Below are 70,785 nucleotides of genomic sequence, written 5' to 3'. Positions count from 1 at the left end.
GAGGGGGGGACCCAAGGCCCAGGACACAGCACATCAACAGGGGGACACCACCACCTGAATCACCGCACCACCACCGGCTTCAGCAACTGCAAAGAAAGAAAAACGGATCAATCCAAACACAAAATTAAATATTCCACAAACAGGTAAACTGGGATTGATCTAAACTAATAAACAACTGATCAGAAACAAAAATAACCAAATGAAAACAGAACACCACGCTCAAACTCAGCCACAATTAAGACAGCTACTCTGGGCAATTAAGTTGCCCCAGATGTGTCGATCAATAAATACAAGGTCTGACGCCAGGGAAACGGCGAATGCTGTCAAGCAGAGCAGTCAACCAGTTCATGTATGCCGATCCGGACAGCCAGGCTGGACAGGCTGTAGAGTCCAGCGGATCCGGGCGGGAGGTTGAACCCGGTGAGAGCACAGCCGGCCCAAGCCGTAAACGTCCAGTGGAAACGAAGCAGCAGCCGTCCGACGTCTGGCCACGATGTCAGCAGCGCGTGGATTTAAATCACCTGCACCTGAGAAAATGTCCCCAGCGTTAGCCTGCTAGCTACTAGACCTGAACATACATAGGAGCATGCATACCTGTACCAGGCTGCAGACACACACACACACACACAGGCATGAAGAGAGAGGCTGAGGGCACAACGGCGGAGCTGCACGCTACCTGCGACCACAAGCGGATTAGCCAGGAGAAAGCATGTGAAAGCATGCGCTATAAGGCTACGAGCAGGAGAGAGAGACCTTACCACAGTCAGTGTGGAGAACAGACTCGCACCACACAGACACGCCAATCAGCAAACCCAGGTAAGGCTGATCGCTTCTGCCGATCACCTCTGCCATGCCAAGAGACACTTAAAAATGCATGGATGTGACACAGAGAGTGAGACAGGGGAGAGACTGCAGCTTAAGTAGCCCTCCCAGCTGATTAGTCAACCAGCTACACCTGCATGCACCAAAGGCAGGTGAGGAGAGAGAGAGAGAGAGAGAGAGAGAGAGAGAGAGAGAGAGAGAGAGAGAGAGAGAGAGAGAGAGAGAGAAAGAGAGGAGAGAGAGAATCCCCACACTGCCACATTACGTTTAAGGCACAGCGCCCCCACGCTTCAATGGTGAGGACAAGTACTGCATGCAGGCCGGCAGCTTTATTAAAGTGAAATAGTGATGCTCAAATTATCCACTAAAAATGGCCTCATTCTGTATATGATCCATGATTATGATCATACAAAAATAAGCCTTGTGGACTGTTGTGGATGGCCTATGCCCCTCTAGGGGTTTAAAGGCCAAGTAAGTAAGTAAGTAAAAATAATAATAAAATACGGCGGAAACAGCATTTTGCCCATATTTAGGGCCCACCCCCCAAAAATTCACAAATCATGTTTTCAGGGGGGCTTATGTCTCAAACGGGGGCTGAGACCCCCCTGGCCCCCCGTAGTTCGCACCCTGATGAGCAGTCAAGGCTTCTTCAACTATATGAAGAAGTAAAACATATAATCCACAAGAAAGGAACACGAGTGCTGTAAAAAAGGAGAGGGGAAAAGCCTGGCAGTTATTAATGACCGGCTTAATGCGTTATTAGCGCCAACATGTGTAATGAATAACCTGTCCTCCACAGACACTGTCCTCATTACAGTTCAAGGATGTGGAGCTGATGACTTTTCAAGTCCACTAATAAATACTGGCTTTAATGTGGCCCATAGAAGTGCATGTTACTCGGGTTAAGTGAAGTAGAATTAAGTTTAAAGAAAATTTGAACTCTGTGTCCGTGTTCTCTATTGAATCAGTTGTCCTCATGCTGTGTTCTGCTTCATCGCTCATCTGTCATGAAGAACAAACCTGTCCGGCCAGAACAGAACCGGCAGAAGGTGAAAACCAAACGTAAAAATATTCTGCAGTCTGGTCAGTTACTTAAGTGTAGCCCAAAGAGCAATTATCAAATGAAGTGATGAATTTGTTTCTTCTGAGAATTAATTTCTGTATGATTTTAGCCGTTAAAAAGTGGAGTCAGAATGATGTAGGACCCTTTCACTCCTAAAGGTGGAGTCCTGAAATTTGAAGATTTTCCTATTTTCAGGAGACAGTTAAAGGAATACTCCAAAGATTTTGGACCCACGCCCTATCCCTATCATTGACAAAGTGAGAAAAGCTCATAAATACCTTATTTGTGTCTGTGCGTCCAGTGGCTGGATCCCAGCTGTTAGCATCGTAGTTAGCTTAGCTCAGCTGCTGGAGGTGAAGAAGAGACAGAGTTAGACTGACGAAAGTGGACAAAATCCTCCTTCCAGTGGTCCAGGGGACGGCGTATTAGCACGTGAAGTGAATCCGGATAGTTATAAAACAATTTTAAAGACGTGTTTTCTTTTCAATCCGTTAAAATAACGTTTTGGCAGCGGTAGCAGCCATAGACTAAGCCACTGTGTGCTGGTATATCCTTCCGCGGAGCACTATGCTTGTGCAGATCTGTGTATCAAAATGTTATTTTAATGGATTGAAAAGAAAACACGTCTTTTAAAATGTTTCATAACCATTGCGATTTACTTCACGTGCTAATACGCCGTCCCCTGGACCACTGGAAGGAGTATTTTGTCCACTTTCGTCAGTCTGACTCTGTTTCCTCTTCACCTCCAGCAGCTGAGCTAAGCTAACTACGATGCTAACAGCTGGGATCCAGCCACTGGACGCACAGACACAAATAAGGTATTTATGAGCTTTTCTCACTTTGTCAATGATAGGGATAGGGCGTGGGTCCAAAATCTTTGGAGTATTCCTTTAAGACAAAATGATATGCCGTCTGTTATATTATAGTCCATTTCAGTGTTGTGATACATTTATTTTTCCTTTGTTTGTCCTCTTTCTCATTGTGTAGCTTCAGGGCTGTTGCTTTTTATTTTTTATTTTTTTACATCAGTTTGGGTTAGTGCCAATGTCAGTAAGGTCTGTTTTTTTTTCCATTTTCTTAATCAGAATTTTCAGCCTTTTATTATAGGACTTGTATTAATAAAGAAAGGATTCTTAAATGTCTGTCTTAAAAGTTATTTTTGTCTTCATACAATCTGTGCAAATAAACAATACTACAGTCAACCAGCAAATGCAGGATAAGGGATTAAGCCAGCAAACTGTGGTTATCCCGTGGTTATCCTGGATCCCTTATCCTGGTTTTGTGCAATACCCCTCTGTCCTGCTGTCAACAATGTGAGAAATGGGCGTGGTTGACAGCATTGCCTTGCTTTTTCTACACATTACATCATTTAATCATCCTACAGCCAAATCGTACAACTGTAGTCATTGCACTTGCTGGTTAACTGTAGTCTGGATTGGCAGACCGGGGTGGTGGTTCCCCTTTTTAAAAAGGGGGACCAGTGGATGTGCTCCAACTATAGGGAGATCACACTCCTCAGCCTCCCCGGGAAAGTCTATTCCAGGGTCCCGGAGAGGAGGATTCGACTGATAGTAGAACCTCGGATCCAGTAGGAACAATGCAGTTTTCATCCTGGTCGTGGAACACTGGAACAGCTCTATACCCTCCATAGGGTGCTAGAGGGTTTGTGACAGTTCGTGGACTTGGAGAAGGCGTTCGACCGCGTCCCTCATGGTTCCTTGTGGGGGGGTGCTCCGAGAATACAGAGTCTGGGGACCCTTGTTAAGGGCCGTCCGGTCTCTGTATGACCAGAGTAGCAGTCTAGTCCCCATTGCTGGCAGTAAGTCACACCTGTTCCCGGTGCATGTTGGACTCCGGCAGGGCTGCCCTTTGTCACTGGTTCTGTTCACAATCTTTATGGACAGAATTTCTAGGTGCTCATCATTGCTTTTTGCAGATGATGTTGTCCTGTTGGCTTCATCGAACCCGGACCTACAGCATGCACTGGGGCGGTTCGCAGCCGAGTGTGAAGTGACAGGGATGAGGATCAGCACCTCCAAATCCGAGGCCATGGTCCTCGATTGGAAGAGGCCCAGATAGCATACGGATGTGGGCCACTTCAGGCAACAGTCTGGCACTGTAGGCATTCTTCTGGGCCACAAAAAACAGATGTAAGCCTAAACTGGCCCATGTGGTAAATACTACATTTGGCCCATACCTTATAAAACAAATATGGCCCATGTTTGGCAAATACGTGGCAGAGTAGGGAATAGTTATTCTGCAGGTGAACCAAGGCTGGGCCACATATGGTTCGGCACACGTGGCCCACCTTTGCTGAAACTCATTTGGGCCACTTTTGGCCGAAAGATGGCAAATCAGCATCGACTAATCTGGATGTGAGCCTAAAGTGGCCCACATACGAGAAAACGCACATGGCCCACCTTTGCTGAAACACATTTGGGAAAGTTTTGGCCGAAATACGGCAGTTAGCATCGACTAATCTGGATGTGAGCCTAAGTGGCCCGCATGTAACATGGTGGGGTCCATACTTTGTGAAGTACAAATGTTGCAGGGCAAGAAAAGACAAGAAAAGCTATGTTAGTTTGCTTCTCTCATTGAACAGCTGTCCACTATCACTTGCTCCTAGTTGTATCTACAATTTCAATTAGCAGACACTTTAGTCCAAAGCAACGTACAACAGATATAACATACAACCATTACACTCACATTTAAAACTAGGGACAATTTAGGGTGACCAATTAATCTGACATGCATGTTTTTGGACTGTGGGAGGAAGCCAGAATAGGGAACCCATGCAAACTCCACACAGAAAAGCCCCAAGCCCTGGCCAGGACTTGAACCCAGAACCCTCTTACTGTGAGACAAGAGCATTAACTACTACGCCACCATGAATAGCTATGCAAACTGCTACTGCTTTTCTTTTGTCCAGATCATCCGTTATTAACTAAACCATAAACATAAGATAAGATAAGATAAGATAAGATAAGATAAGATAAGATAAGATAAGATAAGATAAGATAAGATGAATGAATGAATGAATGAATGAATGAATTTATTTCGAACATGCAAAAGAAAATGGAAAATAGGTTATCACCAAAAACAAAAACAAACACATGCATAATAAAATTAAAAGAAAATTAAGACTGCATCAACGCCCTACATGTGTTACAGATCTGCATGTTTGAAAAGGAGTAGGAAGAAGTTAAACTTATTTAATCCTACCCCTTATATCCACACCCCCTACAGTGATATTTTAACTTAACACACATACACACTCCCCCATACACATCCATATATATATATATATATATATATATATATATATATATATATATATACACATACATACATATGCTTACATACATACATACATGGACACACACACATATGTATATACACAGTCATACACATTTGTTTGCTTGTTTGTTTATTCTTAATTGGCTTTCATTACCGCCCTGGGTCAAACTGCTGTTCTTCATCCCTATATTTATTTAAAAGTTGTGTTTTTAATATTCTTTTAAATATGCCTATGGTTTTACTTTTCTTTAATTAATCTGCTAAACTGTTCCATATTTTAACTCCTGATATTGACAAACACATACTTTTTAGTGTTGTTCTGGCATGATGTATTTTAAAGTTCAGCTCCCCTCTTAAACTATAACCTCCTTCTCTTTCCGTAAACAGATTTCTTATGTTGTCTGGGAGTAAATTATTTCTCGCTTTGAATATTATTTGTGCTGTTTTAAACTGGATCATATCTTGAAGTTTCAGAGTTTGTAATTCAAGAAAAAATCTGTTTGTGTGGTCTCTGAATCCTGCTTTATGGATGAATCTGATGGCCCTTTTCTGCATTTTAATCAGTGTTTGGAGATGACTTTTATATGTGTTTCCCCATACCTCTAGGCAGTATGACAAGTATGGCAAAGTTAATGCACAATATAAGATATAAAGTGCTCTCTGGCTGAAAATTTGCCTTGTTTTTCCCAGGACGGCAATGCTCCGTGCCAACTTCCTCTGAACGTATTTGATATGTGGCTTCCAGCAGATTTTGTGGTCTGGAATTACACCAAGGAATTTGATTTCATTAACTCTTTCTATGTTAACATTGTCAACATTTAATTTTACATTTACATTTATACTTCTATGTCCAAATAACATAAAATTTGTTTTGTTCAGATTTAAAGACAGCTTATTTGCTTTAAACCATCTATTAACATTATTCATTTCCGTTGTAATTACCTCCAAAAGCTGCTGTAATTCCACACCACAGTAAAAAATATTTGTGTCATCTGCAAATAACACAAATTTTAATACCTTGGACACACGGCAAATGTCATTTATGTACATTATAAATAGTTTTGGTCCCAAGACTGATCCTTGAGGGACCCCACAAGTAATGTCCATAAGATTCGATGTAGTCTGATTAATATGTACAAATTGTTGACGGTTTTGTAGATAGCTCTTCAACCAAAGCAAAACATGACCTCGGACACCATATTTCTCTAATTTTCTTATTAGTATATCGTGATTAACTGTATCAAATGCTTTCTTGAGATCTAAGAACACTCCCAGTGCGTACTTCTTTGTGTCAATAGAATCTGTTATTTCTTCTACCAGTTCTATAAGGGCCATTGTTGTTGATCTATGGTTTCTGAAACCATACTGACTATCAGTTAGCAACTTGTATTTCTCAACAAACCCATCAAATCGTTTTATGAATAATTTCTCTAGTATTTTGGAAAACTGGGAGAGTATTGAAATTGGTCTGTAATTACTGAAGTTATGTTTGTCGCCTTCTTTGAATATCGGAATAACTTTTGCAATTTTCATCTTATGTGGGAATATTCCTTTTTGGAAAGACAGGTTGAAAACATACGTTAGTGGTTTTGCAATACCATCAATGACTTTCTTCACAGTTACCATGTCAATATCATCCCCGTCTGTACTGGTTTTGTTCTTAAATCCTTTGACTATTTCATACATTTCTCTTTCTTCCACAGCCTTTAAGAACATTGAGCTTCTATTCCCTTCTACATAATTAGTTGGATCTATTTCTGTCCCATCCACTTTTATTTCCTCGGCCAGTTTTGGTCCTATATTTACAAAAAATGAATTGAATCTATTGGCTACCTCCTTCATTTCTTTAACACTGCTACCTTTGTCTATGAAATACTGAGGATATTGATTATTTGTTGTTCCATTTTTAATTACACTGTTTAGTGTACTCCATAAACCTTTTGTGTTGTTTTTATTATTTTGTAGCTTTTTACAAAAGTATTCTTTTTTACAAGTTCTCATGATATTAGTTAGTTTATTTTTATATGTTTTATACTTCTTTTCAGCTTCAATAGTTCTATGTTTTATAAATTCTCGATAAAGGGTATTCTTTTTTTTGCAGGCATTTTGTAGGCCTTTTGTCATCCATGGTCGTCCTACATAATTTTTATTTATTTTACAAAGTGTTACTGGACAGTGTTTATCATATAATATTTTAAATATTTGTAAGTATGTTTCATATGATTTGTGAACATCATTCTCATCATATACAGCTTTCCAGTCTTGCTTTACTAACTCATTTCTGAAAATATTTAATGTCTTCTCTGTTCTAATTCTAAGATAAGATAAGATAAGATAAGATAAGATAAGATAAGATAAGATAAGATAAGATAAGATAAGATGACTTCATATTCCTTTTTCAGTGGAATGTTCCATGATGTGCCTGAACATATCACCCACAGTGACAGGTTTTTTTTGTTTTGTTTTGTTTGTTTGTTTGTTTGTGTTTTGTTAATGAAGTCTGTATGCCGTGAAGGATCATATCTTTATTCAAACTCTACTTTCCGTTATGGTTTTTCCTGCTTCAAGTCGGAGTTTTCCAAATTACCGAGTCCTTTAAATGCATCATATTTGAATTGACAATGGGCACAAGGAAGCAATTGCTGCAAACCTGCAGCTGTGACTTCTATCCAGAACAGAAGAGAAGTCATGGTGAGGTAAGTCCCTGAACAAAAAATAAAAGAATGAATTAATCTGTCTGTTGGAAACATTTAGCTCTTATTGTTGAAACGTTACATTGTTTTGTCAGGTTGCCAGTGCTGCAAAAATGTTAGGTAGTTAACATTCACTTTTATGTAAGGATAAAGTGACCAGTGCTGAAAAGGCGTGCCACACAGCTCACATGTAAGTCAGCTACAATACCTATTTTGCAGTATCCGTGTGATGCTGTTCTACAGCAGAAATCAAGATGAAGCTGTCACCATATGTACAAAAAAGAAAAAGAGGGTGAAGTACAGAACAAATCTCCCCAATTCTAAATGAATTGAACTCTATGTTTTATTACTGTAACTTCAGGTTAAATGTGAAGTTTGTCAGAGTGTTTGATCAAACTGCTTTACTCAAGTTCACTTGGCATGTATCAGTGCTATCTTTCATTGTTGTCTGAGCGAGCAGATATTGGGTCAGTGATCAGGTGCCTTCAGATTCATTTTATTTAAAAAACCTTTTTTTTTTGTTTGGTTTCATGATAAGGTTTTTGTAGTTAGCACTTCACTGCAACCATGTCCAGTAACCACAGAGCTGCTTTACTGAGTCAACAAAATGTTCTTTTGTGCATTTCTTAAAGAGCCAGATGAAGATGAGACGATGCTGGGGCCGTGATTGTTTTGCAGTGAGCGTTGGAGGTCAACAAGTGTTCCACTGAGTCAGAATTTTGTTATTTTTTTATTTTGTTTTGCCTATTTTGGGGCACAGGTTAAAAAAATAAAGGATCATTAGTTCTCTACTTTTCACAAGTTGTTTCTCGTGTCTGGTTATTTCTTCATTTCTTCAGAAGGTATCTTCATCTTTGACCCTGATGAGTCCCAAGACTGGACCACTGCATGCCACCATTTAACACAATATCTGGAGGTACCGAAATAATATGTAGCCACAAATTCACACGACACCAGTTCTGCTTCATTTATATGATGTGTTCATGTTTGACCTAGAACTTTGTCATGGTGTAGGCTCGACAAGATCTGCCCAGATAGCAAAACTTTTTCGGCCCATATCTGGCCCATACCTGACATGTTCACACGGCCCACGTACCCCATGGAATGATGGCACTTGGGAGGTCCGCTCCTGTTTGCCAAAAGTGGGCCACAATCAAGCCTTCACACTGCCAGATGTCAACCATAAACCGGCCAAATGAACCAGCACTCAACCAAATGTGGGCCACTAGCAAAATTCTTGTGGCCCATATCTGGCCCATACCTGACATGTTCATACGGCCCACGTACCACATGGAATGATGGCACTTGGGAGGTCCGCTCCCGTGTGCCAAAAGTGGGCCACAACCAAGCCTTCACAATGCCAGATGTCAACCAAAAACAGGCCAAATAAACTTGCACTCAACTGAATGTGGGCCACTGTATGCTTTTATTCTGGCCCATATACGATATGGAATGATGGCACAAAGGTGGTCCACAGTTATTTGCCAAAAGTGGGCCACAACCAAACCAGCACAGTGCCAAATGTCAGCCAAGAGGAGACCAAATAAATCAGCACTCACCCAAATTTGGGCCACTGTGCACAAAATTGTTTTGCTAGTGGCCCATATTCGGTTGAGTTCTGGTAGATTTGGCCTGTTTATGGTTGACATCTGGCATTGTGAAGGCTTGGTTGTGGCCCACTTTCGACAAACAGGAGCGGACCTCCCAAGTGCCATCATTCCACACGGTATGTGGGCAATATGAACATGTCGGGTATGGGCCAGATATGGGCCATAAGAATTTTGCTATCTGGGGGGTGGCTTGCCCTCTCCAGGTCGGTGGAGAGACTCTGGTCCAAGTGGAGGAGTTTAAGTATCTTGGGGTCTTGTTCACGAGCGAGGGAAGAATGGAGCATGAGATTGACAGGCGGATCGGTGCAGCGGCTGCAGTGATGCGGTCGTTGTATCGGTCTGTTGTGGTGAAGAAGGAGCTGAGCCGAAAGGCGAAGCTCACGATTTACCGGTCAATCTACGTTCCCACCCTCACCTATGGTCATGAGCTTTGGGTCATGACTGAAAGGACAAGATCCCCGATACAAGCGGCCAAAATGAGCTTCCTCCGTAGGGTGGCTGGGCACTCCCTTAGAGATAGGGTGAGGAGCTCAGTCACCAGGGAGGAGCTCGGAGTAGAGCCGCTACTCCTCCACATCGAGAGGAGCCAGCTGATGTGACTCAGGCACCTCTTTAGGACACCTCCTGGACGCCTTTTTGGTGAGGTGTTGTGGGCATGTCCCACCAGGGGAAGACCTAGGACATGCTGGAGAGATTATGCCTCTCGGCTGGCCTGGGAACGCCTTGGGATCCTCCCGGAAGAGCTGGAGGAAGAGTATGGGGACAGAGAAGTCTGGGCATCTCTGCTTAGATTGCTGCTCCCGCGACCCGGTCCCGGATAAGCGGTGGAAGAAGGATGGATGGATGGATGGATTGAAATGTCAAAAGACATTGACTTGTATTTGTTGAGAAACATATCTTTTTTCCCTGCATCCTCCCAATATGTATGGACATGGTGGACATGTGGCATGGATGGTGGCCAACATGGTGGCCTCAGCAGTGTATGACCCTGAGTTTATATTGTAGCTTTATTATCAACAGCAGACATAAACATCTGGTAACCTGAAAAACAACACTCAGGCTTTTGTTTTGCTGATTTCTCCTCTGCCTTTAACACCCTGAAGCTACAAATTTCAGCTGAATGACTCGTCACCTGTCAAAACCTGCTGCTCTCAAGCTATTGGGTTCCGGGACAGGGAGGAGGGTAACTTTTGTCCCCACAGCTGCCCTTCTTTTCAATGTTCAGCCATCAGTTGTCTCCCTGCCAACGTCCACCCAAACTCCTGGACTTTCAAATGAAATTCACTCATCCCTTGTTTTGTTTTTAATTCGGGATTTCCATGCTGATGATTAAGAGAATATCCAACTGTCATCCCATGGTAACAAAGGTTGAAGACTGCTGCTCTCAAATCTCCCTGTTGTCACAATTTTGCTGCTGATAACATTTTCCAGCCAGGTATTCAGCATGTGATCAGCCCAAGGCTAAAAAGGAAACATGACAGAGCGTGAGCACTTTTCATCAGGAGGAGGAAAACCAACATGTTACTCACATCACGCCTGAACATGATGAGTGCTGCTAAATGAGTTGATTATCCAATTCACACAGTATCTTGCCGCTAAAGTCAAATTAGCATGGAGAAGGTTTAACCAACCTCAGAGAAACTCGCCCTGCTTCAACAACACAAAGAGACAATATGCCAAATAACAATAAAAGTGTACTGGAATAAAAGACCCACTATCATGCAAACAGGATGAAAGGATACAGAACAGAAAACTGCTGTTCTGGCTTCAGCTTCCATTGTGTCGGCCTGACTACTGATTTCTTGACAGCCAAATGACGTGACTGACAGCCTTGATAAGACATTTAAATATAGTTATGTTCTTCATTACACAGCAGTGTTTTTTCACTGTGAGTACAGACCACAGGAAAGAGAACAGACTACAGGAGAGAGTATTCTTTTTACTATTTTTTAATTAAACAGCATCGTCAAAGTGCAGCAAAGTCATTGGAGCTCAGCAGAGGGACTTGGCCACAGTCCGGGAGGAACAAGTAACTGAAAAAGCAAAAAGAGCCATCGGCCCACCAGACCACGTTCCGTCAAAAGAGTTGTCTCTTCTGCCTTCAGCAGACGTTATAATGTCCCTCCAAAGAGAAACAAGCAGCCACTCAAAGTCCTTCATTGGCTCTACGGTCAGGCTTCTGAACACAGATCACACCCATTTTAAATGACCTTTTAATTTATTTTTAATTTGAAATTATTTTATTTCAAGGACACATTTTATTTCTTGTATTAATCACTCCTTATTTCTGTTCGTACTGTTTTTCTAATTGTTTTATATGCCCTTGGTTTTATCTTATGTGCTTACCTTTTATTGTTTCTCATTTTGCCAGCTGTTCGGGCCCTTGTGTAAAATCTGAATCGTTTCATTGGCAGATGGATTGATTGATTTGATTGATTGTTTATTTGAGTTGTGTGATGGGCTGAGAGCGTGCGTGCATGTGAGGGCACACTGGGAGGATGTGAATGAATGTGGAGTATCCTCTACAAGTCAGCACAGTTTTACTGGAATAACTTCTCAAAATCTCTCTGAAAGCCGTCCAGCAGTCGGTGCTGGAAGGCAACCAAACCCCGTTCAGATGATGTGTTTTTAAGAATGAGTCGCAGGAAGATAACATTTTCTCTTCATTCCATAAAAAAACAGGTTGTGCCTCTCCAGGTGTCTCTGGCCTGTCCGTCCAATGACTGTTTCACACAGAAACTAACATGAACTTTATGTTTAGAGTAGCTCCTGATGATTTCTGCATAGTTTGTTATTTGCAGCACAACAAGCTCTTCACAGCTTTACTTCCTTCACTTAATCTCTGTTGTGCATGCTTGATATGGTTGTCATGACTTCCTTTTGCCCAGTGTGTGAGGCCTGGCACAAGAAAAAGTGTGTATCCCGTCTCCAGTCAGCCCCCACTCAGGACCAGCATTCACTATTCACCAGATGCTCCTTTTTACACACTGAAACCTCACATTTTTACCACAGAACCCACATTTTTCTCTTCTTCTTGAAACCAGTGTTTTTCATACAGGATGTGAGACTAGACAGAAGTTTATGAGTCAGTAAATTTTTAATCATCATCAAAAGAAAGGGAAAGATTCCAAATGAAGCAGAAGGTGGAATGGACTGTTTCTGGGATTCCATGTAATTGTGGAGCAATGCGTCAGTCGGTGGGTGGAGCTATATAAAGGATTTCTCGTCATGAGCGCTTGTACACTCCTCTGCTGCAGCACAGTGGGAATCACCCCGCGCCTCCTCTCTCCTCCAGGCTCCATCCACCCCCAGCTTTACCAGACCGTCACTGAAGGTAAGGCACTGCTGCACACATTCAGCTGACAGCTGTCACCGAAACGCGCTGGGAGCAGGTTTTACCACGATCCATCACACTGTGCTGGACTTTCAGTGGCCTGTAGAAAGGTCAGAGGTGAAGAAATGAACCTGAAGCTCTTCTTAACGGTGGTTCCAACCACGTGCTCGTTTTCAGAAAGAACTGATCCGAAAAATGTGACCTGATCTGCGTCAGACTACCACAGTTTGTATTTTATGCTGTCAAGCCTGAATCAGCTGCAGCAACCTGAAGAGAATGTTCCTGCTGGCGCTGATCAGACTTGCACAATTTCCCGGAGGAACTTTGTTCTCTGTCTTAAACACAGACTCAGCCCGATCACATGCAGCCACACATTTCTGGTATTTTTTGTGCATTCAAAGGTATTCAGTGTGTGTGTGTGTGTGTGTGTGTGTGTGTGTGTGTGTGTGTGTGTGTGTGTGTGTTTTGGGGCCCTCATTTTATCCTAATTTTAATTCTTCAGACTTTCCTCTGATAACCTCATATATTAAAATCAAATATCTCACGTTGAGCCATGCAAGTTAAACTGATAAAAAAAAAACAAAAAAAACAATAACAATACAAGAAACACATCGTCCATATCTCAATAAATGAAAGTGTTTTTAAAAGATGTTTCGTTTAAATGGAAAAATAAAACAGCCAACATCACGGCACGGCTCCTCAGGCGTTTCCACTGACTGCAGTTGTGGACAGTACTAACAGAACCAGACCTGACGGTTACTGTTTATCAGAACTTCTCCACTGCGGTACCTGGCACATCGGTACTGCTCCTACAAAGGCTCGTTCATGCGTTCTGTGCCCGTGTGTTTCTGCTCGGTCCACAGCTTGTCACGTAAAACTCATCGTCCACCCCCTTCCCTCTGTGGTCGACTGAACATGCCGCATGCACCAGAGCACTGGCTCGCCATTATGGCGACACATGGCAGCACGGTGGCTGAGTGGTTAGCGCTCTTGCCTCACAGCAAGAAGGTCCCAGGTTCAATCCCGTGCGGGCCTTTCTGTGTGGAGTTTGCATGTTCCTCCCCGTGTCTGGATGGGTTTCCTCCGGGATCTCCGGTTTCCCCCGTCAACCGATAACATGCACCATAGGTCAATCCTCCAGTCAGGTGATTCTGACCATTAACCTGACTCCACATCTGGAGATGGGTCCCCGGGCGCTCCCCGCAGCTGCCCACTGCTCCATACGGAATGCTTCAGTGGCATCGATGGATGGGTTAAATGCAGAGAACAAAATTTCGTTGTACATTCACTGTATAATGACCAATAAAGTACCTTACCAAACTGAGCTCCCAGCGATGGAAACATGATTTGGGTCTGGTGACGCTTGGCCGTACCGCAGTGGAAATGAGGCGTGGCTGAGCTGATTGCTTATTCGATGAGAAGTAATTGATGAATAAACTTGGTTTTCCAATAGAACGTTGAGTCTTTTTTCTAATTGTCGGCTGTTTGGTTCCTGTTCGGTGCCGGTCTGGTCAGAAGTGTTTGCTCTATATGCAACCTGTGCCCGACTACCGCCACCAAGTTTCCAAATAAAGTTTAAAAAAGAAATTAAGATGAATGATCAATTGGCCAAATTATTTAAAAGTTGCTTAAAAATAAACCTTTAGCAGACGTTTCAGTTTCATAGCAGTTTCACACTTCTGGTTTGAAACTTCTGGCCTGTGTGGAAGACACTGAAATAGTGAAAGGATTTTATTGTTGCTAAAAAAATGCTGAAGTAATGCTAAGCATCAATTCCTCTGAATGATGACAGAACCCCCCCCACCCCGGCATTCTGAATAAAAGGGTGTGAGCTGTGAGCTCAGTGTGACATTCAGTCACATGTCAAATATTCATTCTATCTTAGTCAACTTCCATGAAGCACACACTAAAACTGGAGTTATGGTGAACTCGCAAATATTATCTGACTATCCAGCAGATTTGCTAAAAACTGGTTGTGTAGCCTCCTGTCCAGCTAACTCAACCAACAAATCCTTTGACTGTTTTTCCTGTTCAGCATGGTTTTCAACTCCCACCTCCGGGAGAGCTTCTCTCATGTCCCGAGGGAGGTTGGAGACATTGAGTCCAGTGGACCATGTTCTCCACCTCCACTGTCGAAGCAGCTGCCCGGAGCTGTGGTCGTAAGGTCTCCGGTGCCTGTCGTGGCGGCAACCCCTGAACCCGGTGGTGGACACCGGAAGTAAGGGCTGCCGTCAAGCTGAAGAAGGAGTCCTATCAAGGCTTGCTGGCTCATGAGACTCCCGAAGCACCGAAGTACCGGCAGGCCAAGCGAACTGCAGCCCGAGTGGTTGTGGAGGCAAAAACTCGGGTCTGGGAGGAGTTCAGGAGGTCATGGAGGAGGACTACCGGTCGGCCTCGAAGAAATTCTGGCAAACCGTCCGGTGCCTCAGGAGGGGAAAGCAGGTATCCGCCAAAACTGTTTACAGTGGAGGTGGGGAGCTGCTGACCTCAACTGGGGATACTGTTGGACGGTGGAAGGAATACTTCGAGAACCTCCTCAATCCTGTCACCACGTCTTCCGTAGAGGAAGCAGAGGCTGAGGTCTCAGAGGTGGACTGAGGTCTCAGAGGTGGACTCGTCCATCACCCAAGCCACAGTCACCGAGGTGGTCGGTAAGCTCCTCGGTGGCAAGGCACTGGGGGTGGACGAGATCCGCCCTGAGTACCTTAAGTCTCTGGATGTGCAGGGACTGTCTTGGTTGACATGTCTCTGCAACATCGCGTGGCGGTCAGGGACAGTGCCTCTGGATTGGCAGACCGGGGTGGTTCCCCTGTTTAAAAAGGGGGACCGGAGGGTGTGCTCTAACTATAGGGGGATCACACTCCTCAGCCTCTCCGGGAAAGTCTATGCCAGGGTACTGGAGAGGAGGATCCGACCGATAGTCGAACCTCGGATTCAGGAGGAACAATGCGGTTTTCATCCTAATCGTGGAACAGTGAACCAGCTCTACACCGTCCATAGGGTGCTCGAGGGCTCGTGGGAGTTTGCCCAACCAGTCCACATGTGTTTTGTGGATTTGGAGAAGGCATTCGACCGCGTCCCTCGTGGTGTCTTGTAGGGGGTGCTCCGGGAATACGGAGTCCGGGGCCCCTTGTTAAGGGCCGTCTGGTCTCTGTATGACCGGAGTAGGAGTCTGGTCCACATTGCCGGCAGTAAGTTGGACCTGTTCCCGGTGCATGTTGGACTCTGGCAGGGCTGAACTTTGTCACCGGATCTGTTCATAATCTTTATGGACAGAATTTCTAGGTGCAGCCAGGGGCCGGAGGGGGTCCGGTTCGGGAACCACAGGATTTCACCTCTGCTTTTTGCAGATGGTGTTGTTCTGTTGGCTTCATCGAACCCAGACCTGCAGCATGCACTGGGGCGGTTCACAGCCGAGTGTGAAACGACAGGGATGAGGATCAGCACCTCCAAATCTGAGGCCATGGTCCTCGACCGGAGGAAGGTGGCTTGCCCCCTCCAGGTCGGTGGAGAGACTCTGGCCCAGGTGGAGGAGTTTAAGTATCTTGGGGTCTTGTTCACAGTGAGGGACGGATGGAGCATGAGACTGACAGGTGGATCGGTGCAGTGGCTGCAGTGATGCGGTCGTTGTATCGGTCCGTCGTGGTGAAGAAGGAGCTGAGCCGAAAGGCGAAGCTCTCGATTTACCGGTCAGTCTACATTCCCACCCTCACCTAGGGTCATGAACTTTGGGTCATGAGCGAAAGGACAAGATCCCAGATACAAGCGGCTGAAATGAGCTTCCTCCGTAGGGTGGCTGGACTCCCTTAGAGACAGGGGGAGGAGCTACGTCACTACGGAGGAGCTCGGAGTAGAGCCGCTACTCCTCCACATCGAGAGGAGCAGCTGAGGAGGCTCGGGCATCTGGTTAGGATGCCTCCTGGACGCCTCCCTAGGGAGGTGTTCCAGGTATGTCCCACTGGGAGGAGACCCCGGAAAAGACCCAGGACATGCTGGAGAGACTATGTCTCGCGGCTGGACTGGGAACGCCTTGGGATCCTCCCAGAGGAGCTGGAGGAAGTGTCTGGAGACAGGAAGTCTTGGCATCCCTGCTGAGACTGCTGCCCCCGCGACCCTGCCCCGGATAAGCAGTGGAAGATGGATGGATGGATGATTTTCCTGTTGAGTTTTTTTATCTTAGTTTCTTTCCTTCGCCTCATTGAGATAAATTCTTGTGCTCACTTGGGGAACAGCTGTTTGTTTTTGCTGGACTTCTGCTAAGATGACTCCACCAGATTCTGGCCCTGACGCACCCACTGAGCGAAAAGACAAAAAACAAAAGTCCTGACGAAACCAGCTGTGGTCCGTGATCAAACCTGCAACGACAGACAGGAAGAAGGTCCATTTTTCAGGTAGCTGCGTCCGTCTTGATGGAGAGCAGGTCCATCAGAGAGCATCGTGACCTAATTTTCACTTCAAGATGTTGTGATATAGTCTGTGGCTTATTGCTGTTTTATCTGGGACTCAGAAAGAAAGTAGAAATGAAAAAGTATACTGACTTTTATTATTTATTTATTTATTTATTTATTCAGAGCACAGGAATCTGTATGAACAAATCAGTCTGAGACAGACAGAGGAAAAAATTTTTACACTTCCAAAATCCTAGGAGCCCAAAGCAGGTGCTGAGCAGTTTGGAGGAAAGAGGAAACAGCCTTGAAAGACAGTGCAGTCTTGATTGAGTTGCAAACTTTGCACTAACTGGAGTTCTTTCCAGAAAATTCCCAGAAAATTGCCAGGCAAGCTTAGTCCATTAAAAGATATCTCCACAGTGGGAGATGTCCCTCCCCCCCTCACCCAGCCATGTCACAGGCTGTGTTTATTGTGGATCTTGCTTTTTTTTTTGGTTCATACTTAGAATTATGATTCCATCTTGAATTATGATTGGAAATGATGTTCCTTTTTTTGGATTTACCCCACTGCATACCCGGGGCGGGGATCTTTTACGAATATGAGAACTCCGTGCAGTGTCAGACCCGGCGCCGGTATCGTTGCATCCCTGCTGAGTTTGTTGTTTCCTAACTTTAAAAAGACAAAATTATCCCGCAAATGACAGTGAAATGCAGCTGATAACCGATGCTTTTCTTTTCTGTCATTTCAGGACGCTGCTGAGAGCACAACATGACTCGTCTTCAGCTGATGGTCGAAACAGGTGAGGCAGGACAGCGGGGGTCAAATTAATGCCACCTGGGGGAATTTCACCCCCTTGAAATCAAACATAAAGGTTCACACAAGTTCAGAACCACTGGGCAAAGACATGCATTTTCCACAGTTCAACAATCAAACAATCAAAAATGAAGAAACAGTAAAAACATTCAAATCTAAAATAACAGTGTCAGTATGCATTTTAAAAAAAAAAGAAGGGAAGCAGTGCACTGTCTGTCGGCGCTCCGGGAGGAGAATGTGAAGCGCCACACACTGCGGCCACGGGCAGGACGGTGGGCCGTGCTGCACGACAAAACTAAACACGTGTAATGCACGTCTCTGTCTTCACAGGCACGAAGGCAGTGAAGCTTGTGACCGTTCGCTGGTTTGGAGAAAAGCTGCAGCTGTGTTGTGTTGATCGTCAGAAGCAAGGTGAGCTTCGTCCGGCTGTTTCCCGTCACCAGTGATTTCAGATGGTCTTGTTTTTCTCTTTTCTTTTTATTGCTTTGCTCTTTTTGTATGGGACCACACACAATCAGAGTAGACTGTATGTGACTGACATCCCATATGCACAATGTTTCAAGTGAAAATGCATCGTTTTTGAAAAAAGAATGTGGACCAGGACCAGGACCAGGAGAATGTGGACTGGGAGTCATGACACGCTGAAGACAAACACTGATCTGTGATCTGTGAACACTGATCATGAGCAGACGCAGAGACATTTAAATGTTTTTAGTATCTCCAAGCACAGTTGTCATGTAAACGGACACTCAAAATGCGACTACAGTTTCTGTTCTTACCTGAAAACCCTGCATGACCAGGATGTGACGCCGCTGGTTTACAGCTGATAAATCAAGTTGCCGATATTTAAGTTGATTAAGTTTTATTTCCTCAACAAAACCAGCAGTGTCCTATCGGTTCGCTACTTGGAAGCCCAGCAGCAGAACGTATCTCCAATACAACAGTGAATTGTGTTTTCAGGAGTGGCTGATTCTCACAGAAGAGTTAACGATTGATTTCCCCTAGGGACGTTGGTGGAGATCTCCGAGAAGCCTGAAAACAGCAACATCCTGGCTTTCTGCTTCTCTTATGAAGAAAGCTCTTATTCCCTGATGGCGGATGGAAACAACCTGAAGGTAAAGAAAATCGACACGAGGACACGTTATGAGTGAGTTTTTCAGCAGAATGAAAAGACATGAGTGCACAAGGCTGTGCACGAGTGTTGAAGTTGAGGATTTACCCCCGACTTTTCTAGCATGAGTTCTTCATTTGAACAGAAAAACAAATCATGTTAAAAATGTAATAAGTAGGTCTAAAAACTTGATTCATCTAATCAGAGCACATATTTTAGAATTCAATGTAAGTCTAATATAGATTTAAATTAGTACTCACCACAGAAACCCAATATTTTACTAAGTTTGTTAAAGTTGTTTTTAGTGGAAATGTCTCCACTTGACTTCAGATTACGCAACTTAAAAAGTATATTAAAATAATAGTAAAGGGAATTGTTTTAAGACAATGTAGCTTTAATCAAGATGGGCGTCACGTAGTCTACTGGCAGAATTTTTCACTCATTTCAAGATAAAAGTACCTTAAATTAACAATCTGCCAATCGGACTGGTGAAAATGCTCTTGATTTAGGTTTAGCTGAGCGAAGTCAGGTTCCACTGGGAGACACCACGGACTCACAGTGTGTGTGTGTGTGTGTGTGTGTGTGTGTGTGTGTGTGTGTGTGTGTGTGTGTGTGTGTGTGTGTGTGCGTGTGTGTGTGTGTGTGTGCTTCCACAGCTGGAGCAGGGCACCCACACTGACAGGGACAGTGTCTGGTTCGAGAGGGTGAGCGAGGGCAGCGGGGAACCGTACCGCCTGCGGTCCGTCGCGGAGCCCCACCTGTACGTGTGTGCGTCGAGAAACCCCGAAGGGTCGCGGCGCATCGTTTTGGGGCTCAGCGACGACGAAGCAGAATCTGTTCTCGTCACCGAGGAGTCGGTTTAGGTGAGTTTTCAGCTCAAACGTTCACACGGACTCCGTCGGCTCGAGCAATTCGGTGTTCGAAACGCATTCCAGAAAATAACAGATGGGCTTTAACAACATGGACCCAGAAAATGACGATCGGAGTCACATCCAGAGGAACTTCCCTTTCACTGACAGGTTTAAACTCGCACAGGTTAATACCACACCGCAGGATCCAGGAAGTCTTTAAAGACGCTTCACTGGGGTGCTGGTTGTCTAACCTTCATATCCTGACAGCTGCTCTGAACTGAAATATGACCTGTCTGTCTCTGTTCGACCGATGGGTCATTATTCAATCTGTAAGCTGATAAGAAGACACGTCGCACAGCGTCGCGGTGTTCTGTGGAAGCATGTCGAGGCGTGTCTGAAGACCTGCTTACCTGAAAAGATAAAGGCGAAATGAAAATCCAGAAATGAACAGCCGACAACTCAGAACCACAACCCAAAAACCAACAACCGTAAACGAACAAGCAACAGCCGAAAACCAAAACCCAGAGCCCCTAAAGCCACCGGCCAACAATTACCAACCAATACCTGGCAACAAACAAAAATCAGCAATGAAATTAAAAAAGAAACCCAAACCTCACACTGTCTGACCCGCCAGAATCTGAGGCGGACCGTTTTGGCCGACTCAGTCCTAAGATGGACGATCTGATTGGAGTTGTGGTCGATTTGAGGAAAATCAAGGAAAGGGTGACTGCAGCTGCTGAGGGTTGAGAGAAAAGCGGAGGGAAGGTGAAAACGGCTGCTTCTCATGTCAGAACAAAGGTACTGATACTGACTGGATTCAACATCAACTCCCCCAGAAGACTCAGAGCTATCCGGTCCGTTCTTCTGGTTCAGCAATTCTAATTATGATTCCCTTCAGAGGCGGAGTCTGAAATAATGGACCTTTTTTTTTTAAAAGTTCCCTTTAGCATTTTTCCTAATTATTGATGTTTATTCCAGTTTTGGGTGATTTAAAGTCATGATTTTCTTTCTCTTTCATTGTTTTTTTACAGGAATGTGTCAGCATGTGAGCTCCATCTTCCGGCGTCTCCTCGTCTGAGGGCAGAGGAGTCTGACTTCTGATGGCCAGTGGATCTGGAGATGTCCTCTCTTCATACTTTTCTTCTTTTGATTCCAGTTTTCAGATTGAGTCAAAGTCAGAATCACTCTGTCTAAAGTCAGACAGTTCCCAGATTGGGTTGATTTCCATGAGCTTTAGCGTGAAAATGCTGCTTTAAAGGGGCTGTATCCTGCTTTTTTAGCAAGTCCAAACCCTAGAAATGGCATTAACATGGTAATAGTTTATTTTTGGTGCTAAGGAAAACTCATTTTGTGTGAAATAAAAGATTTTCTGGGCTAATTCTGAAACCCGGAAGAGAAAACGCTCTGTTTCACTGAAAATCCCGCCTCTCCCCCTGTGGACTTTGACTGACAGCGAACTTCAACCAATCAGAGCTTCAAAACAAATATGTCATGCGTTAGCGTCTCTAAGGTTTAGCTTTAGCTCTTTAGCTCTAGCTTCTCTACACACAAAGACACGCGAAAACGTCTTTTCGACGTCACTATGGGTTAACAGAGCGTTTTCACGGTGGGAGGGGCTGCCTCTCTGAGCAGCAGAAACACCAGGAAAGCTCAAACACACAGGCACGAAGGAAACAAACGCTTTCGGGGGTGTTTTTGATGAGTACATGACTATATAACAAGGTTAAAACATACAAAAAGTGAATTTTACATGATACAGCCCCTTTAAAGCTTTTGATGTGTTTGATATCAAAGATGTGTCTTTTTGTACACCAGCATGTATCATTTGAATGTATGTGAAGCCTCCCCAGGTGTAGATGTTGTGGCAGCTATTAGAAATAAAGTGATTCTTTTGAAAGCTTGACAATAGTTTGTTGAGCACCACTGCTGTATCATTTCATCTACGGATGCACTGACACCACTTTCTTTTAAAGGATGAGCACGAGTCTGAGTATATATGGATGGTCCTTCCCACCAACTAAGCTGTTAAAACTAAAAATATGAACTCAATGCACCAAAAACAGGCTTTATTTATTAAATGATAAAGCACTATAGCTGATAACTAAATGCACCGAAATGTAGAGATGCGGGATATAGATGGGAAATCTGCACTGCTATGCTCTGATTCCAGCAGCGGGCCTGGACAGGTACAGGAACAGCAGACAGCCACTCTGCAGAGAGTGAGGACAGAAGAATTAATCCCAAGGCCCTCCAGCAGCATCTTGGCTCGGGAAGCGAGGAACGGCCCGGCTCATACCAGGAAAGTGAGGGAACGCATGCTTCTCTCGGCGCTCTGCATGAGCACACTGTAGCCGGGAGGGAAGGACGAGACACTCGAGGACGGATGGAGTAACGGGGGACGTCCCACCGATGTCTCATCCAGAAGTGCTCAGGCTCTCAGAGCTGGAGCTCAACCAGTGCCTTCAGGGTAAATTACAAAGCTGATCATAATCTTTCAAGTTCCCAAATCAACAACATATTATTATAAAAATATTTTTATAAAGCTGTATCATATTGTACTACATATATATATATATATATATATATACACACACACACACACACACACATATAACACACACACACACACACACACACACACACACACACACACACATATACATATATATATATATATATATATATATATATATATATATATATATATATATATATATATATATATATATATACATACATACGCATATGTATCAAATGCATGTTACACATGAAATGATCTAATAAGATAATAAGATAAAATACAGTATTAAATGACCTGGAAGAGGTTTTATTCATATATTCAAAAATTATTTATAGGCCAATTTTCTTCAGACGTCAAATTCTGAATCATGTCCAAAATAAACAAAACTGGTATTTTCAGGAAAACTGTTCCTGCAGGAAAATAACTGGAATTCTCACAGATTGTCAGTGTTGTACAAACGCTTTATGATAAAATCCTTAAATCATGTCCTACATACAATTAAAGGTCGATCATAAAATGATCTTATTTTGAAAATCATTAGAGCGTAAATAGAGATTCATAAATAATTTGACAATTTCCATATTTTTTTCCCCAAAATTATTTAGAACTTTTTAATACTTACAAAATACATGCATAATAACAGCAACAAGTCCTGATCCTGAACTGTTCAGTCCAGCAGGAGAGTGAGCGCACTGCGCGCCTGAAATGAGAAGGAATCTATGTTTATCAGACTCTTCCTGTGAGCAGAGTCTGCTGTTGTCTCTGTTTATCCTCATTCTGACAGTTTTCTGATTTCTTAAGGGGCGAATATCCTCCTAAACAAATTACTCAAACTAATTACAGCATGTCTGGAACAGTCATCCCCGTCGACCGTCAGAAACACGTTTCCTAAGGCCAGAGTTCACATGACAGAGTCAAATATTGCTCAAAACACCAAACTCCACTTTTCTGAGACATCAGCACGAGGGGCTCCGGGGAGAAACGGCAGGGACCCCTGCTGGAGGCGAGGGTCGAGGAGCAGTGGTAATTCCGCCTTTTGACCACAGGAGGGCAGCAGAGCGCAGATGCTCCAGTCACACCAGGGTAGGAGTGCTGTGTCACTCCGCTGTCCTGCACTTTCCTCTGCACGAGACGTCACGTGTTTAGCTTGTGAAGTTTGCACGTTCTCCCTGCGCATGCGCGAGTCTCCTCTGGATTTCTGCTGCAGTCCAGAAACATGTTTCTAGTAACGTAAAGGTTAATTAAGGCCATTGTGTGAGAGTGTGTGAAGTTTTCTGCTGAAAGCTGCAGGAGTCACACAGAGAAGCAGCAGTAAAACTCAGGTTTCCACTCAAGTAAGTGAAGTGATTCATTTATTTCAACACATTAATCATAGACAGAGAGGTGGTTGTAATTCCGCAGGGGCAGTATTCTCCGTTTGTGGGTTGTTTTGTGAATGAAGATAAAAAAAAGCATCCCTTCATAAAAACAACCTTGTGAAAAAGTCTTCAAGAATCTAATACAGAAGCATAAAAGCTGCTGATGCACTGATTTAAAGACGATCAGCAGCTTCCCCCTGCTACTCTTCACACTGTAGAGCAGGGGTCGGCAACCCTTGGCACGCGTGCCACCAACACTGGGCACGTTTACATGCCACCCATATAATGGCTTATAAGGCAGAGCGGATGTGTCATGTGGACGTCCGAGTGGATCTGCTTCGCTCTGAGCGGATTGTATTTCGGAGCCGATTGTACGAAGTGGTGTAGACCGATCGATAACCCGCTCCGCGTCTCATATAAAAGCTGCCTGACAGCGGAGCGAAAAAAACGGGGGATTATTTGTTCCGCATGCGCGCCCCCGTACGTAGTGACGTGACGACGTGCGCAGTAAACAGGAAACAGGACTGTCAAAAACAAGCAGGAAAACATTTTTTTAATAAAAACCCCGAGAGAAAAAACACTGGAGAGAAGAAATGGAAGCAAATCGCGCTACAGCGAGTTGTTTAAAGAGCTCCATAGCAAAAAACGAGCGATCGCCCCGCCGGTGTTATGGATTAACTGGTTCCCGTGTTAACGAGTGACGGCGGACTTCTGTGTAAACACATGCTGATAACAGCAGCTGTTAAAGTAAGACTCATAAAAGACTTTAAACTGATACATTCACTGTAACTGTAGAAAACCGACGTTCGCTGGATCGACTTCAAGTCTCAGTCATCTATTGGTCACAAGTTAACACGGGCACCAGTTAATTCGAAACATGAGCATGCAGAGCACAAAACACAAAGTTTATGAAAGCACTTTTTGGAGTAACAGAAAAAATATCTTTACAGATATGTTTGTATCTGCTTTATCTGAATGGAATACATTTCCAGGTATGTTGGAAATCTTTTTGTATTTTGTGTTCACTTGCGTTTTAGTTGATAATGGCACACACACTGATGAGAACATTTTAAACTGGCACTCCATGACAAAAAGGTTGCCGACCCCTGCTGTAGATCTTCCATTTCCTGCAGATTGTCTCTTCTGTATTTGTACCAACAGGGGGCAGTCTCCCCCTCACACAGCCAGGACAGAGTATCTGTGTCAGATGAGGAGATGTGGAGCAGGATGTGTCCAGACTCGGTCATGTGACCTCCTCAGCTCCTCCTCAGCTCCCCCCAGCTCCCCCTCAGCTCCTCCTCAGCTCCTCCTCAGCTCCCCCCCAGCTCCCCCTCAGCTCCCCTCAGCTCCCCCTCAGCTGCCTCTCAGCTCCTCCTCAGCTCCCCCCCAGCTCCTCCTCAGCTCCCCCTCAGCTCCTCCTCAGCTCCTCCTCAGCTCCCCCCCAGCTCCTCCTCAGCTCCCCCTCAGCTCCTCCTCAGCTCCCCCTCAGCTCCCCCTCAGCTCCTCCTCAGCTCCCCCCCAGCCCCCCTCAGCTCCCCCCCAGCTCCCCCTCAGCTCCCCCCCAGCTCCCCTCAGCTCCTCCTCAGCTCCCCCCCAGCTCCTCCTCAGCTCCCCCCCAGCTCCCCCTCAGCTCCTCCTCAGCTCCTCCTCAGCTCCCCCTCAGCTCCTCCTCAGCTCCCCCCCAGCTCCCCTCAGCTCCCCCCCAGCTCCCCCTCAGCTCCCCCCCAGCTCCCCCCCAGCTCCCCCCCAGCTCCCCCTCAGCTCCCCCTCAGCTCCCCCCCAGCTCCCCTCAGCTCCCCCCCAGCTCCCCCTCAGCTCCCCCTCAGCTCCCCTCAGCTCCCCCCCAGCTCCCCCCCAGCTCCTCCTCAGCTCCCCCTCAGCCCCCCCTCAGCTCCCCTCAGCTCCCCCCCAGCTCCCCCCCAGCTCCTCCTCAGCTCCCCCTCAGCTCCTCCTCAGCTCCTCCTCAGCTCCCCCCCAGCTCCTCCTCAGCTCCCCCTCAGCTCCCCCTCAGCTCCCCCCCAGCTCCTCCTCAGCTCCCCCTCAGCTCCCCCCCAGCTCCTCCTCAGCTCCCCCTCAGCTCCTCCTCAGCTCCTCCTCAGCTCCCCCTCAGCTCCTCCTCAGCTCCTCCTCAGCTCCCCCCCAGCTCCCCCCCAGCTCCTCCTCAGCTCCCCCTCAGCTCCCCTCAGCTCCCCTCAGCTCCCCCTCAGCTCCCCTCAGCTCCCCTCAGCTCCCCCTCAGCTCCCCTCAGCTCCTCCTCAGCTCCCCCTCAGCTCCTCCTCAGCTCCCCCTCAGCTCCTCCTCAGCTCCTCCTCAGCTCCCCCTCAGCTCCCCCCCAGCTCCCCCCCAGCTCCTCCTCAGCTCCCCCTCAGCTCCCCTCAGCTCCCCTCAGCTCCCCTTCAGCTCCCCTCAGCTCCTCCTCAGCTCCCCCTCAGCTCCCCCTCAGCTCCCCCTCAGCTCCTCCTCAGCTCCTCCTCAGCTCCCCCTCAGCTCCTCCTCAGCTCCCCCCAGCTCCCCCCCAGCTCCCCCCCAGCTCCTCCTCAGCTCCCCCTCAGCTCCCCTCAGCTCCCCTCAGCTCCCCCTCAGCTCCCCTCAGCTCCTCCTCAGCTCCCCCTCAGCTCCCCTCAGCTCCTCCTCAGCTCCTCCTCAGCTCCCCCTCAGCTCCCCCTCAGCTCCTCCTCAGCTCCCCCTCAGCTCCTCCTCAGCTCCTCCTCAGCTCCTCCTCAGCTCCCCCCCAGCTCCCCTCAGCTCCCCCTCAGCTCCTCCTCAGCTCCCCCCCAGCTCCCCTCAGCTCCCCCCCAGCTCCCCCTCAGCTCCCCCCCAGCCCCCCTCAGCCCCCCCTCAGCTCCCCCTCAGCTCCCCCTCAGCTCCTCCTCAGCTCCCCCTCAGCTCCTCCTCAGCTCCCCCCCAGCTCCCCCTCAGCTCCCCCTCAGCTCCCCCTCAGCTCCCCCTCAGCTCCTCCTCAGCTCCCCTCAGCTCCCCCTCAGCTCCTCCTCAGCTCCTCCTCAGCTCCTCCTCAGCTCCCCCCCAGCTCCCCTCAGCTCCCCCCCAGCTCCCCCTCAGCTCCCCCTCAGCTCCCCTCAGCTCCCCCCCAGCTCCCCCCCAGCTCCTCCTCAGCTCCCCCTCAGCTCCCCCTCAGCTCCTCCTCAGCTCCTCCTCAGCTCCCCCCCAGCTCCCCCCCAGCTCCTCCTCAGCTCCCCCTCAGCTCCCCTCAGCTCCTCCTCAGCTCCCCCTCAGCTCCCCCTCAGCTCCCCCTCAGCTCCTCCTCAGCTCCTCCTCAGCTCCTCCTCAGCTCCTCCTCAGCTCCCCCTCAGCTCCTCCTCAGCTCCCCCTCAGCTCCCCCCCAGCTCCTCCTCAGCTCCCCCTCAGCTCCTCCTCAGCTCCTCCTCAGCTCCCCCTCAGCTCCTCCTCAGCTCCCCCCCAGCTCCTCCTCAGCTCCCCCTCAGCTCCTCCTCAGCTCCTCCTCAGCTCCCCCCCAGCTCCTCCTCAGCTCCCCCTCAGCTCCTCCTCAGCTCCTCCTCAGCTCCCCCTCAGCTCCTCCTCAGCTCCTCCTCAGCTCCCCCTCAGCTCCTCCTCAGCTCCCCCTCAGCTCCTCCTCAGCTCCTCCTCAGCTCCCCCCCAGCTCCTCCTCAGCTCCCCCTCAGCTCCTCCTCAGCTCCTCCTCAGCTCCCCCCCAGCTCCCCCCAGCTCCTCCTCAGCTCCCCCTCAGCTCCCCCTCAGCTCCCCCCCAGCTCCTCCTCAGCTCCCCTCAGCTCCCCCCCAGCTCCTCCTCAGCTCCCCCTCAGCTCCTCCTCAGCTCCTCCTCAGCTCCCCCTCAGCTCCTCCTCAGCTCCTCCTCAGCTCCCCCCCAGCTCCCCCCCAGCTCCTCCTCAGCTCCCCCTCAGCTCCCCTCAGCTCCCTCAGCTCCTCCTCAGCTCCCCCTCAGCTCCCCCTCAGCTCCCCCTCAGCTCCTCCTCAGCTCCCCCTCAGCTCCTCCTCAGCTCCTCCTCAGCTCCTCCTCAGCTCCCCCCCAGCTCCCCTCAGCTCCCCCTCAGCTCCCCCTCAGCTCCCCCCCAGCCCCCCCTCAGCTCCCCCCCAGCTCCCCCTCAGCTCCCCCCCAGCTCCCCTCAGCTCCCCCTCAGCTCCCCCTCAGCTCCCCCTCAGCTCCTCCTCAGCTCCCCCTCAGCTCCTCCTCAGCTCCCCCCCAGCTCCCCCTCAGCTCCCCCTCAGCTCCCCCTCAGCTCCCCCTCAGCTCCCCTCAGCTCCCCCTCAGCTCCCCCTCAGCTCCTCCTCAGCTCCCCCTCAGCTCCCCCTCAGCTCCTCCTCAGCTCCTCCTCAGCTCCTCCTCAGCTCCCCCCAGCTCCCCTCAGCTCCCCCCCAGCTCCCCCTCAGCTCCCCCTCAGCCCCCCTCAGCTCCCCCTCAGCTCCCCCCCAGCTCCTCCTCAGCTCCCCCTCAGCTCCCCCTCAGCTCCTCCTCAGCTCCTCCTCAGCTCCCCCCCAGCTCCCCCCCAGCTCCTCCTCAGCTCCCCCTCCGCTCCCCCCCAGCTCCCCCTCAGCTCCCCCTCAGCTCCCCCTCAGCTCCCCCTCAGCTCCTCCTCAGCTCCTCCTCAGCTCCTCCTCAGCTCCTCCTCAGCTCCCCCTCAGCTCCTCCTCAGCTCCTCCTCAGCTCCCCCTCAGCTCCCCCTCAGCTCCTCCTCAGCTCCTCCTCAGCTCCTCCTCAGCTCCTCCTCAGCTCCCCCTCAGCTCCCCCTCAGCTCCTCCTCAGCTCCTCCTCAGCTCCTCCTCAGCTCCTCCTCAGCTCCTCCTCAGCTCTTACGTAATCCTGAAGACTGACCTGGATCTGGAGAAAAGCTCCCGTCTCTCGATGCTGCTGCAGCGGTTTGACTCTGCAGCTCTGACTGCTGCTGGCGCCTCCGGCGTTCCTTCCAATCAGTTCTACAGTTTTGTTGTACATTGTGTGGTGATGGTATTCGATTCTGAGAGGTTTCGTCTGTCACTCATGCTGCTCTGTGAGAAAGCATTACCAACCGAAACCCTTCGACCAAGACTCCTGAAGAAATACACAATTAAGATAAATAAGATAAAATAAAATAATGGAGAGACTCTGAGGACGCTCTGCCCCAAACATCTGTGCTCTCATCAAGTGAAACTGAATGATCAGAGTGCCGTCACTTTTAAAGACTAATTTCAAAGAATTTAATGTCCAGGACACACGTAATAAAGCCTCTCCACAGAAAACAACATCATGAATCCAAGTGCTGTGCATAATGACCATTAAAAGGGAAAACAAACAAAAAATGAAAGACAATATGCTCACAAAGTGTTATTAACTTGTTACAGAAGAGGACCACTGTAGAGAACCGAAGACCCGACTGCTCATGTGCATTCATATATGTAAAAAGGAGATGTGAAAAAACAGAGGAAGAAAATGCAAGATTGGAAATAATGAAGACATAAATGTGACAGTAAAGAAACAGTGTCACAGTATTTTTAAATGGTGTGTTTATTGACAGTCTAAATAAATAAATAAATGTCAGATGAAAACAAAATACAGAAATATATAATTTGGGGAAAAGAAAACGTGAAAGTAAAACAATACAGAAATAAAATCAAATCAAATAAATAATACAGGCATAGAAATTAATGAGGAAAGAAATTTAAAGAATCACAAAATGAATATTCATTCAAATTCACAAACTGAATTTAACTGAAAATGACGAAGTATATATATATGTGTGTGTGTGTATATGTATATGTATATATATATATATATATATATATATATATATATATATATATATATATATATATATATATATATATATATATATATATATCTTTAGTCACATTTTATAGGTTTATACACCAACATTTTTTGTATTATTTATTGGCATATAAATTTATTTATTGAACCACTTTTATAATTCTGTATTTATTTTTAATTATGGCAGTTTCGGTCCTCCGTAGACCACAGTCATTTCCTCAAAAAGGGAACTTAAGTCTGGTTTAAATCCAACTTCGTAAAAAGATCATCCTCATGTTAAAGGTGCTGTAGGCAGGATTTTGCTAGTCAATGCTAATTTTTCTGTGTTTTCTTTGGATTAAATGTTAGAGTATCCATTGATAATCCTTTAGGAGTGTAGCATAACTGCACTACTGCGAGGGCGCAGCGTTTCGATCTGTCTCTGTTCTGAGTTGAAAAGGAATCTCGACCGCTCCCGGTATGTTTAACCAATCAGAAGAACCCCTGAGGCTCTATCCTGATTGGTCGAGGGGCGGTGCTTCAAAGCTCTGCTTCTCGTGAACGCGCTTGAGGAAGTCCAGTCCCGCATATTTACCTGCCTCGTCGGACATACATCAAAACTCCACGGAGGACACCGTCTGTTTCTACTGTAATTCTTAAAAAAAGGCTTTGACCCCAGGCTCGCCGTGAAAAGGTCACAGGTGAATCAACCCACCGGCGCAGGCGGCTGTGACACTGCCGGCCTCGCTCGGCACCCCGAGGTGGGCACGACTTCGGGTTTCAAATCGCCGTCTTGGATGGGTCAAATAGCCATCTTGAGAAGGTAATCCTGCGGCACCTTTAATATGAATGAAAAAAAGTCTGATTTCCAACATTTGAGGAAGAACTCTGAAAAAAAAAATCATCACTCAGTCAGAATAAAATAATTAACATTTTTGCTGGTGGCACTAAATTACTTCCATACAGTTGTGGCACTGACCATCCTCCATACCACTGCGGCACTCCTCTGCCCTCATACCAGTGTCTCGACGGAGAGTCTGGACCTGGCGTTCTGATCCAATCATAATGCCGGGGGGGCGGGGCTCTGTCATGCTAGGTTGTCCCTCTCTCTGGGTAAATAACAAACCACCCGCCGTTAGCTGAAGTGACCCGGATCCAGCTGAGCAGGTCTCCCGGGTCTGAGCGGGACTCCCGGAGCTGAGCAGGTCTCCCGGGTCTGAGCAGGACTGAGCAGAACCGTTCGCTGCTCTGGAGGTGGCTGGTCCGGGTCGGAGTGGACCCGCCGCGGCTCCCTCGGCGAGGCTCCTCGTTAGCGGCTAAAGCAGCTAGCAAGCTAACAGCCGCGGAGCTCGAGGGAAGTGGACCAACAAGTCCCGGACCAACAAGTCCTACACCGGGTACGTTCCGGATCTCAAAGCTCCCGGACCGGATAAGTTCCAGACCCGACGAACCCGGCAGTGGACAAGTACCAGATTACAGAACTCCTGGACCGAGTAAGTCCCGGACCGGAACCGGACCGCTCCCAGACCGACCCGCTGCTTACAAAGCAGCGTGTTTAGGGGAACTAATGCCCGACTGACCCGAACAGACACCCCGAACACGAGGTCCTCTGGAGTCCGGGTCCGGAAGCAGTCAGAGTCTGGAACCGGGACCGGGAGCCATTATTAGAGTCCGGATCCGGGACCAGGAGCCGGGGCTGGCCCTCAGTTGATGACCCATCCAGCGACACAGAGCGGCCCCCCCAGCAGAAGCCCCGGAGCATGCAGGGTCCGTAGGACGGGTCCGTGAGGGGGGCGTTACGTCGGACGGTTCGGATCGGTTTGGTGGTCTGCCAGCAGGAACTGAGACATGAAGAAGTTCTCCAGGATGCCCCGGTCCGAGAGCGGGGGTCTGGGGGGCGGATCCGGCTGCAGCTCCGGATCCGGGGTCCACAGCTACCTGGGCAAGGTGTTCGCAGTGGGCCGGTACCAGGTGACCGTGGAGGAGCTCATCGCAGAGGGTATGTGCCCCCCCCCCCCCCCCCCCAACACACACACACACACACACACACACACACACCTGTTTAACCCAAACCCTCATTCAAAGAGCTGCAGCTTCATCCAGAGACCATACACTTGGGGGGAAAGTTAAGGACAGTTCAGTGTGTGTGTGTGTGTGTGTGTGTGTCAGTTTGGTCCTCCTGATTCATCCACTGACTGTCTGTAAACCGTGACAGACTCCGGGACGGGCAGCGCCGGCGTGCGCGAGCCGAGCTGGTGCATGTGAGACAAACAGGAAGTGGCTTCGTCTGTCCGTCGGGCTGAAACACTCTCCTGCTCTCCTGCTGTTTGTTTGCAGCCGGTGTGTGAAAGTGGGGTTTTTGGTGCTTGTAATCAGAGTACAGGGATCAAACTGTGTAACTGTGTGTGTCCCATGCAGCTGTGTTGGTACCACCCCCCCCCCCCCCCCCCCCCCCCCACACACACACACACACCACACACACACACACACACACAACACACACACACACACACCCTCAGGGTGACAACGGTCCTCCTTCTGTGTCAACATAAAGCTTTGTCATGTTGTAATAATGCTGTCTTCATCCAGCGTGCTCACACATGTTCACTTCAGTGTGCTCACACACACACACACACACACACACACACACACACACACACACACACACACACACACTCTGATTCTGTAACCTCTTGTTTTCTGAAGCCAGTTCAGGTTTCATTCCTTCATCGAGGCGTCACAGGAGCCACCTCGGGGTGAGAGCAGCGGTAAGGTGGGAGTGTGTGATTTCGTCGATGTGGCGCTGCGGGGTTTTACCGCACGGCCCTGCGTGAAGCGAAGGCGCTTTGAACCTCCTCGGCTCTGTGTCGTAATCGTCCTCACCGAGAGGCAAGAGGAGCGAAAAATGAGGAAGTGCTGTGGCAAACATGGCTGCATGTGGATATCACACACACACACACACACACACACACACACACTCCCCGAGCCGGGTCATGTGAGGAGGCCGGTTTGACTACCAGCAGGACTAGTTACCGCTGACCTTTGATCATCAAAGGAGTCGCTTCTGTTCCTCTCACTTTGTCTGAGGAAGAGATTAAATGACGGAAACGGCTTGAAATTAAATGCAGAGTTAATAAATTAATTCCAACATTAATCTCATTGATCCGGTCCGGAGACGACCGGCAGCTGGAGCAGATACACCGCTCCTTTATCAGTCCACCTGACTGCTAAAGCTCAGGCAGGTTAGTGTCTCAGTGTTCGCACACACACTTCTAACTTCAACATCTGTAGAAATACTAAATGTTTTAAGAGCTTTAAATTATGACAACCTGTTTTACAACCTGTCATTTCTTTAATGGTTGTTTTTCTGACTGTTACTGACTTCCACCCACAGTTTTCTTTGTGGTTAAACTTAGGGGGAAAAAAAAGAAGAGTTTGTATCGTTTATCTGCATCTCGAGAAAAGAACAAGGAGACAGAGTTCTGGGTGCGAACAGTGTTTCCACCGCTCAAGGCGCAGCGATTTGAAGAGATCCACAGAGAGCTGAAGAGATCACGCCTTCAGAACCATGCTTTTTGAGTTGAAACGCCAGCGGGACCCGACCAGGGCCTCAGCCCCAGGTCTGGGTCTGGGTCTGGGTCTGGGTCTGGGTCTGGGTCTGGGTCTGGGTCAGGGTCTGGGTCTGGGTCTGGGTCTGGGCTTCAGGAGACGCTGCCTCTGAAGCACGCCGCTCTCACGTGACGCCGTTTATCTCAGTGTGTCAGGGAGTGTGTCACTCCCACGGACTGGAGCAGAAGTCACCCGTTATTATCCTGAAGGAGCCACAAGTACAACACACACACACACACACACACACACACACACACACACACACACACGCTCAGTCTCGTATTTCTATCCTTGTGGGGACCTTCCATTGACTCCCATTCATGTCTAGCCCCTAACCCTGACCCTTACCCTAACCCTAACCCACACCACAACAAAGCCTAACCCTAAAGAAATGTTTTTGCACTTTTACTTTTTTCAGTAACAACAACATGGTCAAGAAAACACTGTTTCTCCTACTTAGGACCGGAAAAAGGTCCCACAAGGCACGTCGTTCCACGTTTTGCTATCCTTGTGGGGACATTTGGCCCCAACAAGGATAGAAATACGAGAACACACACACACACACACACACACACACACACACACACACACACACACACACACACACGAAAACAAGCTGCCACATCCAGGGGGAGGAGTATCTGCTATCTCTCTCTCCCCCTTCTCTCTCTCTCTCTGTGTGTGTGTGTCTGTGTCTGTGTCTGTGTCTGTGTCTGTGTGTGTGTGTGTGTGTGTGTGTGTGTGTGTGTGTGTGTGTGTGTGTGTGTGTGTGTTCGATGAGCCTTCTGACTTCACTTCCTTAAAGAAAACAGGAACAGCGTGACTCTGTGGTTTCACTTCCTCTGTTCTCGGATCAGATCAGAGATATTGATCAGTGGAGCAGTTTGGAGGGAGTCCTGCTCTCAACTTGTTGTACGTGAAGTTCCAGGAGTAATGAACGACATGGAGAGCAGAGCAGGGCCGTGGCGGTCTCAGGGACCAGACGTCCTCCTGGTCTGCTCGCTGTGGTCCAGCCGGAGCCAGAGCTTTCCCTCCTGCGGGCCCTTTGACAGGCCTGGTGCTGCCGGGTTGGGGTGGGGGGGCTTGGGGGGTTCTGGGTGGGGGTTCGGCGCTGACGGTGCAGCTCCTCTGCGTTCCGAGCGCTCTGTGCCGGGGATGAATGGCCGCATTGTGCTCCTTTGTCTCCGTCCGGCGGCGGAGAAAAGCCGGTGCGACGCAGTTCTTGGTGCCGTCATGCAGCTTTGTGCCGGCTCATCCTGCCGCTGCACCTTCAGTCCCCGGCTCACCGAGGCTGGTGCCAAACGACGAGGAAGCGCACACTTCTATTCATTGTGGGTGGAGCCCTGCTCGGGTCGGGTGGAGGCTTCGTTGGAGCTGTAATCCTCCTCTGAGGGTTGGCAGCCTTTCTGCATCAGCCGGTATGATAGCAGATCTGGAGGATTCGTTGAAGCGTCGGATCAGAAAGTCTCCGTTAGACCAGGGATCTGCTGGCAGAGAGCAGCTCCTCTTCACAGCCCAGACTCCTCCTTCACTCTGTACTTCCTGCTGTCTTCCCTCCCTCCGCTCAGCGCAGAACTGCAGTGATCGGTTCAGTTACGGGTGTTATTGTAGAGTCTTCTTCAGTTTCAGAGCCCACAGAGGTCAAAGGTCACTGTGATCTCTGCAGTCACTTGATCCAGAGTCTTCTGGAAGTGTTTTAATGAAGGTGGGAGGGGTCACGAGTGACGTTATGCTTCAGAGGAACAACATCTGGACTCCAGCGGTCCGCAGAGCAGCTGTTTTGTCCTCCGTCCTCAGTCCTCTCTGCTGGCTCTCTCCTCACCTGGAGACGCTGGTCGGAGACGCTCCTGGACTTCTGGGAGGAGCTGACTAGTGTGATGTGTTGAGATGTTGTGTGTGTGTGTGGTGTGTGTCATTTGAAAGCCGTTGCGGTCCCTGGCAGTTCCCGCCTCTCAGCGGTGCCAACAGGAAGTACGAGGAGCTGGAGTTCAGACCGCGAGTGAAACCCGAACCTCGAACTCCAGATGTGTCCCCGGTGGCCTTCGCACCGCTGCTCGGCGGAGGCGTGCGGACGGCACAGAGGTCCGGACGCTGAACGTAATCCGGTTTGTGGTCTTGTGTCCTCAGGGGGCTTCTCGGTGGTCTTCCTGGCCCGCACGCACAGCGGCGTCCGCTGCGCTCTCAAACGGATGTACGTCAACAACGTCCCCGACCTGAACGTGTACAAGAGAGAGATCACCATCATGGTAAGGAGGCCTGGCGGCGTGCGACCCAGCACGGACCTGTAGACGGGTCCTAATCCCAGGCGTGTGGAGCGTTCGAGGCCGACCCGTCGGGACGCCGTTCGGGGCGTGTCCGTTTGCTCAGCGCACCGCCGTCTCTCCGCTCACGCTGGATTTTATCAGCCGGCGAGCAAACACTGCCGGGCTTTAATCTGCCCAATAAAACAAGTCAGGGAGATTAGAGGCATTAGGAGAGCAGCGGCTGTGAGAACGGCGCCGTTATTCCACATGACAGAGGAGAACTGATTGAATCCAGTCCGTCCTTTCAGACGCTCCTCTCTCTGATCGGGATCGCTCTGGTTCCCATCGTCAGCCGTCCGATCAGAAAGCCTCGGCCCTGATCAGACTGGATGTTGACTATCGGCTGATTCTTGTTCCTGAGGACCGCCGCGCTCTGGGCGAGGCGGTCCTGACGGGTCTGGTGTGTCCCTGCTGTGCAGAAGGAGCTGTCGGGCCATAAGAACATCGTGGGCTACCTGGACTCCATCATCAGCTCGGTGTCGGACAGCGTGTGGGAGGTGCTGATCCTCATGGAGTACTGTAAAGGTATCGACTCGCCTCGTCCTCCGGACCGTCCGCCGGGCCTCACCCTGCGGTTGGTGTGAGTTAACCTGGCCTCTCCTGCCCCCCGCCCCGCCCCGCCCCCCCGGGCAGCCGGCCAGGTGGTGAAGCAGATGAACCAGCGGCTGAGCGTGGGCTTCAGCGAGGCCGAGGTCCTCCACATCTTCTGCGACACCTGCGAGGCCGTGGCCCGCCTGCACCAGTGCAAGACCCCCGTCATCCACCGAGACCTGAAGGTGAGCCGCACCGTCCCAGGACCGCCGGGGAGGGGGCGGGGCTTAGCAGTTGCCTCGGCTCGGCCCACACGGCTTACGTAACGCCGCAGGAACACAAAGGGGCACAGAGGCCCATCAGGGCCCACCGGGGGAGACCGGGGGGGACCGGGGGAACCGGGGGAACCGGGGGCAGAGTCCTCTCAGCGCGGCCTGGTTCCAGCCGGTCACATCCAGTCAAACCACTTCTGAAGTGTAACGCTTAAGAGAATCACACCGAATTTCTAGTTTTTTAAAAAAGAAGAAATTGCAAAAATACCTTGAGAGTAACTTCAGAGTATTTAGTGAAAGATTTTTTTTTCAGTATTTTAACAGAAACGTCATAATGAAACACACGGTGTGTGTTTGTGTTTATGAGAAGTTCAGTTTCAGATTTTACTGCATGTCTTTATTTTCTTTTACTGATGCGTTCAGCTGTTATAATGAACTGTTTTTATTCTGGGAGAAAATAGTTCTCAAATCTGGTCTCTTGTCCGATGAACATTAAATTCATTAAATGTAAACTTCTCAATGATGAAAACTGTTGTAAAAACTTCTCAGTTTAAAGTTTTTGAGTATTTTTCTGCCAAACTCTTTCAAACATGGGTTAAATGAGTGTTAAATTCTGAAAATTATTTAATATTGGATAGTTAAAAAAATGATGGACTAATCAAACTGAGTGTTGAACGGTTGTTAGACTGGCTGAAGTGTTTTTACTGTGGTCTTTAAGCGGTTTCAGAATGTGGTGAAGGAACGACGGTGAAGCTGGTTTCTCCTGTGGTCTTGTCCTGGAAGACGTCTTCTCTTCCGTCTCTTTATCACTCGATCGCTCCCCTGAGATAGCGAGGCCGAGCTCCATGGCCTGGGAGAACCAAGTGTGTGACGCGTCTGAAGTGTGTGTGTGTGTGTGTGTGTGTGTTTGCTCCCAGGTGGAGAACATCCTGCTGAACGACCAGGGGAACTACGTGCTGTGCGACTTCGGCAGCGCCACTCACAAAGTGCTGCTGCCACATAAAGAGGGAGTGAGCGCCGTGGAGGACGAGATCAAGAAGTAGGTTCCTGCCGTCCACACGGGGAACCAGGAGAACCTGGACTTTACTGTCCTCACTGACCTTTCATGCCCGTTGAGTAAAGTTTGTGCCGTTCAGCCGCCTCCTCCTACAGACGTAAACCTGCTTTTATTATCCCAGCCTCCCGATGGAAGGATAAAAAATCTGATTGAGCAGAAGAGCAGCAGCAGTCCTGCTCTGCAGCTGTCCCTGGCGGTTCTCCGGTCCCGGGTGGAACCGCCGGGCCGACCCGTCCCTCCTGTAACCTGTAGCCTGTCTGTCGGTCCGTCCCGCAGGTACACCACCCTGTCGTACCGGGCGCCCGAGATGATCAACCTGTACACAGGAAAAGCCATCACCACCAAGGCCGACATCTGGGTGAGACGCTGCAGCCCCGCCCCCTCTGAGACCCCCTGGAGGCCCCGCCCCCTGGAGGCCACGCCCCCTGGAGGCCACGCCCTGCACTTCAAAATGACGTCTCTGGCTGTTTCACTGTATCATTTGCTCCACTAAATGTGTGTGCGTGTGTGTGTGTGTGTGTGTGTGTCCTCCACAGGCGCTGGGATGCTTGTTGTACAAGCTGTGTTTCTTCTCGCTTCCGTTCGGGGAGAGTCAAGTGGCCATTTGCGACGGAACCTTCGTGGTTCCGGACAACTCCAGATTCTCCTTCAAGCTGCACTGCCTGATCCGTGAGCTCCTCCTCCTCCTCCTCCTCCTCCTCCTCCTCCTCCTCCTCCTCCTCCTCCTCCTGCAGCAGAGCCGCTGTCTTTGTCCTGTAACCGTCTCGTGATCCTCACGCCTCCCGATCCTGTTTGAACCAGTCGCTTCAGTCCTCTGCTCGCTTCCTGCTCCGCCACACGGCGCAGCAGCTCCCCCCGGTGGGCGGACGGGCGCCGTGCCTCAGCCTGCTCTGTGCCTCTGTTCCAGGATACATGCTGGAGCCGGACCAGGAGAAGAGGCCGGACATCTACCAGGTGTCCTACTTTGCCTTCAAGCTCGCCGGGAAGGACTGTCCCGTGCCAAACCTCTTTGTGAGTGAGCGAGCGTGGCGTGGCGTGGCGTGGCGCGGTGCGGCGCACGTCCCCGGCGAGCCGTCGCTAACGCCGCCTCATCGCTCCTTTTCCAGAACTCTCCCATCCCGACGTCGCTGCCGGAGCCGCTCACGGCCAGCGAGGTGGCGGCCAAGAAGAGCATGACTAAAGCCAGGTACGCCGCCCCCCCCAGAGGGCGTGGCCCCCGCCGGCCCCGCGCCGCGCTCCTCACCCGCCGCCGTGTCTCCGCAGGATCACCGATGCGGTGGGCCCCACCGAGACGTCCATCGCGCCCAGGCAGAGGCCCAAAGCGGCCAACAGCAACGCGCTGCCGCTGGCCAACACCGTCACGCCCGTCAAGATGACCGTGCCCGCCGCCGCCGCCGCGCCCGTCAGCAACGGGCAGAAAGGTGAGAGGCAGGAGGAGGCGGGTCACAGCGGCTGCTGCAGGCGTGGAGGCTCGCTGCGTCACACAGCTCCACCCTTCTGGACTGAAAAACCATTTCTAAATGTTTACGAGTAAAAAAGTCAAAATATGTTTTAACTGTAAACCAATGAGGGAGTTTCAGCAGCAGCTGGGCTGTGGACTCAGACACAGAAGCTCTACGCTGCAGATGTGGCGAGGAGAGGAAACGATCATGAATGATCGAGGCGTTAATCCTGGTGCAGCGTTTGTGAACTCTGTGGCGCTGCATGAGACGGACCGAGAGCGGCGCCGGCCGCAGGTCACTTCAAAATGTGAGTGAACTTTGGTTTTCCCGTCTCCCGTCCCCAGCTCCCACTCCCGGATCGGCGGCGCCGCCGCTGCAGCCCCAGGCCGGCAGCCAGCAGCACCGGGTGCTGCAGCAGCTGCAGCCCGGAGACCTGCGGCTGCAGCAGCTGCAGCAGCAGCAGCAGCACGCCACCGCGCAGCAGTTCCAGTACCTCCAGGTACACACTCCGCCCCCCACACGCACACACCCACACACACACACACACACACCCACACTCCCCTCGCCGCCGCCGCTGACGGGCCGCCTCTGCGCTGTCAGTACCAGCAGGCCGTGCAGCAGTCCCTGCAGCTCCAGCAGCTCCAGCAGCAGCAGCAGCAGCAGCAGCACATGATGATGCCGCCTCTGTACCAGCAGCAGGTGGCGCAGGCGCAGTACGCCGCCATGGTGAGTTCCTCCTCGTCCTCCTCCTCCTCGCTCCGAGCCGGGACGCCGTGGGCGGCGCTCCGATCCAGTGACAGCCGAGCAAACGGAGACGCAGCGTGAAGCCCCGCCGAGCGCTCCGTTTTATTTAATCACAGAACGGCCCGACTTTGCTCTCGCTGGCAGCCGGTCCGACTCGCCGCCGTCTCGCCGCGCCTCGGCCAAGCAGACGCTCCAACTTCCCGCTGAATCTCTCCAAATATGCAGAGAAACTCCTATTTACGCAGCCGCCGAATCAAACACACAAACACAGGTCCTCCAAATGTGCAGTGCGAGGGCGCCGCCATTTTTAGTTTGTTTCTGAGCGAGCACTTACCATCTGTTTTCTTTCCGAGGCAATCTGCTCCGAGCCGCGCCGCCGGGGACAGAACTCTTCTCTCAGACTCCAGATTCACTTCACAACCCGCTGCACACGCTTCGGCGGCTTCACCTTTTGGAGACTTTTAACCAGTTTTCTCGCCTCTTTATTTCAACTGTTTTGACTCTTTAAACAGTTTTTATTTAGCTTTTTTCTCAGTTTTAGCTACATGAGGCATTTTTTTCTCCAGTTTTATCCATCTTTAGCTTGTTTTACATGTTTCTGCTGGTTGTTTTCGGCTGTTTTAGGCGTTTTTAAGCTGTTTGTACGGATTTGCGCTGCGTTACCTTTTCTCTTCACATCGGGCTCGCTGACATCTCCGTGGACAAAGAAGAAGTTTACCCAGTTAAAGAGCGCAGGAGCTGATTTTTAAGCACTCCTTCGCCCGGGAATGACTGGCGTCTTTGATCCAGCTGTCTGTGTCCTGTTTGACTCTCGTCCCTCCGTCCCTCCCCACCCCCCCCTCCACTGCGTCCCCCCAGCCTCCAGACCACAGCTGGACTCTCACGGCATTTTGTCATCAGTGCACCATGAACTCAGCGGTCCGTCCCTCATTCCCGTCCCTCTCTTGTCCCTGTCGTCCGTCCCCGACAGCTGCAGCAGTACCAGCAGGCGTTCGTCCAGCAGCAGCAGCAGCAGCAGCAGCCCCCCCTCCCCTACATGTCCTCCCCTCTTGACTTCCAGATCCCTCTGGGCTCCTTTAACGCCGCCTCGCTGGGAGCAGGGCCGGCTCCGGTGGGGGGGCCGTCCCCCGTGGGGGGGGCGTCTCCAGTGGAGCCCCCGTACTCGAACCCCAGGTGAGTTAAGCTCCATCACTCCAGTTTGGAACGCTTCATATTTTTAGCTGTTTTGTTGTTTTTTTTCATTTCATGAACAGTTTTCTGTATTTTACCACAGTTACTCAGCTTTTTCCTCGTTTACTCCTCTTTTCCACTTCTGTCTTTACCTTTTAAAGCAAAACAAAGCTAAAGCGTGTTGTGTGTCTGTCAGCAGCAGGAGCCCCCTGCTGGCCACAGAGGAGATGGCCCCGCCCCCCCACAGCTGCGGCAGTGCGGTCAGTAACCCCCCCGACATGTCGGGCTGGAACCCCTTCGGGGAGGACAACTTCTCCAAGCTGACGGAGGAGGAGCTGCTGGACCGGGAGTTCGACCTGCTCAGAGCCAGTGAGTCCGCCGGTTCAGCCCAGAGACGCCAAATTCCACCTCGCGGTCCCGGAAAGGCCTCGTTCGTTCAGCTCAGCGAGCAGGAAGGGTTTGCAGAGTCCTCCAGAAGAGGAGCGTCAAAATAAGAGTTCAGTATTCATAAATCAAACTTCAACGATGTTAAAAACTGGATTAGTGGTTAAAGTTAAAGTGTCGAACCAACAAGATCCGAGAGTGACAAAAACGAGTCCAAACTTACTCAAAGGCTTCAGCGGCTCCCGCTCTGAGCGGGTGACGTCCGTTACTGAGAATAAAAGCGCCGACTCCAGCTGTTCTTGGACGAACGAGGACAGAACGCTTTGAAACGCTGCTTCCTGTGGTCCACTGACAGGCATCAAACACAGGAAGCATTTCCATGTTTTTAATCTGCTCTAATCCTGTTCGGCACACTTCTAATTATTAATCTCATGAATATTCATGAGGCGCGGCGCGGCGGCGAGCGTCACCGCGGCCGGGCGCCGAGCTTCTCTCACATCCGTCGAACTTTCCTGATTGAAGAGTTTGGAACATGAAAGCTTCAGGTTGAAAGGACAGGAAGTGGATTGGCGGTGTGCGGTCTGACTGTGGTGTCTCTGAACAGAGAAGCCCGCGGAGCCTCCGGGCGGCGTGGACGTGGACCGACCCGCCGCCGCCGCCCCCGCCTCCGGCCGGCCCCCGTCACAGGACCTCTTCGGCTCCATTCCTTTCGTGGCCAACGCAGGCAAGTCTTAGAGGAGAGTCTGCCCCCCCCACCCCCTCCCCCCGCCCCCCCACGAGGACCCAACACTGTGGAGCCGCCCCCCCAGCAGAACCCCGGTCCAGCAGACGGCGGAGCTCCGGCGCTCGCTCCGCTCTCCTCCGGCCGGCTCCTGGAAACCTGCTCCGACAACCTGGGGAGAGGGAGGAGGCGCGGGGGGGATGGAGGGCACTGCACACACACACACACACACACACACACACACACACACACACACACACACACACAGAACACCAGGAAGTGCTGAGCAGAGGGGGCTTTCCGAGCGCTTCTTCCTGATGCCAGCGATCTCCACCATTCGTTTAGCGACCCTTGACCTTTGATCTTCACACGATAAGATCCGCCAGTAGGGGGCTCCAGATGCTCAGCTGTGTTCTCGTCCTGCAGAACCAGGGTCAGCATCAGTTTTGGGCCTGTTGGCTTCAGAAAGTCTCCTCAGACTCCCTCAGAGTGGAGGTTTAGAACTCGTGCACCAGGCTGCCCCCTGGTGGACAAACCCACACCTGCAGCCATTGAGCCTGCAGCTGGCGCTCCGGATTCTTCCCTCTGCTGAGCTTTCTTTCTGCCCGTGGGCCACAGGTTTGACACCCCTGATGTTTCTCTGAACTTTACAGTAGTCATACACACACTTAAACACACACACACACACTCTCATGCTCACAGGAAGTGCAGTGTTCCTCCGTGCGTCGCAGCAATAAGCCTGGTGCCTCTGTACTCGCTCTGCTCCTTCAATGTGAACTGGGCTCTATTTTGATAGTCCTGTAGAAAAACTGAGTCGTAGAAGATATTTATGAAGAAACCGCTTCGGCGCTTCAGCACGTGTTCTCCGGAGGCGGAGAGCAGTCGGTTCATCTCCAGCAGGCCCGCCACGACCGTCTTAGATTAGAATAACCCAAGTTAACAATGCAATATAAGCCTATGAGCTGCTGAATGTAGGTGTGGGGGTGTCGGGTTACGCTGCATGGACCGAGACTCTGAGGGAGGCGGCGGCCGGCTGGCGTGAAGAAGTCCCTTTTGGATCAGCCGTTGGCGCTGCCCGGGCGTCACAGGGACGCCCTGCGCTTCCGTCTCGTTGCTCTGACAGGGCGGGTGTGTGCGCATGCAAGTGTGTGTGTGTGTGTGTGTGAGTGTGTGTGTGATGGAGCGCCTCCGCCCTCAGTGGGTCCAGTGTGGGTCGGCTGCAGAGGGTTTTAATGAGAAGCACCAGCATCGTGTCCGTCCATCCCGGCTCCGCAGGCCCTCTGGACTGGATCCGTCCGGTCTATTCTCTCACACACACACACACACACACACACACACACACTCACACGTGGATGAAAAGGGCTAAAAGAAACAGTCCAAATAACTGAGAAGGCTAAAACTGCTCGTTGTTCTTAAATTAGCTTGAAAAAAGTTTACTGCAGCTTTAAACTGTCGTCATGAAACTTCATACGTTGTTTTTTTAACGTGTAGAAACTTCACGAGTCTGTTTTCTTACAAGTGGAAAGTTAGAAAAACGACTCTTATCAGTCAGAAATGTGCAAATTTTAACAACTTGATCTGATCCCATCAGGTTCAGTCCATCTCACACACACACACACACACACACACACCCCCCATCGGACTCGTGAATGGTGCCATTGCTGTTGTGTGTGCGGCCAGATCCATACACTCCGGCGCGTCGCGGGGCTGTATGTGTTCCAGTGTGTGTTGGTGTGGAGGTAAGTGTGCAGAGCAGCGTCCGCCGTCGCGTCGCCGCGGTTCGTCTCTCCGTCTCGCCGCGGCGCCACTGTTGTCTTCAGACGGCCATACTCAGAAACATCTTGTTGGTGTGTACTGGTGGATGGATGAAACACAGAAAGGGATGACCAGAGCCATTAACTACACTTTATCCTTCTTTTTTTAATGTACAAAGAGAGAGGAGGTCCTTTGGGAGCATTTGTGGGATGAACAAGCAGAACATGTTGCGTTTCGTTTACATTTCCAGTTTTTATTATTATTTTTTGTGCTTTGTTTTCTCTGGTTTGTCTGGGGTTGCTTTCTCCCCGTTTTGTACCTCTCAGCTGTACGTCCTGTGCACAGGCAGTCGGAGGACTAAAAAGTTTGTTAATTCTTGAATAAATAAGTTGGGACTGGGAGTGTGAAGCAGCTCCGGTACGACCGGGAGCCCCCCGGTCCTCCTCACATATCCTGTTTCTGCAATAGACAATGTCAAAGGTCCTGTATCTTACTGTGAGTGTGAATGTATATCTTTATAGAATGTTACTGATAAATAAAATCGTTGAAAAGCAAAGTTCCCCCTGGTCCGTTCTTTGTATAGATCCTTTAAGACAAGGCTGAGGTTTGGCTCTCTCCACCACTACAACACAAGCAAGATGTTCCTGAAGGCCGTCTTAGTTCAAACCTTTCTGTCTGAACGTCTGATGGCTGCTGTGGGGCTGCGGCGGTCCGGCCAATCGGAACCAGCCTCATCGGCGCAGGTGGAGAGCATGAATACGGCGAAGTGTAAAGAGCATGGATTCGTCCTGCTAAATTCTCCAGACCTCGGTCCAGGCGGACGTCGGTGAGCAGCCGTGCAGCCGTTCAGGTTCTCATTGCCTCCCTCCGAACATGGACCCGAGGACCAAGCTGTCCAGACGGATCCCGACGGATCCACGCTCTTCCTGGATTAATTCCCCACAGACTCCCCCGGTGCGTCTTCTTGTGTTGTCGTGGTAGAGACCGCTCGGTGCGGCTTCCTCTGATTGGCCAGCAGCAAAGCTTCGCTCTGATAAGAGCCAGAAAGTCCAGATCCTGAAGAGACTAGTGCTACATGAGAACCTGGGCTGTGTTCAGCACAGCGCTGAGGGAGGTGGTCATAATGTTGTGGCTGGCCGTGTCTGCTGTCGGCTGTGAATTCTGGCCTCGCCGCTGATCAGCTCCACACACACTCCGGCCCGAGGATTCACATCACGGGTGTTCAGACCGCAGGTCTGGGAGAATCGGGACCGTTTCCAGAACCTCGTTCCGTCTACAACACCTGGAAGTGTCCCGGTGGACCGGGTCGGGTCTGTCCCTTTCAGAAGGACCATCGGAACCCGGGTGACCTTCAGGTTGACGGATGAGAGCGTTCCATCCTCCTCCAGCCAAGAGAACAATCCCGTCCCTGCTGTGAACCACTTATCTGCGTCTGCTGGAGATCTGAGACGAGGCGCTGCCTGTAATCCTGAACGGAACGAGGACAGACCCAATCTGTCTCACCCGGACATCTTCTCCCCTGATTGAACATGTTTCCATTGTTTAGAGAACATGATTACAAGTTGTAATCTGTGAGCAGTGAACAGATGCAGAGCTGCTCCTAATTCCTTTTTTTTTGTTGTTTTTTGTTTTTTTGCGACTGCCTGCTCGTCTTTATTCTCGTGTTTCATTTATCGACAAAGCTTTTGGCTAATCTGCCGGCGCGCGCTGCCAGCTTGGACGCTCCAGGATGTGGAGACGTTTCCATTCTGGTGTTCTCAGCGGGGGGTCCTCTCTCCTCCTCTGATGTGGAGCTTCCTCCAACAGGGAACAATGAATTGGCTCTTTGTGTGCGGCTCGGTTTATTCTCCATTCAGCTGGAAGCCGTCCACTTGCTAATGAGGCTAATTTCTAAGTTGCTATTATGCAAATCTCTTGGAAATAAACGGACACAAGTTTTCCCTCAAACGCCAATTCCAGGGAAGAATTTATAGATATGGAGGAGAGAGGAGAGGGAACGACGGAACAGAGCTTTACTTTTCAGAGTGGAGGGGCGAAGCCGCGGGGTCACGGCCCACAATTCACAGCAGCTTTCTCAACATATTGACTCGACTGCATCCTCATCCTCGCCTTCAGATGTGACGGATTACAGAGGAAGTCTGCAGCGTCTTCTGGCTCGTGCCGCAAAGCCAGATTTATCAAGAAGAAGATGAGAAGTAGAGCAAAGAAACATTTTAGCACATTTCTGTACATTGCTTAGAGGTTTTAGGCACATTTTTTAAAACTCTTTTCTTGTGATTTGAGCCATTTCTAGTTCACCTTTTTTTTTTTTTTGTTTGAGCAATTCAAGCGGTTGTTGGAGAAATTTATCCATTTCTATCTGTTTTAGTATTTTCTCTGGACACAAATCAGACTTCTAGTTTCACTGGCATGGCTCTCAGTCACAGCAAAGTCACATTTTTAAAGCCAATTTACCAATATTTTCAGTTTTATTCTCAGTGGTTTTATCTGTTCAAGATCTTCTATTACAATGCTTTAATAGTTTCCACATCAAAGTACTTTATTTGGATTTAATCCTGGTTGTTTTACCAAGAGGAGACTTTCTCTGGAGGTGAAAGACGATTCGACCTTCCTTTACTTCTAGCTGAACATCTGGACCTTCAGCTGAGAGAAAGGAGCCGATTCTCCTCTCGTCAGAATCCAGCTTTTAACCAGGAGTAACGGGGTCGCATTCATTCATATAGATTAAAGATTAGTGTTTCACTGTGATTCATCAAAATTAATTCACAGCAACCCTGAGATATTGATCAAAATGTCGTATTGTTACACAACTTGTAACTCTCTGGTGTGTGTGTGTGTGTGTGTGTGTGCAGGTCTGGCAGTACCGGCGGCCGATCAGACCGCTGAGGAGGCCACCGCCGCCGCTCCACCTGGAGAGGACTCGAGGCCGACGGCGGCCAAGGAGCCGCGGTCCGTGAAGAAGCACACCTGCAGACCAGGTGAAGAGTCCGAGAGCGACTTCGAGTCCGACCCCCCGTCGCCAAAAAGCAGCGAGGACGAAGACCCGGAGGAGGACGAGGCCCTGAACAGCGAGCACGGCGACGACACCGAGCCGGAGAACCTGGGACAGCGGCCGCTGCTGATGGACTCGGAGGACGAGGGGGACGAGGACGAAGACAAGCACAGCTCCGACTCCGAGTCCGACCGCAGGAGAGTCAAGAGCTTCTCCAAGAGAGCGGGAGGCGGCGGCGGCGGACGTCCTCCGGCGGCGTCCGGCACGGCCCTGATCACCCCGCCCGAGTCGCCCGGCGGAGCCGGAGCCGTGGCGGCCGTGGACGCGTTCGGCGCCGTTCCGTTCCTCCGGTCGGCCTCGCCCGCCGCTCCCCCAGAGACCGCCGACATCTTCGCCAAAGCGCCTTTCAGACAAGTCAGTCAGGAGGAGCGGGCCGCGGACGACTTCGACGTTTTCACCAAAGCGCCGTTCAGCCGCAACCTGTCGAAGACGGGCAGCGTGCCGGCGGGCCAGACGCCGCCCGTGTCCCCCGAGGCCATCGACGTCTTTGGCTTCTCGCCCTTCCAGCCGGGGCCCGGCGGACCGCCGCCCGCCACCTCCCGGAGTGCCGAAGACATCTTCCGCTCGGCGCCGGACGAGCCGGCGAGTCCTCAGCAGCAGAGACTCAAGCAGCGCAGCCTCCAGAAGCTCTCGTCCCGCCAGAGGAAAACCAAGCAGGAGCCCGCGGCGGGCGGCAGCAACGGCAAGCGCCACCACGGCACGCCCACCGGGGGGCGCAAGGGCGGCAAGCCCACGTACCGCACGCCGGAGCGAGTCCGGAGGCACAAGAAGGCCGGGCGCCGAGACTCGCAGAGCAGCAACGAGTTCCTCAACACGTCGGACTCCAAGGAGAACATCAGCGTGGACGTGACCATGGCCGAAGGCGACGAGAAGGGCGCCGCCCTGCCGGGGGACGAGCCGCTCCTCGACCCGTTCGGGGCCAAACCCTTCCACCCCCAGTACCAGGCCTTCGGCGAGGGGAGGAGCGAGCTGGCCTCGGCCAACAGCAAGTCCTGGTCGGGCTCGCTGCACGGGCTGCTGGCCGAGAGCCGCAGCATGGACGACTTCGGCGCCGTTCCCTTCACCGAGCTGGTGGTCCACGGCGGCCCCCAGCAGCAGGCGGCGCCCGGCGACCTCGACCCCTTCGGAGCCGCGCCTTTCCCCTCCAAGCAGTGAACTCTCCAGCGTCTTCCAGCCTGACGTCCCCCGGCAGGGGGAACTCGCCACTTCTGAGCTCTGTTGGTTTGGATTTTTTTTTTTTTTTTTTCCCAGAAACCATTGCTAATGGTGTCCTAACCCTTCTTTTAAGGACCTTTTTAGTACGTATGTACGCTTGAATGAGAAAACTCAAATCCTGTGGAGCTTGTTGTCGTTTCCACATATCTTTCAGCTGTAGCCGTTTGCTGAAAAGCCTTTATGCTGCATCACAGCGAGGGAAAAGGAGAAGCCACTCTGACGCCAGACTGCGACTGGAAGCTTGATCTGCTCCTCACGGCTCGCCTTCCGATTCTACCAATACCTTTTTCTTCTGTTTCGCACCACGAAGCCTTACGAGAGCCGGGCTTTGCCTTGCTTCATAGTACCTCTGAAACCAGCCTGCGGCAGCCTTCTGTGCAGATTTCTACCATGGAGTCAACCACTTCGTTTGTTTCAGCAGACTCCTCTCTATGCATCCTCCGGTCTTTATGCAGCCATATGTGGGGGTTTTGTTGCATTATTACAATTTTAAATGCTCAAAGGGATCAATTTCTTTTGTACTTTAAAAAAAAAGGCCTTTCTCTGGTAGTTCTTCAGCTTGAGCTTTCAGTCACGTCACGTTTCGTGAGGGAACTGGTTAAATCACTGGTGTAGGAATAGAGAGCTGCGCACACACACACACACACATTTTGTCCGGTTGACGGACATTAGTTTCCCCTGCAGGCCAGACGTGCTGGCTGGCTGTGTGTTCATCCTGTCCGCTGCACAGATCTCAGGAAAAGACCGAGACCGAGTTCGTGACTCAGCTCCACGCCTCCTGAACGCCGTCTGACCGACGCGACGAGCCTCCGGCCGGAGGGATCGTTCATGTAGCACACCCGGTGAAGCTGGCCGGAGGAAGTACGAGGATCAGAGGACGGGATCGCAGACAGACGTTCACACTGTTAAAACTCAATCCATCTCAACGGACCGCTCAGTACGCAGATTCAGCGAGATTTTAAGTCACAGTTCCATTTTAATACACTTGAAATCCACCGAATGGCATCAGACTGACCAGAAATCACATTTTCTACCCTTTTCTCTGATGACCTGTTTTTCTGTATGTAGCCATGTAGCACCAGTGCCTGTCAAACACTTTGATATCATTCTCTTCATGTTCTGGCAGTTGAAGGTTGTGAATGAGAGGAAGAGACTCTTCACTGAAGCAAAATAACGACTGTTTCATGTATTTTGTGGCCTCGACAGTTAAAAAGAGGCAACGACCAAATACAGGCAGGCAGTTGAGCCTCCTTTATTCTTGTTTATTTTCTCAACTGTTCCTGCGGTTTGGAGACTTCCTCGATTCCGAGTGACGCCCTCTAGTGGACTGAATACCAACATGCTGGACACACGAAGCAAGTTTCTCTCCCTCCCGACTTCCTCCAGCCTTCCCAAACCAAAGCAGCCCTGGTCCTGGTCCTGGTCCTGGTCCTGGCCCAGCTGGGGGTCTTCAGGAGCCTGCACCAGCTGGGAGCGGCGTGGGGCTGAGTCCGGACGATCGGTAGCGTCTCGTTGGTCTTTTCTTGAGGTTTCTGTGGATCACAGTGAAGACGGCGCTGTGTACTCCCCCCGACCGGCCTTAAAGCCACGGCCGCACGCTCCTTCCTCGCCACCTCACCGTCTTCTACTGTGTTCGTCACTGCTATGGGGTGCAATAAAGAACGTTTCCTCTCAGTGCTCTTTCTCTTTATGGACCCAGTTTAAGTCCAGCAGGTCGAACATGTTGATGAGCAGAACAATGATCCAAATCCATCCCAGCTGCAGGTTTAGTGTGAAACATGCAGTGGTTCTCAGAACGAACTACTGCCACACAAACGGAGATAAAACATTTAACTTTATTGATAAGTTAGAAAAGATCCTAGAAAAGACACGAGAACTCACGAAGACGGACGTAAAATCACCCTGAAAGACTCGGCTCAGGATTTCAGAAGGAAATGCTTAAAAAACTGAATAACTAGTGTACTTTAAAAACAGCCATCAGTGGAGAACAAATACAGTAAAACAAAAACTGAAATCCTGCAAAGAAATGCAGATTTAAAATACTGGATTATTCCTTAAAAACACGATCAGAAGGTCGTCTGAAGAACACTTTGTTTCTGTGAATAAAGTTTAAAATGAAGCTGTTACAATGAGCTGAGAGCTCCATCACGACAGGATCCACCTAATGAGCAGAAAATACCAACAAATCACGATTTCGGTTTGTTTTAGTGCAAAAAACAGTTTCTATTGCAGTAGCATAGTTTTCAGCTGGGTGCTCTGGATGTTGTGGCCCACAGGCCACATGTTCGACAGCTCAGAAGTCAGACGAAACCAGGAAACTCTTTGGCTGTAACAGAAGACGACTTTCCAGCTTAAAGACAAATCCAACTCATCTTTAAAATGCAGAGGACACAGGTTCGTACGAAAACATTCACGAAGTTTAAAAACGTAAACTTTCTCTTCCTTTTAAAGGTGTAACGTGTTTGCAGATGTGCGGGGGGGCCGCGGCGGTCCTCAGACGGGTCCCGGGGGACCGGCGGGACACGGCTCGGTCAGCCTGTAGGTCATGATGAAGCCGGACGTCTGGTGCCACCAGTAGAACATGAAGACCAGCAGCACGTGCCACACCTGGTGGCTGGAGCCCACGTAGTTCAGCTGACCTGCGCACGCACACACACACACACACACACACACACACAGGTGCAGGTTGGAGAGGCCGGCCTGTGAGACGGCCCGGTGTGACCTGTGAGGCCGGGGCTCCCACCTGGGAAGTAGCGCTCGGGGACTTTGGAGATGTAGAAAATGAGCGCCAACGCTGCGATGAAGTACATCCCCAGGACCCGGGGAACGAACGCCTGCGGCGGAGGGCGGCCACGTTAGCATGTTAGCACCGTTCAAACCACTCTGAGTTCCACTGGGTCTGGGAGGAGGCGGTCTCACCTGGACCAGAGGGGCGGAGAAGCCCCCCGTCAGGCAGATCCAGTGGACGGTGGGGACGAGGCCGTAGACCGCCACCGAGCTGAAGATGAGCCTCCACTGCTTATTGAGGTAGTGAGGATGGATCTGAGCCAGGAAGACCGCCAGGATCATGGCCAGGACCGCCACCAGGTACACCTGCCTCCAGTACTGAGGTGGGGGGCAGTTAACACATTAGTACACGTGAACATGATTCCTACTGCATAAATTGCTTTTGACGACTCTGATCAATCAGCTGCTCTTTTCTTTCCGTGTGAAACGCAGTGCCTGTATGCTGATGATCTCCTCTTCTCCCTTCACACCCTGTCAGATTCCCATGATGCACCGCAGGAAGGTTTCCAGCAGCACGCCGACTCTGCGAGGCCCGACCTGCTGCCGGTGTTCCTAATGAAGCGGCCGGTGAGCGACTGTTCTTTTCGAGCAGCAGAAGCTCCGAACGTGACGGCGAGTCTCTGGATGCGAGAAGCTCTGAAGTGTCCCTGTTCCTCTCTAACTTCCTGGGAGTGTGTGAAGTGTGGAGCGGCTGGTCCGGGTCCCTTCTGTCCGTCTGCGTGGATGCAGGCCTCGGTCCAGTCACACGTCCTCGTGCGGCTGAATTTCACAGTGAATAAATTTGCGGCGGGAACGAGGCCTCGCTCCGCCGCGGCCAAATCCTCCAGCTCCTCTCCTGCGAGCGAGCAGACTCGCTGCCCGAGTGGAGGAAATCTGTTTTTCTTCGGGGACTTGGCGTGCCTCGGGAGCGGAGCCGCCCAGAAGCGCAGCCCCGCTGTTGGCAGCCGCGAGGTGGGGGGGGGCTTCGCCGAGGACGTGCAAACGTCATATGGTGGGCAACAGGAGTGACGAACCGCTCCGTGAACGCAGCCATCTGGTTCGGGCTGGAGCAGATTTCAGCTCCGTACCGGGGGCAAAATAACCCGGCGCTTCCAATATGTGGGAGAAGAGACGAGGAGGCAGCAGAACAGCCAGACTTCACGCTGCTCCGTGGTGGGCGTCTGCACGCTGCTGCCGGGAGGCCGCGGGCCAAAAGGAACCGGGGGGGGGCTGAACCAGGGAGGGGGGCTGCAGGCCAAACAGAACCAGGGAGGGGAGAACCCAGAGTCAAACAGAACCAGGAAGGGAGGAACCGGCAGTCCTACAGAACCAGGAAGTGGTGGAACACAGTCCACTAGAATGAGAGAGGTGGAACCGAGAGTCCGCCAGAACGAGCGAGGGACGGAGCCCAAAGTCCAGCAGAACCCAAACGAAGCTTCTGCAGTCACTCATTCACCTGCCAACTCCACGGACCACCAGGGGGTCCAGTTCTACTACAGCACACACACACTTAAATTCATGACCGACGCTGAAGCTCAGGCAGCTCAGGAACTCACGTTGTGGCAGTAGAAGGTGTAGAACACTCCGGGAACGTAGCAGCCCAGGATGCCGATAGAAACCCCGGCACAGTCCAACGCCATCCAGCGGCGGCTCGTCTTCTCTGAGCGGTGGCAGCAGAAGAGGTGGAAGCCCACCGAGCACAGCATGCACAGCTGGGGGAACCACACACACACACACACACACACACACACACACACACACACACACACACACACACACACACACACACACACACACAACTTAACTGTAAATTACAATCAACCTGTTATTTTAGGATTTTTAAATACTTTTGTATCTAATGGTCTGTGAAATTTAAAGTGGGCCTCAGCGTGAGGTGTGTGTCCACCTGAAGACAGAAGAGTCCGATGGAGTAGATGACGTAGTCGTCTCTGGAGGCGCCCGCTGCCGGCAGCACCGCCGCCATGTTGTACACCCCAAGGCAGAAGAAGAGCACGAAGCCCAGCAGGTGACTCCAGATGTTCACCGTCTCATTGGACAGGATGAAGAGGCTGAAACACAATTCACAATCACCACTACAAACACAATAACAAGTCGGCTCATTCTTTAAGGTGCAGCATCTTCTGAGAGATGTTAGAGGATGTAAACCTAAAAAGGTTCATACTCTTCGGGTTATTCAGATAAATTCCACATTTAACTTCTTTTTCTCGAGGAAAAAACTATCGCAAACAGAATCATGGATATTTAACAAGTAACTCCTGAATTGACATGTTCCGTGTGGCCGCCATCTCAGCTGAGGACCATGGAGAACTCTAAACCTTCAAGCCGATATGGGTGGATTTACAACCCATTTGGAGCTGGTTTGGTTGGCATACCTCTTGATGCAGAGCCTGGAGGGCAGGTAGGCTCTGTACCCGTCTGTGATGTAGGGGTTGTCCCTCAGAAACACGGGGATCTGTTCATACGTGTACAGTCGGATCCCCCGGGGCGCCAGGACAGGCCAGTACTGATAACTGCCCAGCTCCATGTAGTGTGCAGTCTGAGCATGTTTCTGAACTTTGTGAGGCATGGCTGACCTGGAGGCATCAGCTTTACTCTGACCTGAAGAGGAAAACAAAATACCACACACTTCAGACTGTGACCACAACACACACTTCAGCATGAAACACAACACACACTGAAGCTTTAAACTAGGATAATACTGCTGTAGAAGCTGTGTATACGCAAAAACAGTTAGCTATAAATTGAAATGGCAGATCTGATTACTTTGTTGTTTTTTACTTTTGGGATGTTTTTATTAGTAGTTTTATCTTCCTCTCACCTGAGGAGACACATTTTACTGAACTATTCAACTTTCCTTGAAATGGAACAAAGCTTCAACTGAGAGAGAAAAGGAGTTTTAGCAGAAAATATCAGACTCTCCCTAATTTCACACAGCCTCCAGATTTATTAACATTTTAGAAGGTGAGGCTTCATCTTCAATTTCTCCTCAGTAATGATAATGCTAACATGCTAACGACTTCACAACAATAGAAAACATTCTCACATAACGATTTTTCTTCAGTATACTGAACCAGAACACTGCAGTCATGTAAACAACTCAGGATAAAAGAGAATGAAACACTTAAACTGAATGAGAGACATTTAAAAATTAGGAGCTTTTAAGAGTTTTAAATGCCAGCAGGATGCTAACAGGCTAAGCTAACAGAAACACGGAGGAAAACTCACCTTTCAGTGTGCTGTATGAGCGCTGGGAGCCATGCTGGGCTTTGTGAGAACTACTGCGCATCTGTCAACATGAACTTAACTTTACTTTAAACTTTCATTTCATTTATTTAGAAACAAAAAACTTGGAAAAGCCAAGTTTCTAAAAGCACGCTTCCGGTTTCGCCGTGACGTCAGCACGCCGGACCCCTCGTCAAGCGTGGCGACCACGAACTGCCTGAACAGAAATCAATCAATAATCAATCGATAAATAAATAAATAAACAAATAAATAAATAAATAGCCACTTGGCGAAGTGTTTGACAGACTGTTCTCACAAAGAAGTCACTGTTTCTGTTCTTAAAGTCTACAGCAACGTCCCCAACTACTAAGAAACATCACAGGACTTGTAATTTTAAATTTAATTAAATTTGACTTCAGAGAGGTTATATACTCCTTTCTAAGTCCCTGGGCCTGGTGTGTTTATCATATTTAAAGAAGCCTGCAGCCATGTGCTGGCTGTTTTTCTTCTTTCATCTCCACTGGGCTGCAGATTAAATGGATCTGCAGTTTTGGCTCCGTCCTGCTTCCAGGACTCGTCTGTTTCCCAGTGAATCTGCTCTCAGTAAAGCTCCTCGAAACACAACACAAGCTGAAGCTTCTGCGTGAGGCTTGCTGTCGCTCCCTGAGCACCTTGAGCAGAAAGACGCCACCTCTGAGTCTGGTTCTGCAAAGATTTCTTCCTGTTAATGGGAGTTTTTCCTATCTATGATTACTTATGCTTGTTCATGTGGAATTGTTGGATTATTCTCCGTAAAAGTGCCAAGAAATGACACTATCATATTTGGCACTATATAAAAAAAGATTAATTGAATCATATTACTCCAGTTTCCCCTCAAAAGCACCTGGTTGTCTCTTTGCCCTGGACTCAGATAAAGTGGTACTTACAGATGGACAAATAACTCAACCTCTACCGCTCCTATGGTCTGCTTTCCTATTCTGTTGGAATTCACTTGAGATGTTATTAATTGAAGTGGCTGGCATTACTCTGAATTCAAACTATCTAAAGTGAATTGAATCAGATATACATAAAATATGTATTTATTTTTTTGTTCATTTGTGTTGTAATTTGCTACATGTTGAATAAAAGCTGGATAAATAGTGAAAATGTTCTAAAAAATTATCTTGTCACACTCAGACTAGGTTTTAAAAAAGCCTTTATTCACCAGAATATGTTAAAATACTGTTTTTAGTGGTACTTCGCTACTTTTGCACATTAAGATTGAGAAACACATTTTATGTTTTCATGGCAAGAAGCTGACCCTCGTCTTGTGTGTGATGATAAATGTGTTCATCTGGAAAGCTTTGATCTGATCAGAGCAGGTTCACCTGGACAGGTGAGCAGGAGGTCCACCACAGGACGGACAGAAGAACATTCAGAGACATACTGGAGCATATAAGAACATCCAGCAGTAAAATGCAACGAAGAAAGTTCAAACAGCCCCACGCTGTGTTCTTGAGGCTGTTTCATGCGACTGATAAATATAAACGTGTGGTGGACGGAGTGCTAAGTGTGGCCTCCCCGCCTCCCGGCTGTCACCCTGCTGCACGGCGGGACTTTCTCGCTCCTGTCGCTGACAGTCATTAGCCGGCGTGACGTGAGAGAGAGCTCCGAGACCTTTCAGGTGTGAGGGATGTTGGTGGATTCCCTCGGGAGAGAAGTCACACTCAGCGATCACTCTGCTGTTTGCACCATGCTTTAATTACCCCACTGTTGAGTGGAAGTGTGTTCTTCATTATCACTTCTAATACACCTCTCAGCACATGCACTCTGGCACGGAGTCAGCTGCCACAACAACTTAAGAGAGGAGCTTGTGTGCAAGGACAAACAATAGAATCGCCTGCTGCCGTCGCTGCTTCGACACATTAATTGATTTTGTTAGTGTTCTCTTGGCAGACATCTGAAACCAGCCTTTTTTAAACAGAGGACAGTAATTAAAATACAAATGGTAAATTTTCTTTCTGTTGGATTATTAGTCACTGTGCATGCTGCTTTCATACACGCTGACTTCTGTTTTCCTTTGTTTTTTACAGCAAACTACAATGAAACAGGCAGAAATTAGCAGTGATCTTAGTTTGAAGCTTTCAATCTTGAGTTTGGATTTTTTTTCCTTTGAATTAAGCAGAAATATTACAATTCTGATTTATTTCAATGGAATGAAGAAACTGAAACATCTGTATGTTCTGTCTGTCACAGGTGGATCTGCTAAAACAAACCAGAAGACACAGTACAAAGCTAAATAGATATATTAAAAAAATTCAAGCAGTCCTTTCTTTCTCTGCTGGACAGCATTACTTCTGTGATATGATAATAACAACAACAACAACAATAATAATAATAATAATAATAATAATAATAATAATAATAATAATAATAATAATAATAAATGAATAAAACACGAGCACATTGCGACTCTCCAGAATAACTTTAATGTAAAACCTCTCATTGAATCGATGCAGTGCAAATATTTAAAAACACAGGATTAATTCAACATAAAAGCTTCTGATAAAAGAATAAATACCACATACATGCTGTTGATGTTTAGAAGTTTTACTATTATTTTCTTTACTCATACTCATTTTCACTAATTTTATTTATGTTAACACACTGTGTTTATTTTCTGGTTACTTTAATGTAATTTTACTTTTAGTAATTTTTCATTGACTGTTGTGGTTTTATTTCTTCTGACGTGTTTCCTGTGCTTCCTGTGTTCACTGTGTCTCGATGACACTAAATTAATTCATGCCAGCAATAAGATGGAGCGCTTTAACCCTTTATTTCATATTATCATAAATATATTGATGGTCTGAGTATTAAAGGTTTCTGCAGAGCGATTTCTCCCCACGAGTGAAACTCGCTCTTAAAGAAATGTGCAAGGCTGCAGGCAGGAAGTTAAAATAAACGTGTGAGCTGCTGAGGACAGAAGAACAGTTTCTGGTGCTGCGTCTTCACAAACCGTCCGAGAACACACAGATGGCGTCTCAGTCTGATTGTCTGTTCGGGGACAAAAACAAAGTCCACGAACTCGCGATAAAACTGTGTCATATTGACAATCATGCTGTTCAAACCACAACCTGCTCGCAGGATCGGGGAGATTTCACCGAGTGGACAAAGCCGCTTTGTTCCGAGTCTCTCTGCACGCTCTTCAATCCATCTGCCAAATAGCACGCATGTGCAGACGAGTCCGGAGCACCAGGAGATCTGTTCATGCACAGGAAGAACATGCAAACTCCTGAACCCATGAGCGTGTCACTGCGAGGCGGCAGTGCCAACCACTAGAGGGTGTGTGTGTGTGTGTGTGTGGGTGTGTGTGTGTGTGTGTGTGTGTGTGTGAGACCGCTGTGTGTGTCCAGTGACGGCGGCTCAGAGCGAGGCGGACAGGCCCCCGGGCGGCGAGCGTCCTCTGGGACGGAGCCGCTCCTCCTCTGCTGCTCTCCGCTCCGTCCAGGGTTTCCTCTCAGTATGAAACCCTGTGTCTGAGGCGAGTGTGTGGCTGTCAGTGTGTGGCTGTCAGTGTCCATCTGTCGATCTGCGATCTTCATCCATCTGCAGGCTTCATGACCAGAGGAGTGATTTTCAGCACGTTGAACAGAACGCCATTCATGAGGAGACGCAGAGAAGGTTTCACCTTCAAAACCAGAACAAAGCTGCTGGAACTGATCCGTTTTTACGTCTGACACGATGTTACGTGTGTGTGACTTGTGTTTCCGGTTCCAGTGGCATGGCGGCTGTGGAGCCGCCTGTCGCAGACCCGTACCGCCACCCGACCTGCTTCCAGCCGTCATGAAGACGGACGAGCGGATTGTGAACCAGACTGATGGGAAGTGAGCGGAGGGCCCGGTCTCAGCGCGGGGCTCACAGGCGTCGCCTCCAAATGTTAGCTCTCCCGCCATGCCAGGACTCGACAGGCCCTGCGCGGCGCTCTCGGGGCCTCTCGGCGGCTCGCGCTCGTCAGCGGCCGGCTGGTCTGTTTGGCTTTATTTATAGTCGGCGCCACAAGACATCTGCTGGAGACGAGGCTCCGTCCTCTGCGTCCCCAGCACCGCACAGAGGGAGCCTGTCAACGTCTCTTTTTTCCAGGGCAAAGTGTTTGTGAGGAGGGCCGGGGCCGGCCGCCGCCGCCGCCGCCTCTGATAGGCCGCTGTCCCGTCCGATCAGCGGCGGGCGGAGGCTGGCGTGACGCTCTGTCCGCTCTGGTGTGTTTCTCCATGTTTACCGGATCTGAGAGCTGCTGTGTGTTTGGTGTCTTCAGTCTGCTCCGTGCTCGCCGCTATTCTGGGAGCCTGACACTTGGATGCAGCGCAGGCGACCCCCCACCCCCCCCCACCCCCACCCCCACCCCCACCCCGCCCTGCTGTGTGACTGAGTGAGCCTGAAGGGGGGCGACAGGATGAGCTCCTCAAACACCCAACAGGAAGCAGGTCAGACTCCATGAAGGTCTCCAGCATTTTAAGCCCCTCCCACTGAGAGGAAGGTGGGCGGGGCTGACACGGCTCACCTGCTGCTCCACCTGTCTCTTTCAGCGAGCGTCCTGGTACCACAGTGACCTTTAAACAGAAACACATCCACACTTTGCTTCATGTGAAAAAGGTCAAAACATCAAGGAAACATCGCTGATGATTCAGTATCTTTAGGAAAACCTGAGAATCACCGCAGCAGCAGGAGGAGGAGGAGGAGGAGGAGGAGGAGGAGGAGGAGGAGGAGGTAGAGAGGGATGAAGAAGGGATGATGGAGTAAAAGAAATGAAACGATATCGAAACGACAGCCCTGAAATAAAGGCAGGAATTCATAAATGACTGGAATGAACCGTGTTGGTCTTGTTAATGGGTTATTAGAGGGTTTAAAGACAAAGCAGCCAGCAGACTCACAGACGGCGTGTTAATGCAGACAGGAAGTGGCACGTTGAGCACTTTGTCTCAAACTATTAAGAAGAGGGAATGTTTCAGCTCTAATGCCTCCTTCATCCATCCTCACAGCATCTGGGCTCACTGCTCCTTCTGGGAATGAAATGCTGTTGTTGTTTCAGCTCCTTCTACTTTTTTTTAGTTGTATTTTTTCGGGGGGGGGGGGGGGGGGGGGGGACTTTCATCTGTATAACAATATTGAAGAGCATTAGTCTTAATCTCTGGGCTTCCTTTTACTTTTGGGTCTTGGTACATCTGGTTCTTTGACTCCTGCATCCTGCCCAGCTCCCAAAGAAAAGGGAAAACAATTATTTTACCAGAGAGCTGGATTAGCAGCGTGAATGAGATTAACATCAGAACAACACTTTCCCCTGCAGCCGCACAACTCCTGCTAATCCTGATGGATGGGAGGTGGTAAGCCCGTCTTTAAGCTTCTGGACAGAAAGACAGCAAAACTCTCGCTGTTTTATTTCCAGAACAACGCCCCAAAATAAGCTCTTTATTATAAAACTGAGAGTGGAGTGGACTTACATATGCATGGACACTTATCCTCTGTCTGCAGCTCCACATGGACACTGATTGTTTGTTTTTATTTTTTATTTTTCTCAGTTGTTCCAGAAGATTTATCGAATAAAAACATCATTCTGTTAGTTTTAAAAGCTTTGTGGGTTTTTCATGAACCCTTCAGGTCACAAAATGTATGTTTGTATTCCGACTGCAGCTGGAGGGAGATGGAGGGTTCATCCATCCATTATCCATCCATCCATTATCCATCCATCCATCCATCCATCCATCCATCCATCCATCCATCCATCATAGTTTTAGGATAATTCTGTCTGTATTAAAATTTTTCATATAAACTTTTATGGGGAAACTTCTGCTTAATAAAGTGATGCACACACACATGCTCCATGAGAATTTGGCTGATATGTGTGTGTGTGTGTGTGTGTGTGTGTGTGTGTGTGTGTGTGTGTGTGTGAGTTAGTTTTAAAATCTGCAGTTTTAACTGTTACACATTTATTCATTGTATGTCATTATAACAGTACAATATATAATATAACTTACTGTTGAATTAATTATTTTAACCCTTTAAATGAGAGTTTTGTGAAACTGCAGTGAATTAAATCTTTTGTTGTTGGTGGCAGCTCAACAAACTGCCGCTCTGTTGATCTCTTCAACATTTTCCCATCATGCTGCTGCAGAGGAACGTTCCAGAACTCCCACTCTGAACGTGTCTCTGTCTGAAGACTTCCCACAGCAGCAGGACCTAAAGACGAGCCTGTCTGACACGCATCAGTCAGAGAAACACGCTCAGAACCTGACACGAGCACGAACCGTCCACGTGAGGAGAGAGGCTGCAGTACTGCCTCCGTCCTGTAGAGGTCAGTGTGTACCTGCTGTGCACTGCATCATCGTCTGAACCAAAAAACTAATAGTAATAAATAAAGACATATTTTAACGTTCCTTCCTTGACGTAGTGAGATCAAAATTCCAGGGAAAAAAAGAAAAGTTTGAATTCCAAGAAAAAAGTCAGACTCCCAGGAAAAAATGTGGAATTTATGAAAGGAAGATCGTTTTCATTTTCTTCAAAATCGTCTTAATGACAGTTCAGAATTCAGAGAATAAAGTCCTTTAAAAAGGTTTCTAAACAATTAATTCACACGCTCACACACACACACACACACACACACACACACACACACACACACACACACACACACACACACACACACACACACACACACACACTCCACATCCAGGGCGTATTGTTCAAATCCTTTATTGTTTGAATCAGTTTTTGCTCCATATTTTGGAGGAGTTTGGAATCCAGACCGGATGATTCAGATAACTCTTCACCTTTTCAATTTAGTTTATTTATTTTCTTTTCCTAGATTATTGTTTTTTTTTTTTATCGTTTGAACTTTAATTCACAATGACACACATGTCCTCCTTCAGAATGGTGTGTGTGTGTGTGTGTGTGTGTGTGTGTGTGTGTGTGTGTGTGTGTGTGTGTGACCGTCTGGAGACTGCAGATGGCGCTATGGTTCCTCCCTCCTCTGGCACCTGTGTGTGTGTGTATTGTGTGTGTATGTGTGTGTGTGTGTGCTTGTGTAAAGTGTCTTTTTCTCTGTTTGCATTCCTGTGTAGGTCTCTCTCTCTCTCTCTCTCTGTCTCTCTCTCTCTGTCTCTCTCTCTCTCTCTCTCTGTGTGTGTGTGTGTGTGTGTGTGTGTGTGCTCTCCTGCTGGTGGCTGCTGCTCTGAGGGTCATCTCTGCCATCATATGCAGGCCAGTATTAAGATGGATGCTGCCTGATCCCATCAAGATAATAGGTTTCATGTCTCCTGACATGGTGGGGGGGGGGGGGGGGGGGGGGGGGGGGGGGGGTAGACCTCTGCAGATCATTTCTTTTGTTTCTATCAATCCACCACACACACACACACACACACACACACACACACACACACTGCGCGCTCTGTGTGAAGCGAGACGTTTACAGATTTGGGTTCTCTGCGTTGGAGGAGACAAACTTTAAATCTCTGATCACCGAGGGACTCCGTCTTCCTGTCTGGATTCAGGTGTGTTTTAAGCTAAAGGTCAAAGGTTAAAGCAGATTCTCAGCGTCTCGTGTTGGAGCTCTTTCATTGTCTCTCGGCAGGTTGTCGGCGTGAAGCCGCTGCAGGGAGGATTTCAAGATCCAGACCGACGAGGAGCCGATCTGGAGGCGGGAGGCGGAGCAGCGGGCGGAGGAGCGGGCTCCGCCCGGCCAGGCCGGGGTGTTCCGGGTCCTGGAGCCACAGGGTGGCGGCTGTCGAGCCCACGTCTGCAGCCTTCATGACCCAAATAGAGCAGTTTGGTGTCGACATCCGCCTTTAAAACGACACCAGGCAGCACAGCAGTAGTTTCAGTCATCCGTCCCTTCAGAGTGTGTTCATCGTGTGTGTTTTGGAGTTGGACCTTTACTGCTCACGTTTATCAGTTTTGTTCTCTTTCAGAGCTCCAGCTATTTTATTTCAGCTGTTCAATTTCACTCGTTTTTCTGTTTGACCTTTAGTTGAATTTTCACTTTTTAATATTCTACGTATTTAAGTCCCCACACTTTTTTTTTTATTTCTTGCTATTGTAGTCATTATAATTATTTTAATTTGATTTTCCTTTTCAGAAGATGAGAATTCTTTTGATGTGCAGATTTAAAAACAAGGCAAACCTTTATTTAACCCTAATCAGAGGAAAGCTTGGGAGGCTGCAGTGGCTCCATGCAGCTCTCACTGCATTATATGTAAGTACATTTTTTAAAGTTATTAATAATCATTAGATTTTTCATTAGTGCAGCAGAACGTCTTTCTAAATGACTCCTGTCTCCCAGTTGAAGGTCGAAATCTGAGTTTCCTGCACAGGGTTTCAGTCCAAATGAGAAATGTTGAGTTTCCTGAGTCTCCTCTTGGTGAAAACAACCAGGATTAAATCCAAATGAAGAGAATTAAATAGGGACATTTCACCTATTTACTGTGACGGACGACCTGCTGCTCCTGGAGCTAAGACACAAACACAGAACCACTGGAGAATTGTGGTTACATGACTAAAACCTAAAATAAAAATGAAAATAACTGGAGAAAGATTAACTGCAAAAACAGTTAAAAAGAGCTAAACGTGTAAAATTGGGCTAACAATGGTTGGAAAACAAAATATAACAGCTAAATCTTAAAATAAAAAAAACCTAGCTGAAATGGTAAAATTATTTTGTGATCTGCTTTTTTAATGTGTGAAGAAACGTTATGAATCTAGCAGAAGTTACTAAAACTGAACAGCAGAGTGAACCAGGAATAAGCATACACTCATCAGGAAAAAGAAAACATGGAAATATTTTACATGTATAAGTACTTCTGTATAAATACCACTTTCAAAGCTTCATTAAATTAAACTGAACATATTAGTGGCCTTCAGAGAAGAAGCGATAACTTGCAGGAGCAGCCGTCCGGTCGGACTCTTTGGCCAGCGTTGCCTCAGCAGCAGTTCGCCGAACGCAGAAACATCTGACAGATAAAGCGACGCTTCCAGCACCTGCTGTACTGACCAAACGTATCTGAATAGAGCCGGTGTTTCATATTCATGACGTTCATTTCCTGTTCCTGATGTGTGCTGGACTCTTCTCTTCCTGCTTTAAGGCCACAGGTCGTTCGGTCTCCGGCGCTGCCGTGGCGCAAACCCTGAACCTGGAGGCAAAACCTGGGTCTGGAGGAGTTCAGGGGGCCATGGAGGAGGACTACCGGTCAGGAGGAGCTGCTGTCCTCCACTGGGGACGGTGGAGAGAAGACTTCCAGGACCTCCTCAATCCCATAACCACGTCTTCCTGGAGGAAGCAGAGGCTGAGGTCCCAGAGGAGGACTGAGGTCTCAGAGGAGGACTGAGGTCTCAGAGGAGGACTGAGGTCTCAGAGGAGGACTGAGGTCTCAGAGGAGGACTGAGGTCCCAGAGGAGGACTGAGGTCTCAGGAGGACTGAGGTCTCAGAGGAGGACTGAGGTCCCAGAGGAGGACTGAGGTCTCAGGAGGACTGAGGTCCCAGAGGAGGACTGAGGTCCCAGAGGAGGACTGAGGTCTCAGAGGAGGACTGAGGTCCCAGAGGTGGACTGAGGTCTCAGAGGTGGACTGAGGTCTCAGAGGTGGACTGAGGTCCCAGAGGAGGACTGAGGTCCCAGAGGAGGACTGAGGTCCCAGAGGTGGACTGAGGTCTCAGAGGAGGACTGAGGTCCCAGAGGTGGACTGAGGTCTCAGAGGAGGACTGAGGTCTCAGAGGAGGACTGAGGTCCCAGAGGAGGACTGAGGTCTCAGAGGAGGACTGAGGTCTCAGAGGAGGACTGAGGTCCCAGAGGAGGACTGAGGTCTCAGAGGAGGACTGAGGTCCCAGAGGAGGACTGAGGTCCCAGAGGAGGACTGAGGTCCCAGAGGAGGACTGAGGTCCCAGATGTGGACTGAGGTCTCAGAGGTGGACTGAGGTCCCAGAGGAGGACTGAGGTCCCAGAGGAGGACTGAGGTCCCAGAGGAGGACTGAGGTCTCAGAGGAGGACTCGTCCATGGAAGGAATGAGAAGCAACATTCAGTTCTGAGCCAATGAGAAGCAGTTTGGAGGTTTGTCCACGTTGTTTGGGGAATGCAATTTCTGTTTGAAGAAATGAGCAAAAACCAACGAAGAAGAACTCTCATGAGAAGTTTTATTGGTTTAAAAGCAACAGTAAGTTTTGTTTTGTTTTTTTTTTCAATTTCAAATTCATGCCTGAGTACATGAGACATGGTGGAGGTCTTGGACCATTGAGGAACACGTCCCGTGAAAAATACTAATTTCATCACATCTCAGCTCAAACTGAAGCAGTCAGACTGATTCAGGACTGTTTCTCCAGCAGAGGCCTTCGATTCCAGCTGCATCCACAGGACCGCTCCTTTCCTTTAAGATGCTTCACACACACATTACTCGAGGAACATGTGGAGACGTGTTCCTGTCTCGTCTTTTGGAGAAGGTCACAGAACTCTGTGATGAAACGTCTAACTTGTGGATTTGAGCCTCGAGGCTTCGTCAGTGTTTTGAACCAGGAATAAACTTTGCGACTGGTTTGTTTGCACTTTTAAAGGGAGTGTAGTGTTTGGACCCCGGACCCTGGATCCCGAACCCCGGACACCCGGACCCCCGCCGAACCCCGGACCCTGAACGCCAGACCCCCGGACCCCGAGTCCGGCTCCGGCGGAGCTGGAAGCAGACTAATGAGTTTTCCTGTTGCCTTCTTGCCCTGAACCGGTGGCATCACCTCACTGTCCTGTCAATCAGCCCCCCCCGCCCCGCCCCCCTCCGCCCCGGCCCCCCATCCCCGGCACAGGGAGTGTTTATTTCCGAGCGGGCCCCTTAATGTGTTTGGACTGGCCGTAATAAGACATTTGCATGGCGAGCACAGCGAGGTGTCAGCGATAACCACGGGGTTGTGACATCCCCCCAGAAATATGCTGAGCTTTCGCTAACCTCCCATCAAACACGCTGATCTTTATGGACTGTATCATATTGTGCTGTAATGTGCTTTATTGTCCACAGAATAAGCTTTTCTTAAAGGTAATTGGAAAGCGGGAAATGGCTGCTATCGGCGGACTTTTTAAATACATTATTCCTGAAATGTGGCTGGTGTAATGACCCTGTCGGTGTAAAACCTGAGATTTATCTTGGCAGCAGAAATTGATCCATTTCACCTTTGTCTAATGGAAATTTTTATCAAGGATTATCTGTTTATGTAAATGAGCGTGGCCCCTGGAACGGAGGGGATAAAAGGAAGTCTGGGGGGGGGCCGTTAATCTGGGGCCTCGACGTGTCAGTCTGGACGTAATGCATACAGCGCTCATCTGTGGGGGCAGTGTGTGTGTGTGTGTGTGTGTGTTCATATGTTAGCATGTGTGTGTGTGCATGTGATTGTTTATATTACTCTGAGTGTGTGTTTGTATTTGTGTTTGCGTGTGTGCATATTTATGTTAGCATGTTATGTTCGCGTATGTGTGATTGTTTATATTCGTATGTGTGTGTGTCTATATTGCTCTGGGTTTGTATTACTGTGTGTGTGTGTGTGTGTGTGCTTATGTTAACATGTGTGTGTGTATGTGATTGTATATATTGCTGTGTCTGTGTTTTCCTATTTATATGTATGTGTGTTTATATTAGTGTGTGTGTGTGTGTGTGTGTGTGTGTGTGGCGTCCAGTCTGTTTCTGTTGTGACAGAGTATCATTAACACTAAAGAATCCATTAACACCAGGGACCTCTGGCGTCCCGGCTCTGGCCCCGGAGCCTCATGTTGGACACCCCTGGTTGAAGACCTCCATGCCAGCTTGGATCTGAACAGCAGAGGTTTTTAGGTTTTTAGAACTGGTTTTTCTGGTTTCTCTAGTTTCTGTTCACCACAGTTCATGTTGTTCCTCTTTGACTCTGGTTTCTGTTTTTTCTGAATTTCTCAAGAAATTTCTTTACAATAAATTCATAAAAAAAATAATAATAATAATAAAAACCCTATACAAAATGTTATCTAGGTGTGTCTGCTTTTTAAAAAGCTTTTTTTTTTGTGCTGTTTACAGATTAAAAAGAAAAAAGGTCTCCAAAAAATTTAAAAGCAAAACATTTTATTCAAGAACCACAACTTTTACTCTTCCTACACTTAGAGAATTAATCATGGATTTTGGAATGACAATTGAGATTTTTAAAAAATGCTTTGGTGTTCACGCTCTCTGTTTGGCCATAAAAAACAGGTTTGGTGTAAATCTGCCCAAATTGTTTTCAGTATTAATGAACAATTATTAGTTTGAAAGAAATGTAGATTTTAATAAATATTCTCACTTGTCTGATAAACGATTTATTAGATCTCATCTAACAGAGAGTCAGCAGGAGTCGTGGATGTTTTCTAATCTGAATTTGATTTGTTTTGAGTCACTTTAAAATATTGAAACATTTCAAATACCATCATGAAGTATTTGATTGGGTCAAAAATAATTTTTTTGTGTTGCTGCAAATATTACACATATTGTATTAAACTTTAATCCATTAAATAAAATCAATTAAAAAAAGAAAAGAAAAAAAGAAGCTAAGAAATGAATAACTAAATATTTTCTTGCTTAGCTGTAAATTACTAAAATAACTATGATTTTGGTCGGATCTCAAAACAGATTTCATCTAAAATTGTAAATGATAAAAGTCACAGTAGTGGAAAAAAAGGTGCACGTGTGTGGAGTTTGAGTAAACCCGGTGAATAACGGTGATTTCTGGTCAGAGCGGCAGCAGAGTGAAAGTGTTTGAGCAGAGACGAAGCGAGGCTGCAGAGGAGCTCTCGGAATATCTGAGGACGTGTTGATGCACAGAAACACTGAAATCAAAAGTTTCCCAGCGGCTCGGGGACGAGCAGCTCGGAGCGCTGGGCCTGTCAGGGGGGGGGGGGGGGGGGGGGGGGGGGGGGGGGGGGCGGCCATGAAAAATGAATGTGTGTGTGTGTGAGACTGACGCGGCCCCCAGTCTGCAGCAGCGGCGTTTGATGCTTTATGGCGACTGGCTGCGCTGACAGCAGTGTGACGGTCCTGAAATACAGCTGTTGGGGGGGATTCTCCACGGAGCGGCCAAATGGAGCCGCCGGCCCCCGGCCCCCCCACGGGGCCCCGCAGGACCCCCGCTGTCATGGGCTGACCTGACAGGCAGACAGAGGAGCAGTGACAGATTGCAGCAGAGTGACACACACACACACACACACACACACACACACACACACACACACACACACACACACACGCACGCACGCATGCAAAGCTCCTCTAACTTTGGCCCTGGGCCCCAAAACCCCCGCCCCAACACTGATCCAACAGCAACACATCCATCCATCCATCCATCCATCTATCCATCCATCTATCCATCCATCCATCCATCCATCCATCCATCCATCCATCCATCCATCTATCCATCCATCTATCCATCCATCCATCCATCCATCCATCCATCCATCCATCCATCCATCTATCCATCCATCTATCCATCCATCCATCCATCCATCCATCCATCCATCCATCCATCCATCCATCATCCATCCATCCATCCATCCATCCATCTATCCATCCGTCTATCCATCCAACCATCCATCCATCCATCCATCCATCTATCCATCCGTCTATCCATCCATCATCCATCCATCCATACATCCATCCATCCATCCATCCATCCAACCATCCATCTATCCATCCATCTATCATCCATCCATCCATCTATCCATCCGTCTATCCATCCAACCATCCATCATCCATACATCCAACCATCCATCATCCATCCATCTATCCATCCATCCATCCATCTATCCATCCAACCATCCATCCATCCGTACATCCATCCAACCATCCATCCATCTATCCATCCATCTATCCATCCATCATCCATCCATCCATCCATCCATCCATCCATCCATCCATCCATCCAACCATCCATCTATCCATCCATCTATCATCCATCCATCCATCTATCCATCCGTCTATCCATCCAACCATCCATCCATCCATACATCCAACCATCCATCATCCATCCATCTATCCATCCATCCATCCATCTATCCATCCGTCTATCCATCCAACCATCCATCCATCCATCCATCCATCCATCCATCCATCCATCATCCATCCATCCATCCATCCATCCATCCAACCATCCATCATCCATCCATCTATCCATCCATCCATCCATCTATCCATCCGTCTATCCATCCAACCATCCATCCATCCATACATCCATCCATCCATCCAACCATCCATCTATCCATCCATCTATCATCCATCCATCCATCTATCCATCCGTCTATCCATCCAACCATCCATCATCCATACATCCAACCATCCATCCATCCATCCATCTGTCCATCCATCCATCATCCATCAACCTACCCATCTATCCATCCATCCATCCACCTATCATCTATCCATCCATCCATCCAGCCATCCATCTATCCTTCCACCCATCAATCCATGTATCCATCCTTCATCCATCCACCTATCACCCATCCACCCATTTACCTATCATTCATCCATCCATCCATCCATCCAGCCATCCATCATCCATCCACCTATCATCCATCCATCCATCCACCTATCATCCCCCCCCCCCCCCCCCCTGTGACGGAGGTGTGTTCTTCAGAGTCTGTTCTCAGCAGACTGAATTCTTCCAGCAGCTGGTCTGCAGGTTGGTGTCAGTGCCGGTCAGCGTCGTCTGCTTCCACCGTCCCGGGAACCAACCGGGGGATTTATGTGACTTTTCCAGGCTTCGTAATTCGGAGAAAGTGCTTTTCCAGCCGGTTCAGGCCTGTGTCTGCTCCCATGAGACTGGAGTGGAGACCATTTAAACCTCCTGCTTGACGCCTCTGGGATCTTCACTTCGTAAAGAATTTACAGCGCTGGGCCGAGCCGTCAGCTCCGGCGTCTCACTGAGACCCTCCACGTCCCCGATCCCGGCTCCATAAAGAGGGGCATTAAAACCCCCACACGCATCAGAACAGGCAGCAAATGGAGAGCGTCACGTCAGGGATGGCGGACGAAGCATCGGTCTGGAAACAAAAGTGAATACTTCACAGATATGCACAAAAGAACGTCTCAAGTAGGTCAAGATCTCCAATGAGTCCCTCTGGAAAGGAACAAAGAAGGTTCAGTTAGGTCCAGGAGAGGGTTCAGTTAGGTCCAGGAGAGGGCTCAGTTAGGTCCAGGAGAGGGTTCAGTTAGGTCCAGGAGAGGGTTCAGTTAGGTCCAGGAGAGGGTTCAGTTAGGTCCAGGAGAGGGTTCAGTTAGGTCCAGGAGAGGGTTCAGTTAGGTCCAGAAGAGGGTTCAATCTGATTTACAGGATGACGAGAAAGGACAAGTTGCTGTAGTTCCTGAACTGTCCACTGGGGGTCGCACTGCTTCAGTAAGGACTGAGGAAACACTGAAAACATTGAGGCCACAGTAAAGCTAACGTCTCCATTCACGTCTAAGTCATCCGGCTATGACAAAGAAAGAGCTAATGTTATATGAAAGACGACAGAAATAGAGTTTTACCAACGTCATGGTTTGACATTATCTTTTATTTCTGCAGAAATTTCAGGAAAAATGCATTAAAAGTAAATATTTTCCATTAGGAATGTCATTGTTTTGCAGTAAATAGGTGCAGCTGTTTTCCTGATCCGGCCCAGATGAGCTTGAATCGCACTTTGAACTAAAATGAATTTTTCTATTTGATCCATGAAAGAAGGTCACTTTTGTACAAGTGCTTCATATGTTTCTCTGTTGTTTTTATGTATTTGTTTTTTTACCTGCTTTATGTTTGAACTGCTATAAAGTTGAGGAAGCAGGAAGTCTTGACGCCTCAGGGGCACTCGGAGCGTTCCCTGAGGAACGCCACTGAAAAAATGAGGGACGGCGACCTTCTGTTGCGGACGCCCGACGGGCTCACCGTGAGACGAAGCCAACAGTCCGGAATGTTTTCCACGTCCAGCGACGAGGAGCAGCTGCCGGCGTCCTCGGTCCGGGCGTGGTGAGCTTGGTGGCGAGGACGGCGCCGGATCGTTCACTGTTACTGTGAGTGTGTGCAGGCAGTCTGCCTCTCTGTGAGTGCATGAGACGAGACGGAGGAGGTCCCTGCCTCCTTGGCAACACCCCCTCCAACACACACACACACACGCACACACACACACACACCCTCCTGCACCCGGTGTCAGAGCCTTCTCCTGTCAGTAATTTGTTGCTAATCAGCTGTCAGCTCGGCGGCGATGATGAGGTGATCATCGTGGGCGGTGGAAGGTAATGGCCTTAAAAGTCACAGAGTCAATGTCAATGGGATCACTCGGATTCAATCAGGGGCGGCCCGATGAAGGATGGCGCCCGCTGACATTACCACTCATTTTGAGCCCAAGCATCTGGGCCCTAGTAAATAACCATCAGTGGGTGGGTCTGAGGGACAGGTCATTAGCCCTGAGAAAAATAAATATCTCCTCTCTCATGAAGGCTGCAAGTCATTTAACACAGACTAGGAAATTTCACCCTAGATTAAGTATGATGAGCCAATATCAGTCAGAGGAGAGGCCATACTGAGCGGGGGGCCCAGATGAGACGCCGGGAAAATTTATATGCAGGCTTCAGCAAATGTAATATGATTTTAAAGGCGCGGAAGTGCACTGGCACGAGGCTGGAGAGGAGGCACGGGGCCACTGGAAACCAGCATTTGACTGATAGCGCTTTTTAAGAGCTGCTGTCTTTGGACTGAAGCTGCTGATCGCTGCCTGTTCCAGCCGCTCGTCTACATTTTCATTTATTCCAAAATTTATTTCGATGTAGAGCCATTACAGGAAGTGCACAGGCAGTGGAGCAGCGGGGAAGTGCGTGGTGCACACTGGGAGGAGGCGTGGCAGGTATGAACATTTCCTCCGTGCGCCGCTGGATCGGTGAGAGCAGCGGTGAGGAAGAGATGGGATCTCTGCAGCTATCGCT

At 49.2% G+C, this 70,785-nt stretch overlaps 2 protein-coding genes across 3 annotated transcripts; one reads left to right on the top strand and one right to left on the bottom strand.

Moving 5' to 3' along the window:
• The first annotated feature begins 30,661 nt into the window (after positions 1-30,661).
• bmp2k (BMP2 inducible kinase) lies at positions 30,662-48,046 on the top strand. Of its 2 annotated transcripts, XM_030105574.1 has the most exons (17): positions 30,662-31,377; positions 31,408-31,580; positions 35,318-35,436; positions 35,913-36,018; positions 36,127-36,269; positions 37,214-37,335; positions 37,630-37,711; positions 37,890-38,022; positions 38,261-38,364; positions 38,460-38,539; positions 38,617-38,774; positions 39,140-39,294; positions 39,396-39,521; positions 40,510-40,712; positions 40,906-41,078; positions 41,698-41,817; positions 46,422-48,046. In XM_030105574.1, exons 2-17 carry the CDS (start codon positions 31,430-31,432, stop codon positions 47,774-47,776), a joined length of 3,330 nt encoding a protein of 1,109 aa, XP_029961434.1. In that variant the 5' UTR covers positions 30,662-31,377; positions 31,408-31,429; the 3' UTR covers positions 47,777-48,046. The 2 variants fall into 2 exon arrangements, with proteins under 2 accessions (XP_029961434.1, XP_029961435.1); XM_030105575.1 differs by having other exon boundaries at positions 30,663-31,580; positions 40,909-41,078.
• Positions 48,047-49,653: 1,607 nt separating this feature from the next.
• On the bottom strand, positions 49,654-54,019 carry paqr3a (progestin and adipoQ receptor family member IIIa). The gene is made up of 7 exons (XM_030105583.1): positions 53,849-54,019; positions 52,996-53,221; positions 52,509-52,671; positions 52,159-52,314; positions 50,756-50,941; positions 50,580-50,670; positions 49,654-50,475 (listed from the first exon to the last, which is right to left on the bottom strand). The coding sequence occupies exons 1-7, from the start codon at positions 53,907-53,909 to the stop codon at positions 50,330-50,332; spliced, it is 1,029 nt and encodes a 342-aa protein (XP_029961443.1). The 5' UTR covers positions 53,910-54,019; the 3' UTR covers positions 49,654-50,329.
• Positions 54,020-70,785: the final 16,766 nt, after the last annotated feature.

This window comes from Salarias fasciatus, chromosome 12 (assembly GCF_902148845.1).
Source record: "Salarias fasciatus chromosome 12, fSalaFa1.1, whole genome shotgun sequence".
Taxonomy (NCBI): Eukaryota; Metazoa; Chordata; class Actinopteri; order Blenniiformes; family Blenniidae; genus Salarias; species Salarias fasciatus.
The sequence above is the reverse complement of the archived record's forward strand: the minus strand, read 5'-3'. Positions and strand labels throughout refer to the sequence as shown.

What these genes read in the sequence shown, in the direction of transcription:
- bmp2k (XM_030105574.1), top strand. Translation starts at nt 31,430, where the DNA reads ATGAAGAAGTTCTCCAGGATGCCCCGGTCCGAGAGCGGGGGTCTGGGG. An exon ending in GGAGGAGCTCATCGCAGAGG is followed by an intron (nt 31,581 to 35,317) that starts GTATGTGCCCCC and finishes TTGTGTCCTCAG; the next exon opens with GGGGCTTCTCGGTGGTCTTC. An exon ending in TCCTTTCGTGGCCAACGCAG is followed by an intron (nt 41,818 to 46,421) that starts GCAAGTCTTAGA and finishes GTGTGTGTGCAG; the next exon opens with GTCTGGCAGTACCGGCGGCC.
- paqr3a (XM_030105583.1), bottom strand. Translation starts at nt 53,909, where the DNA reads ATGCGCAGTAGTTCTCACAAAGCCCAGCATGGCTCCCAGCGCTCATAC. An exon ending in TCCAGGCTCTGCATCAAGAG is followed by an intron (nt 52,672 to 52,995) that starts GTATGCCAACCA and finishes ATTGTGTTTCAG; the next exon opens with CCTCTTCATCCTGTCCAATG. An exon ending in TCTCCGCCCCTCTGGTCCAG is followed by an intron (nt 50,671 to 50,755) that starts GTGAGACCGCCT and finishes CCTCCGCCGCAG; the next exon opens with GCGTTCGTTCCCCGGGTCCT.